This window comes from Ascaphus truei, unplaced genomic scaffold, assembly GCF_040206685.1.
Source record: "Ascaphus truei isolate aAscTru1 unplaced genomic scaffold, aAscTru1.hap1 HAP1_SCAFFOLD_590, whole genome shotgun sequence".
NCBI classification, from domain to species: Eukaryota; Metazoa; Chordata; class Amphibia; order Anura; family Ascaphidae; genus Ascaphus; species Ascaphus truei.
The window spans coordinates 63849-134909 of record NW_027456923.1 but is presented as its reverse complement, the minus strand read 5'-3'; the positions used below and the strand labels follow the sequence as shown (position 1 = coordinate 134909).

At 58.7% G+C, this 71061-nt stretch overlaps 1 protein-coding gene across 1 annotated transcript; it reads left to right on the top strand.

Moving 5' to 3' along the window:
* The first annotated feature begins 16428 nt into the window (after nt 1-16428).
* MOGS (mannosyl-oligosaccharide glucosidase) lies at nt 16429-61009 on the top strand. The gene is made up of 5 exons (XM_075584419.1): nt 16429-16554; nt 22126-22449; nt 54117-54334; nt 57664-57845; nt 59195-61009. Exons 2-5 carry the CDS (start codon nt 22134-22136, stop codon nt 60942-60944), a joined length of 2466 nt encoding a protein of 821 aa, XP_075440534.1. The 5' UTR covers nt 16429-16554; nt 22126-22133; the 3' UTR covers nt 60945-61009.
* Nucleotides 61010-71061: the final 10052 nt, after the last annotated feature.

Sequence of the window (71061 nt, the reverse complement as noted above, 5' to 3'; positions counted from 1 at the left end):
CTACGGGACAGTATCTGAGACATCGCCCATATCTGGTATCCCTACAGGACAGTTTCAGAGACATCGCTCATATCTGGTAACCCTACGGGACAGTATCTGAGACATCGCCAATATCTGGTACCCCTACGGGACAGTATCTGAGACATCGCCCATATCCGGTATCCCTACGGGACAGTATCTGAGACACCGCTCATATCTGGTATCCCTACGGGACAGTATCTGAGACATCGCCCATATCCGGTATCCCTACGGGACAGTATCTGAAACATCGCTCATATCTGGTACCCCTACGGGACAGTATCTGAGACATCGCTCATATCTGGTATCCCTACGGGACAGTATCTGAGACATCGCTCATATCTGGTAACCCTACGGGAGAGTATCTGAGACATCGCCCATATCTGGTATCCCTACGGGACAGTATCTGAGACATCGCCCATATCTGGTATCCCTACGGGACGGTATCTGAGACATCGCTCATATCTGGTATCCCTACGGGAGAGTATCTGAGACATCGCCCATATCTGGTATCCCTACGGGACAGTATCTGAGACATCGCCCATATCTGGTATCCCTACGGGACAGTATCTGAGACATCGCTCATATCTGGTATCCCTACGGGACAGTATCTGAGACACCGCCCATATCTGGTATCCCTACGGGACAGTATCTGAGACATCGCTCATATCTGGTATCCCTACGGGACAGTATCTGAGACATCGCTCATATCTGGTATCCCTACGGGACAGTATCTGAGACATCGCTCATATCTGGTATCCCTACGGGAGAGTATCTGAGACACCGCCCATATCTGTTATCCCTACGGACAGTATCTGAGACATCGCCCATATCTGGTATCCCTACGGGACAGTATCTGAGACATCGCTCATATCTGGTATCCCTACGGGACATTATCTGAGACATCGCCCATATCCGGTATCCCTACGGGAGAGTATCTGAGACATCGCTCATATCTGGTATCCCTACAGGACAGTATCTGAGACATCGCCCATATCCGGTATCCCTACGGGAGAGTATCTGAGACATCGCTTATATCTGGTATCCCTACGGGACAGTATCTGAGACACCGCTCATATCTGATATCCCTACGGGACAGTATCTGAGACATCGCCCATATCTGGTATCCCTACGGACAGTATCTGAGACATCGCCCATATCTGGTATCCCTACGGGACAGTATCTGAGACATCGCTCATATCTGGTATCCCTACGGGACAGTATCTGAGACATCGCCCATATCTGGTATCCCTACGGACAGTATCTGAGACATCACCCATATCTGGTATCACTACGGGACCGTATCTGAGACACCGCCCATATCTGGTATCCCTACGGGACAGTATCTGAGACCCCGCTCATATCCAGTATCCCTACGGACAGTATTTGAGACATCGCCCATATCTGGTATCCCTACGGGACAGTATCTGAGACCGCTCATATCTGGTATCCCTACGGGACAGTATCTGAGACATCGCCCCTATCTGGTATCCCTACGGGACAGTATCTGAGACATCGCCCATATCTGGTATCCCTACGGGACAGTATCTGAGACATCGCTCATATCTGGTATCCCTACGGGACAGTATCTGAGACATCGCCCATATCTGGTATCCCTACGGGACAGTATCTGAGACATCGCCCATATCTGGTATCCCTACGATACAGTATCTGAGACATCGGCCATATCTGGTATCCCTATGGGACAGTATCTGAGACATCGCCCATATCTGGTATCCCTACGGGACAGTATCTGAGACATCGCTCATATCCGGTATCCTTACGGGACAGTATCTGAGACATCGCTCATATCTGGTATCCCTACGGGACAGTATCTGAGACATCGCCCATATCTGGTATCCCTACGGGACAGTATCTGAGACATCGCCCATATCTGGTATCCCTACGGGACAGTATCTGAGACATCGCTCATATCTGATATCCCTACGAGACAGTATCTGAGACATCGCCCATATCTGGTATCCCAACGGGACAGTATCTGAGACACCGCCCATATCTGGTATCCCTACGGGACAGTATCTGAGACACCGCTCATATCTGGTATCCCTACGGGACAGTATCTGAGACATCGCCCATATCTGGTATCCCTACGGGACAGTATCTGAGACATCGCCCATATCTGGTATCCCTACAGGACAGTTTCTGAGACATCGCTCATATCTGGTAACCCTACGGGACAGTATCTGAGACATCGCCAATATCTGGTACCCCTACGGGACAGTATCTGAGACATCGCTCATATCCGGTATCCCTACGGAACAGTATCTGAGACATCGCCCATATCCGGTATCCCTACAGGACAGTATCTGAGACACCGCTCATATCTGGTATCCCTACGGGACAGTATCTGAGACATCGCTCATATCTGGTATCCCTACGGGACAGTATCTGAGACATCGCCCATATCCGGTATCCCTACGGGACAGTTTCTGAAACATCGCTCATATCTGGTACCCCTACGGGACAGTATCTGAGACATCGCTCATATCTGGTATCCCTACGGGACAGTATCTGAGACATCGCTCATATCTGGTAACCCTACGGGAGAGTATCTGAGACATCGCCCATATCTGGTATCCCTACGGGACAGTATCTGAGACATCGCCCATATCTGGTATCCCTACGGGACGGTATCTGAGACATCGCTCATATCTGGTATCCCTACGGGAAAGTATCTGAGACATCGCCCATATCTGGTATCCCTACGGGACAGTATCTGAGACATCGCCCATATCTGGTATCCCTACGGGACGGTATCTGAGACATCGCTCATATCTGGTATCCCTACGGGAAAGTATCTGAGACATCGCCCATATCTGGTATCCCTACGGGACAGTATCTGAGACATCGCCCATATCTGGTATCCCTACGGGACAGTATCTGAGACATCGCTCATATCTGGTATCCCTACGGGACAGTATCTGAGACACCGCCCATATCTGGTATCCCTACGGGACAGTATCTGAGACACCGCCCATATCTGGTATCCCTACGGGACAGTATCTGAGACATCGCTCATATCTGGTATCCCTACGGGACAGTATCTGAGACATCGCTCATATCTGGTATCCCTACGGGACAGTATCTGAGACATCGCTCATATCTGGTATCGCTACGGGACAGTATCTGAGACATCGCTCATATCTGGTATCGCTACGGGACAGTATCTGAGACACCGCCCATATCTGGTATCCCTACGGGACAGTATCTGAGACATCGCTCATATCTGGTATCCCTACGGGACAGTATCTGAGACATCGCTCATATCTGGTATCCCTACTGGAGAGTATCTGAGACATCGCCCATATCTGGTATCCCTACGGACAGTATCTGAGACATCGCCCATATCTGGTACCCCTACGGGACAGTATCTTAGACATCGCTCATATCTGGTATCGCTACGGGACAGTATCTGAGACATCGCTCATATCTGGTATCCTTACGGGACAGTATCTGAGACATCGCCCATATCTGTTATATCTGAGACATCGCCCATATCTGGTATCCCTACGGGACAGTATCTGAGACATCGCTCATATCTGGTATCCCTACGGGACAGTATCTGAGACATCGCTCATATCCGGTATCCCTACAGGACAGTATCTGAGACATCGCTCATATCTGGAATCCCTACGGGACAGTATCTGAGACATCGCTCATATCTGGTATCCCTACGGGACAGTATCTGAGACATCGCTCATATCTGGTATCCCTACGGGACAGTATCTGAGACATCGCTCATATCTGGTATCCCTACGGGACAGTATCTGAGACATCGCTCATATCTGGTATCCCTACGGGACAGTATCTGAGACATCGCTCATATCTGGTATCCCTACGGGACAGTATCTGAGACACCGCTCATATCTGGTATCCCTACGGGACAGTATCTGAGACATCGCCCATATCTGGTATCCCTACGGGACAGTATCTGAGACATCGCCCATATCTGGTATCCCTACAGGACAGTTTCTGAGACATCGCTCATATCTGGTAACCCTACGGGACAGTATCTGAGACATCGCCAATATCTGGTACCCCTACGGGACAGTATCTGAGACATCGCTCATATCCGGTATCCCTACGGAACAGTATCTGAGACATCGCCCATATCCGGTATCCCTACAGGACAGTATCTGAGACACCGCTCATATCTGGTATCCCTACGGGACAGTATCTGAGACATCGCTCATATCTGGTATCCCTACGGGACAGTATCTGAGACATCGCCCATATCCGGTATCCCTACGGGACAGTATCTGAGACATCGCTCATATCTGGTAACCCTACGGGAGAGTATCTGAGACATCGCCCATATCTGGTATCCCTACGGGACAGTATCTGAGACATCGCCCATATCTGGTATCCCTACGGGACGGTATCTGAGACATCGCTCATATCTGGTATCCCTACGGGAAAGTATCTGAGACATCGCCCATATCTGGTATGCCTACGGGACAGTATCTGAGACATCGCCCATATCTGGTATCCCTACGGACAGTATCTGAGACATCGCTCATATCTGGTATCCCTACGGGACAGTATCTGAGACATCGCTCATATCTGGTATCCCTACGGGACAGTATCTGAGACATCGCCCATATCTGGTATCCCTACGGGACAGTATCTGAGACATCGCCCATATCTGGTATCCCTACAGGACAGTTTCTGAGACATCGCTCATATCTGGTAACCCTACGGGACAGTATCTGAGACATCGCCAATATCTGGTACCCCTACGGGACAGTATCTGAGACATCGCTCATATCCGGTATCCCTACGGAACAGTATCTGAGACATCGCCCATATCCGGTATCCCTACAGGACAGTATCTGAGACACCGCTCATATCTGGTATCCCTACGGGACAGTATCTGAGACATCGCTCATATCTGGTATCCCTACGGGACAGTATCTGAGACATCGCCCATATCCGGTATCCCTACGGGACAGTTTCTGAAACATCGCTCATATCTGGTACCCCTACGGGACAGTATCTGAGACATCGCTCATATCTGGTATCCCTACGGGACAGTATCTGAGACATCGCTCATATCTGGTAACCCTACGGGAGAGTATCTGAGACATCGCCCATATCTGGTATCCCTACGGGACAGTATCTGAGACATCGCCCATATCTGGTATCCCTACGGGACGGTATCTGAGACATCGCTCATATCTGGTATCCCTACGGGAAAGTATCTGAGACATCGCCCATATCTGGTATCCCTACGGGACAGTATCTGAGACATCGCCCATATCTGGTATCCCTACGGGACGGTATCTGAGACATCGCTCATATCTGGTATCCCTACGGGAAAGTATCTGAGACATCGCCCATATCTGGTATCCCTACGGGACAGTATCTGAGACATCGCCCATATCTGGTATCCCTACGGGACAGTATCTGAGACATCGCTCATATCTGGTATCCCTACGGGACAGTATCTGAGACACCGCCCATATCTGGTATCCCTACGGGACAGTATCTGAGACACCGCCCATATCTGGTATCCCTACGGGACAGTATCTGAGACATCGCTCATATCTGGTATCCCTACGGGACAGTATCTGAGACATCGCTCATATCTGGTATCCCTACGGGACAGTATCTGAGACATCGCTCATATCTGGTATCGCTACGGGACAGTATCTGAGACATCGCTCATATCTGGTATCGCTACGGGACAGTATCTGAGACACCGCCCATATCTGGTATCCCTACGGGACAGTATCTGAGACATCGCTCATATCTGGTATCCCTACGGGACAGTATCTGAGACATCGCTCATATCTGGTATCCCTACTGGAGAGTATCTGAGACATCGCCCATATCTGGTATCCCTACGGACAGTATCTGAGACATCGCCCATATCTGGTACCCCTACGGGACAGTATCTTAGACATCGCTCATATCTGGTATCGCTACGGGACAGTATCTGAGACATCGCTCATATCTGGTATCCTTACGGGACAGTATCTGAGACATCGCCCATATCTGTTATATCTGAGACATCGCCCATATCTGGTATCCCTACGGGACAGTATCTGAGACATCGCTCATATCTGGTATCCCTACGGGACAGTATCTGAGACATCGCTCATATCCGGTATCCCTACAGGACAGTATCTGAGACATCGCTCATATCTGGAATCCCTACGGGACAGTATCTGAGACATCGCTCATATCTGGTATCCCTACGGGACAGTATCTGAGACATCGCTCATATCTGGTATCCCTACGGGACAGTATCTGAGACATCGCTCATATCTGGTATCCCTACGGGACAGTATCTGAGACATCGCTCATATCTGGTATCCCTACGGGACAGTATCTGAGACATCGCTCATATCTGGTATCCCTACGGGACAGTATCTGAGACACCGCTCATATCTGGTATCCCTACGGGACAGTATCTGAGACATCGCCCATATCTGGTATCCCTACGGGACAGTATCTGAGACATCGCCCATATCTGGTATCCCTACAGGACAGTTTCTGAGACATCGCTCATATCTGGTAACCCTACGGGACAGTATCTGAGACATCGCCAATATCTGGTACCCCTACGGGACAGTATCTGAGACATCGCTCATATCCGGTATCCCTACGGAACAGTATCTGAGACATCGCCCATATCCGGTATCCCTACAGGACAGTATCTGAGACACCGCTCATATCTGGTATCCCTACGGGACAGTATCTGAGACATCGCTCATATCTGGTATCCCTACGGGACAGTATCTGAGACATCGCCCATATCCGGTATCCCTACGGGACAGTTTCTGAAACATCGCTCATATCTGGTACCCCTACGGGACAGTATCTGAGACATCGCTCATATCTGGTATCCCTACGGGACAGTATCTGAGACATCGCTCATATCTGGTAACCCTACGGGAGAGTATCTGAGACATCGCCCATATCTGGTATCCCTACGGGACAGTATCTGAGACATCGCCCATATCTGGTATCCCTACGGGACGGTATCTGAGACATCGCTCATATCTGGTATCCCTACGGGAAAGTATCTGAGACATCGCCCATATCTGGTATGCCTACGGGACAGTATCTGAGACATCGCCCATATCTGGTATCCCTACGGACAGTATCTGAGACATCGCTCATATCTGGTATCCCTACGGGACAGTATCTGAGACATCGCTCATATCTGGTATCCCTACGGGACATTATCTGAGACATCGCCCATATCCGGTATCCCTACGGGAGAGTATCTGAGACATCGCCCATATCTGGTATCCCTACGGACAGTATCTGAGACATCGCCCATATCTGGTATCCCTACGGGACAGTATCTAAGACATTGCTCATATCTGGTATCCCTACGGGACAGTATCTGAGACATCGCCCATATCTGGTATCCCTACGGACAGTATCTGAGACATCGCCCATATCTGGTATCACTACGGGACCGTATCTGAGACACCGCCCATATCTGGTATCCCTACGGGACAGTATCTGAGACCCCGCTCATATCCAGTATCCCTACGGACAGTATTTGAGACATCGCCCATATCTGGTATCCCTACGGGACAGTATCTGAGACACCGCCCATATCTGGTATCCCTACGGGACAGTATCTGAGACATCGCCCATATCTGGTATCCCTACGGGACAGTATCTGAGACATCGCTCATATTTGTTATCCCTACGGGACAGTATCTGAGACATCGCCCATATCTGGTATCCCTACGGGACAGTATCTGAGACATCGCCCATATCTGGTATCCCTACGATACAGTATCTGAGACATCGGCCATATCTGGTATCCCTACGGGACAGTATCTGAGACATCGCCCATATCTGGTATCCCTACAGGACAGTTTCTGAGACATCGCTCATATCTGGTAACCCTACGGGACAGTATCTGAGACATCGCCAATATCTGGTACCCCTACGGGACAGTATCTGAGACATCGCTCATATCCGGTATCCCTACGGAACAGTATCTGAGACATCGCCCATATCCGGTATCCCTACAGGACAGTATCTGAGACACCGCTCATATCTGGTATCCCTACGGGACAGTATCTGAGACATCGCTCATATCTGGTATCCCTACGGGACAGTATCTGAGACATCGCCCATATCCGGTATCCCTACAGGACAGTTTCTGAAACATCGCTCATATCTGGTACCCCTACGGGACAGTATCTGAGACATCGCTCATATCTGGTATCCCTACGGGACAGTATCTGAGACATCGCTCATATCTGGTAACCCTACGGGAGAGTATCTGAGACATCGCCCATATCTGGTATCCCTACGGGACAGTATCTGAGACATCGCCCATATCTGGTATCCCTACGGGACGGTATCTGAGACATCGCTCATATCTGGTATCCCTACGGGAAAGTATCTGAGACATCGCCCATATCTGGTATGCCTACGGGACAGTATCTGAGACATCGCCCATATCTGGTATCCCTACGGACAGTATCTGAGACATCGCTCATATCTGGTATCCCTACGGGACAGTATCTGAGACATCGCTCATATCTGGTATCCCTACGGGACATTATCTGAGACATCGCCCATATCCGGTATCCCTACGGGAGAGTATCTGAGACATCGCTCATATCTGGTATCCCTACGGGACAGTATCTGAGACACCGCTCATATCTGATATCCCTACGGGACAGTATCTGAGACATCGCCCATATCTGGTATCCCTACGGACAGTATCTGAGACATCGCCCATATCTGGTATCCCTACGGGACAGTATCTGAGACATTGCTCATATCTGGTATCCCTACGGGACAGTATCTGAGACATCGCCCATATCTGGTATCCCTACGGACAGTATCTGAGACATCGCCCATATCTGGTATCACTACGGGACCGTATCTGAGACACCGCCCATATCTGGTATCCCTACGGGACAGTATCTGAGACCCCGCTCATATCCAGTATCCCTACGGACAGTATTTGAGACATCGCCCATATCTGGTATCCCTACGGGACAGTATCTGAGACACCGCCCATATCTGGTATCCCTACGGGACAGTATCTGAGACATCGCCCATATCTGGTATCCCTACGGGACAGTATCTGAGACATCGCTCATATTTGTTATCCCTACGGGACAGTATCTGAGACATCGCCCATATCTGGTATCCCTACGGGACAGTATCTGAGACATCGCCCATATCTGGTATCCCTACGATACAGTATCTGAGACATCGGCCATATCTGGTATCCCTACGGGACAGTATCTGAGACATCGCTCATATCCGGTATCCCTACGGACAGTATCTGCGTGTACTGATTGAGCTGTGTGTTGATTGAAGTGCTGGTTGGTTAAAGTGTGTGCAGTTAGAACCAGAAGCAGTTTGAACAAGGTATAGTTATATGAAGTACAGTTTACTGTTAGTACTTCTAAACTTCATAGTTGCTAGAATGAGCAGGATTGAAAATGCCACTCAATGCTCATCTTGCCACATGTATGTGCACTTGGAGCAGCTGTTCCAAGGAGCATACCGCTGTGGGACGTGTGAGCGGGTGGTCTCTTTAGAATCAGAGATTGCTGATCTGAAGAGGCAACTCGCAATATTGAGGGACATTGGCAATCTTGAAAGGGAATTAGAGCTCACTTAGCAGGCCCTTGCTTCGACTAGTGGTGCAGATGGTGGCGCTGTTAGTGAGGAGCAGGTAGGTAGCTTGGTTGCCGTTAGTGAGGAGCAGGTAGGTAGCTGGGTGACAGTTATAAGGGGAAGCAGGGGCAATAGGGAGAGGGGAAACAAAAGAAAACAGCGCACAACGCCAAATAGTGAAGCAAATTCAACAATATATTATAGAATTAAAAAGGGGGTAATATATCTGCGTACATAAAAAAGGTTGGTAAAAGGCATGTAGTGTGTATCACACTGTTTACCACTCGGCTGTTAGCTGTAGATTCAGGTGCTTGCTTCCCTCTGCTGCTGCAGCTCAGCTGATTCTGGGGCAGGACGTCAGTCTTTTCACTCCCAAGGGGATTTCCCTTCATGCAGCCAGGTTCAGCAGCTGGTACTGGGGCTCGGTGAAATCGCTCCTGCTTCCTAGCCGATATGAAGCTGCTCCTGTACCTTGGCAGGTGTATCCTCTGCAGAGAGGTTAAAACGCAGCTTGCTGCTGTCTTCACAGCAGTGGTGGATTCAATAGGGAAGTTTGAACAGTCTTACAGAGTCTCTCACAAGTGTCCAAAACAGCACACAGGATGAAATAAAAACAGGACAGGCCAACACATAGACAAAGGCCAATGTATGCAGATATAAGGCAATAGAATGTTACATCCAACTAGTTTCGTAGAATTAACTACTTCTTCAGTAGTTAATTCTACGAAACTAGTTGGATGTAACATTCTATTGCCTTATATCTGCTTACATTGGCCTTTGTCTATGTGTTGGCCTGTCCTGTTTTTATTTCATCCTGTGTGCTGTTTTGGACACTTGTGAGAGACTCTGTAAGACTGTTCAAACTTCCCTATTGAATCCACCACTGCTGTGAAGACAGCAGCAAGCTGCGTTTTAACCTCTCTGCAGAGGATACACCTGCCAAGGTACAGGAGCAGCTTCATATCGGCTAGGAAGCAGGAGCGATTTCACCGAGCCCCAGTACCAGCTGCTGAACCTGGCTGCATGAAGGGAAATCCCCCTGGGAGTGAAAAGACTGACGTCCTGCCCCAGAATCAGCTGAGCTGCAGCAGCAGAGGGAAGCAAGCACCTGAATCTACAGCTAACAGCTGCTGAGTGGTAAACAGTGTGATACACACTACATGCCTTTTACCAACCTTTTTCATGTACGCAGATATATTACCCCCTTTTTAATTCTATAATATATTGTTGAATTTGCTTCACTATTTGGCGTTGTGCGCTGTTTTCTTTTGTTTCCCTTCTCTTAGTGTGTGTGGGGTGCTGAGCCACCCCTGCGTTTACAGCTGCAGACGCCATTATCCCCAACACGGTTATGTGGCACTTATTATTTAATGTTTAACTATCTCACTGTGGGAGTTGTGGTTTAATTTTTTATACATTTTTTATCACTAAATTGATGGTATAGTCACTGCACTGTATATATTTATACATTTAAACTTTATAGGTAGTTAGGTAGTAGCGCACAGTTTTGTTTTTTGTGTTTGCAATAGGGAGAGGCAGGTCGTTTCTGAGCTGACACATCCCAATAGATTTGCCATGTTGAGTGAAGATAATGGGAATGTCGGGGCAGAATTGGCAAGGCTGGGGGAGACTAATTCCTCTAGCAGCCAGGGGAATAGTTCCTCCAGCACAGTGGGGACTCAGGATGCTCAGATACAAAGAAAGATTGTGGTGGTAGGGGACTCCATTATTAGGAAGGTAGATAGGGCAATCTGTTGCCGGGACCGCATGAACCGAACAGTTTGTTGTCTCCCGGGTGCTCGGGTTCGGCACATTGCGGATCGGGTAGACAGATTGTTGGGTGGGGGTGGGGGGGCTGGGATTGACCCGGCGGTCTTGGTACATGTTGGCACCAATGACAAAGTTAGAGAAAGATGGAGGGTCCTAAAAAATGATTACAGGGATCTAGGCCAAAAGCTTAAGGCAAGGACCTCCAATGTTGTATTTTCTGAAATACTACCAGTGCCATGCGCTACCGCAGGGAGACAGTCAGAGATCAGGGAGGTTAATGCATGGCTAAGAAAGTGGTGCAGGAAGGAGGGGTTTGGGTTTTTAGAGCACTGGGACTCCTTTTCTGAGAGGTGCCATCTATATTCTAGGGACGGATTGCACCTCAATGAAGAGGGATCTTCTGTGCTAGGAGGGAGAATGCTAAAAAGGTTGGAGGAGATTTTAAACTAGGATGGAGGGGGGAGGGGAATGAAACAGATAATGAACTAAATGGAATAGATGAGGATACAAGGTGGTATGGAGGTAGAATGGGGGCAAGTGCAAGTTTGACAAGCAGTGAGATACCCATAGTAAATAGAGATAATACTAGAAAACTTCTAAAGACTAAACCAAGTGGGCGCAGAAAGGAAGGAGCAGGTAAGATAATAGTACAGGCTGAAAAAAAACTGAAATGCATGCTTGCTAATGCAAGAAGCCTGACAGATAAAATGGGGGAGCTTGAATTAATAGCTACAAGGGAGCAGTATGATATCATAGGCATTACTGAAACATGGTGGGATGAAACTCATGACTGGACAGTTAATTTAGAGGGTATTCTCTTTTTCGGAAGGATCGAACAAATAGAAGGGGAGGTGGAGTATGTTTATATGTTAAACCAGATCTTAAACCTATTATAAGGGATGATGTCTATGAAGGGAATGATGAAAATGTAGAGACCTTGTGGATAGAAATTAGCAGTGGAGGTAAAAGTATAAAGAAAATGTTTGTGGGAATATGCTATAAACCACCAAATATCTGTGAGATTGAGGAAGCTAAAATACAATTCATACAATTCATTCTTTAATATCTACACATATTAAAATAATCCGTTCTGTGGGTCTGAGCGGGCTGAAATTTGCCAGGTCCTCATGCCAGAGGACCCTTGCCATAGTGGCCAAATATCAGCCTTCCACGACCCCCAGAACCGGTGATACAAAAAACAAGTTAAAATCCCCTATTAACTTTAATGCAGGATTCTCCGCTATGAGCTAAAAGAAATCTCTACTTTTCACTCTTCCATTGAAATCAATGGGCTCCGCCGCTATAGGCTTTCAATGGAGCAACTCCGCCATTGAAGTCAATGGGGAAATCACAATTTTCACATTTGCCCATACTCCGTCTGGTTGATCGGAGAGGGCTGGGAATGGCCATGCAGTCATGCCGGAACAGTGACTACGTGCGACCAAAATCCCAGCCCTCTGGTACTCACAGAACCAGAGATATAGGTTTACACTTTATACACATTTGGACTTAGCCGTTACAAAGCCACGTGGCTTTCTTCCATTAGAATCAATATGGCCGGCGCCTCCATAGGAAATGCATGGGCCAGCGCCGCCATAGGATTCAATGGGACCTCCGCTACCATTAGAGTCAATGGCGCGACCCTTTACGGGGGTCCTTAATTCTCGGAGCCGGTGGTGGTCGAGTGTGGGGGTTCCTAGGGTCTAGGGCAAAAATAATTTTATTCCTGGGTGTCCTAGAACCTAAGTTTCCCACGCCAATTGTATTTGAACTTGAACTAGTGTGATCAAAAGTTCTTTTTTAGATATTGTATCCGCTTCTGCGGTCTGCGGTTTGGATGGCTGCCAACTCGTTCCTGGAGGTCGGCGTACAGGAATCCCCATTGAAATGAATGGCTCCATTGACTTACAATGGGGAACCGCCGCTCCTCTCGAGCGCCACCCGCAGGTCTTCTACGGAAACGGGCCCAAATCGCCGGAATCGCCTTAGGATTGTATTGCGCCCCAATGGCGACCTATGGAGAAACTGCAAAATGGAGCCTGCAAAGGTGGGAAAAGGGACAAAGGGCCATAAACACAGAATTAACATTAACCCTTTCCCTCCCGCATAGATCCCAGTGTATGTGTTGGTGCAGACACTGGAATGGGAAAAATACATATTCACAGGGGGATACACATTTGGTGCTGAAGCAGGGGCATAACTACCATACTGGACATCATTCCAGTTAATCCCTCGCCTCCCAGGTGAGAGGAGGGGGTGGCCAAATGGGGTGTAACCCCTTTAATACCGGGCCAAACCCCCTCTCCCATGACAGTGTATACCTCCCATCGTGACAAATCTACTGAGTAGTATGCACTGTGTATATATATATATATATATTTACTATATATATGTTTTACCTCTTATCAGATCTGAAAAAATCTTTATTACCAACAGACATATACTGTATACCCGTCTATCAGACAGTTAGATTTTAAACATGCCAAGGTTCCTTGTCTAATATTACTGGTTATGACGAATTCGCAATATGAAGAAAATCACCAAAGCCAGTATGCACCACCAATCAGCTGCAAACGGCAGCTATTTCAACGCACGCGCCTGCCTTCACGCTCACGGACCTGACGAAGCACGTACCAGTGCGAAACGCGGAGCCCGACGAGCGTGGACACTTTTGGACATCGAAGGCTTCCGTAGTCACCGGCCTGCGAACAACTCCATCTCTGAACTCCGGACGCGCGGCGGACAGCGGGGTACATCGCAGGAAGGAGACCGGAATAGCCACGCTGACTACCATACTCCACAGTGTGAGTGGTTTATTGCTTGTATTATCTTTGTATTTATACTTGTTTCCTAATAAATCCTGTATTTTAATTCGTACTATCCTGGATGTCTGTGGTACACGTGGGATATACATACCTGCCCATACTGTGAGTGCAAGACAACGCGGGGGGATATCCTGAGGACCCGCACTCCATACAAAGAAACCTCTTAGGGCTCTGACTCACACACGGCCGTGGGAGTCCATATATATATATATATATATATATTATATATATTCCATTACCACCCACGTCATCGCCACTACTACACCAGAACCATTAGAAGCGGAGCACCTGGACCTCGCACATATTGAGGAATGTCAGCTGGAGGATTAAAGACACCCTGTGTAACACTGACTCACACTCGGCCGTGTAAATCACTAGTGTATCGCAGTCTCGCCCATCCCACCGCCTCCGTGCACACAGCTGCATGCAAGATCACATCTGCATTTAATTGTGTTTATTGCAATATTTTATTTTAGGACTGTCACTGATTATCATATGTATATCTCTTTTTTATGTATTGCGCTCCCCTACCCTGCTGCAGCTATAAGACTGAGAAGGTTTGTTTTATTAAAATAAAAGGTTTAAGTTTGCAGAGTGTAAGGGATATGGCTGGTGGGGATAAACCAGGTTACGTTCTCACTCTCTGTCTCTCACACCAAAAGACTTAGAACATTTTAATAAACAAGTGGAAACGTATAGTTTATTACAGGTATATTTAGAGGTATTATGCTTGGTGCCAGTTAATGCCCAAGTCACCCTGAGCCTGGTATAGGGGTTCAGGGGGCACTCCAGCTAGGTGATAAAAGCCGAGAGATTTTTATTAAAAGAGACGCAGGGCGGGTATAGGAGGCGCAGGGCGGGTATAGGAGATGCAGGGTGGGTATAGGAGGCGCAGGGCGGGTATAGGAGGCGCAGGGTGGGTATAGGAGACGCAGGGCGGGTATAGGAGACGCAGGGCGGGTATAGGAGGCGCAGGGCGGGTATAGGAGGCGCAGGGCGGGTATAGGAGATGCAGGGTGGGTATAGGAGGCGCAGGGCGGGTATAGGAGGCGCAAGGGCGGGTATAGGAGGCGCAGGGCGGGTATAGGAGGCGCAGGGCGGGTATAGGAGGCGCAGGGCGGGTATAGGAGACGCAGGGCGGGTATAGGAGGCGCAGGGCGGGTATAGGAGGCGCAGGGCGGGTATAGGAGGCGCAGGGCGGGTATAGGAGGCGCAGGGCGGGTATAGGAGGCGCAAGGCGGGTATAGGAGACGCAGGGCGGGTATAGGAGGCGCAGGGCGGGTATAGGAGGCGCAGGGCGGGTATAGGAGACGCAGGGCGGGTATAGGAGGCGCAGGGCGGGTATAGGAGGCGCAGGGCGGGTATAGGAGGCGCAGGGTGGGTATAGGAGACGCAGGGCGGGTATAGGAGACGCAGGGCGGGTATAGGAGGCGCAGGGCGGGTATAGGAGGCGCAGGGCGGGTATAGGAGACGCAGGGCGGGTATAGGAGGCGCAGGGCGGGTATAGGAGGCGCAGGGCGGGTATAGGAGACGCAGGGCGGGTATAGGAGACGCAGGGCGGGTATAGGAGGCGCAGGGCGGGTATAGGAGGCGCAGGGCGGGTATAGGAGACGCAGGGCGGGTATAGGAGGCGCAGGGAGGGTATAGGAGGCGCAGGGCGGGTATATGAGGCGCACAGAAATTTCATTTCCCAGGACAGAAATTCAGGAGATTTGGGGGTTTCTGTCCAAAATATGAAATGTTAATAATGCTGATTTTTATTAGGGACACTCCGTCCACAAGACCTTCAAACTATAAATCAGTGACACTGACTCCAGGTCAATGAGACTGACCCCAGACCGGTGACCCCAGACCGGTGACCCCAACCCAATGACACTGTCCCCAGACCGGTGACCCCAACCTAGTGACACTGACTCCAGACCAGTGACCTCAACCTAGTGACACTGACTCCAGACCAGTGACCCTAGACCCAATGACACTGACCCCAGACTGGTGACTCCAGCCCAGTGACACTGACTCCAAAGAGTGTGTGTGCGTGCGTTCTCAACAGCTCAGTTGGGTGTAGTATTATGGCGGTGAGAGTACTAACATGGATACATTTCCTGTTTACCATAACTTACTCTGGTGTACCAAGATGGCTGACTTCCGGTACCCAGGACACGTGTACCTCTATACTTCCGTGTCTAATTCTCGGCCTAATAATGTGGAGGTGAGCAGGTGGAAACGAGGCTTGAAACACCGACGTCACCGTAGCGGAAGGTGATTGGGTGGCCTGGCGCATGCGCAGCGACGGCTTCAGTGACAGGTCTGACATGTGCAGGGGATAAGTGGGGAGCCCTGCAGGGGGCGGGGTCTGTGAGTGGGGAGCCCTGCAGGGGGCGGGGTCTGTGGGAGGGGAGCCCTGCAGCGGGCGGGGTCTGTGAGTGGGGAGCCCTGCAGGGGGCGGGGTCTGTGAGTGGGGAGCCCAGCAGGGGGCGGGGTCTGTGAGTGGGGAGCCCTGCAGGGGGCGTGGTCTGTGAGTGGGGAGCCCTGCAGGGGGCGTGGTCTGAGAGGGAACCCTGCTGGGGGCGGGGTTTGTGAGTGGGGAGCTTGCAGAGGGCGGGGTCTGTGCGAGGGGAGCCCTGCAGGGGGCGGAGTCTGTGCGAGGGGAGCCCTGCAGGGGGCGGAGTCTGTGGGAGGGGAGCCCTGCAGGTGGCGGAGTCTGTGGGAGGGGAGCCCTGCAGGGGGCGGAGTATGTGGGAGGGGAGCCCTGCAGGGGGCGGAGTCTGTGAGTGGGGAGCCCTGCAGGGGGCGGGGTCTGTGAGTGGGGAGCCCTGCAGGGGGCGGGGTCTGTGAGTGGGGAGCCCTGCAGGGGGCGGAGTCTGTGGGAGGGGAGCCCTGCAGGGGGCGGAGTCTGTGAGTGGGGAGCCCTGCAGGGGGCGGGGTCTGTGCGAGGGGAGCCCTGCAGGGGGCGGAGTCTGTGGGAGGGGAGCCCTGCAGGGGGCGGAGTCTGTGGGAGGGGAGCCCTGCAGGTGGCGGGGTCTGTGAGTGGGGAGCCCTGCAGGGGGCGGAGTCTGTGAGTGGGGAGCCCTGCAGGGGGCGGGGTCTGTGAGTGGGGAGCCCTGCAGGGGGCGGGGTCTGTGTGTGGGGAGCCCTGCAGGGGGCGGAGTCTGTGAGTGGTGATGCTCTGCAGGGGGCGGGGTCTGTGAGTGGTGATGCTCTGCAGGGGGCGGGGTCTGTGAGTGGTGATGCTCTGCAGGGGGCAGGGTCTGTGAGTGGGGAGCCCTGCAGGGGGCGGGGTCTGTGAGTGGTGATGCTCTGCAGGGGCGGGGTCTGTGAGTGGGGAGCCCTGCAGGGGGCGGGGTCTGTGAGTGGGGAGCCCTGCAGGGGGCGGAGTCTGTGAGTGGTGATGCTCTGCAGGGGGCGGGGTCTGTGAGTGGGGAGCCCTGCAGGGGGCGGGGTCTGTGGGAGGGGAGCTCTGCAGGGGGCGGGGTCTGTGGGAGGGGAGCCCTGCAGGGGGCGGGGTCTGTGAGTGGTGATGCTCTGCAGGGGGCGGGGTCTGTGAGTGGGGAGCCCTGCAGGGGGCGGGGTCTGTGAGTGGGAAGCCCTGCAGGGGCGGGGTCTGTGAGTGGGGAGCCCTGAATGGGGCGGAGTCTGTGAGTGGTGATGCTCTGCAGGGGGCGGGGTCTGTGAGTGGTGATGCTCTGCAGGGGGCGGGGTCTGTGAGTGGGGAGCCCTGCAGGGGGTGGGGTCTGTGAGTGGGGAGCCCTGCAGGGGGCGGGGTCTGTGAGTGGGGAGCCCTGCAGGGGGTGGGGTCTGTGAGTGGTGATGCTCTGCAGGGGGCGGGGTCTGTGAGTGGTGATGCTCTGCAGGCCTCCTCCTGTGAGACTGCAGCGTGCCCCAGCGGAGGCTCTGCAGTGTACTGTGGGAGAGAGGTTCTGCAGCGTGGCGTGGGATAGAGGCTCTGTAGCGTGGCGTGGGAGAGAGGCTCTGCAGCGTGGCGTGGGATAGAGGCTCCGCAGCGTGGCGTGGGATAGAGGCTCCGCAGCGTGGCGTGAGAGATGCTCTGCAGCGTGGCGTGGGATAGATGCTCTGCAGCGTGGCGTGGGATAGAAACTCTGCAGCGTGGCGTGGGATAGAGGTTCTGCAGCGTGGGGTGGGATAGAGGCTCCGCGGCGTGGCGTGGGATAGAGGCTCCGCAGCGTGGCGTGGGATAGAGGTTCTGCAGTGGCGTGGTATAGAGGCTCCGCAGCGTGGGATAGAGGCTCCGCAGCGTGGCATGGTATAGAGGCTCCGCAGCGTGGCATGGTATAGAGGCTCCGCAGCGTGGCGTGGGATAGAGGCTCCGCAGCGTGGCGTGGGATAGAGGTTCTACAGCGTGGCGTGGTATAGAGGCTCTGCAGCGTGGGATAGAGGCTCCGCAGCATGGCATGGTATAGAGGCTCCGCAGCGTGGCGTGGGAGAGAGGCTCCGCAGCGTGGGATAGAGGCTCCGCAGCGTGGCGTGGGATAGAGGCTCTGCAGCGTGGCGTAGGAGAGAGGCTCCGTAGCGTGGCGTGGGATAGAGGCTCCGCGGCGTGGGATAGAGGCTCTGCAGCGTGGCGTGGGATAGAGGCTCCGCAGCGTGGCGTGGGATAGAGGCTCCGCAGCGTGGCGTGGGATAGAGGCTCCGCAGCGTGGCGTGGGATAGAGGCTCCGCGGCGTGGGATAGAAACTGCAGCGTGGCGTGGTATAGAGGCTCCGCGGCGTGGCGTGGGATAGAGGCGCTGCAGCGTGGCGTGGGATAGAGGCTCCGCGGCGTGGCGTGGGATAGAGGCTCCGCAGCGTGGCGTGGGATAGAGGCTCCGCGGCAAGGCGTGGGATAGAGGCTCCGCAGCGTGGGATAGAGGCTCCGCAGCGTGGCGTAGGAGAGAGGCTCTGCAGCGTGGCGTGGGATAGAGGCTCCGCGGCGTGGCGTGGGATAGAGGCTCTGCGGCGTGGCGTGGGATAGAGGCTCCGCAGCGTGGCGTGGGAGAGAGGCTCTGCAGCGTGGCGCGGGATAGAGGCTCCGCAGCATGGCGTGGGATAGAGGCTCTGCAGTGACGTGGGATAGAGGCTCCGCAGCATGGCGTGGAATTGAGGCTCTGCAGCGTGGCGTGGGATAGAGGCTGCAGCGTGGGATAGAGGCTCCGCAGCGTGGCGTGGGATAGAGGCTCCGCAGCGTGGCGTGGGATAGAGGTGGCGTGGCGTGGGATAGAGGCTCCGCAGCGTGGCGTGGGATAGAGGCTCCGCAGCATGGCGTGGGATAGAGGCTCCGCAGCGTGGCGTGGGATAGAGGCGGCGTGGCGTGGGATAGAGGCTCTGCAGCGTGGCGTGAGATAGAAGCTCCGCGGCGTGGCGTAGGATAGAGGCTCTGCAGCGTGGCGTGGGAGAGAGGCTCCGCAGCGTGGCGTGGGATAGAGGCTCCGCAGCGTGGCGTGGGATAGAGGCTCTGCAGCGGGGCGTGGGATAGAGGCTCCGCGGCGTGGGATAGAAACTCTGCAGCGTGGCGTGGGATAGAGGCTCCGCAGCGTGGCGTGGGATAGAGGCTCCGCAGCTTGGCGTGGGATAGAGGCTCTGCAGCGTGGCGTGGGATAGAGGCTCTGCAGCGTGGCGTGGGATAGAGGCTCCGCGGCGTGGCGTGGGATAGAGGCTCTGCAGCGTGGCGTGGGATAGAGGCTCCGCAGCGTGGCGTGGGAGAGAGGCTCTGCAGCGTGGCGTGGGATAGAGGCTCTGCAGCGTGGCGTGGGATAGAGGCTCCGCAGCGTGGCGTGGGAGAGACGCTCCGCGGCGTGGGATAGAAACTCTGCAGCGTGGCGTGGGATAGAGGCTCCGCAGCGTGGCGTGGGAGAGAGGCTCTGCAGCGTGGCGTGGGATAGAGGCTCTGCAGCGTGGCGTGGGATAGAGGCTCTGCAGCGTGGCGTGGGATAGAGGCTCCGTAGTGTGGCGTGGGATAGAGGCTCCGCAGCGTGGCGTGGGATAGAGGCTCCGCAGCGTGGCGTGGGAGAGAGGCTCTGCAGCGTGGCGTGGGATAGAGGCTCCGCAGCGTGGCGTGGGAGAGAGGCTCTGCGGCGTGGGATAGAGGCTCCGCAGCGTGGCGTGGGAGAGAGGCTCTGCAGCGTGGCGTGGGATAGAGGCTCTGCAGGGTGGCGTGGGATAGAGGCTCCGCAGCGTGGCGTGGGATAGAGGCTCCGCAGCGGGGCGTGGGATAGAGGCTCCGCAGCGTGGCGTGGGATAGAGGCTCCGCAGCGTGGCGTGTGAGAGGCTCTGCAGCGTGGCGTGCGATAGTGGATCTGCAGCGGGGCGTGGGATAGAGGCTCCGCAGCGTGGAGTGGGATAGAGGCTCCGCAGCGTGGCGTGTGAGAGGCTCTGCAGCGTGGCGTGAGATAGAGGATCCGCAGCGTGGCGTGGGATAGAGGCTCCGCAGCGTGGCGTGGGATAGAGGCTCTGCAGCGTGGCGTGGGATAGAGGCTCTGCAGCGTGGCGTGGGATAGAGGCTCTGCAGCGTGGCGTGGGATAGAGGATCTGCAGCGTGGCGTGGGATAGAGGCTCCGCAGCGTGGCGTGGGATAGAGGCTCTGCAGCGTGGCGTGGGATATAGGCTCTGCAGCGTGGCGTGGGATAGAGGCTCTGCAGCGTGGCGTGGGATAGAGGCTCCGCGGCGTGGCGTGGGATAGAGGCTCCGCAGCGTGGCGTGGGATAGAGGCTCTGCAGCGTGGCGTAAGATAGAGGCTCTGCAGCGTGGTGTGGGATAGAGGCTCTGCAGCGTGGCGTGGGAGAGAGGCTCTGCAGCGTGGCGTGGGATAGAGGCTCTGCAGCGTGGCGTGGGAGAGAGGCTCCGCGGCGTGGGATAGAAACTCTGCAGCGTGGCGTGGGATAGAGGCTCTGCAGCGTGACGTGGGATAGAGGCTCCGCAGCGTGGCGTGTGAGAGAGGCTCCGCAGCGTGGGATAGAGGCTCCGCAGCGTGGCGTGTGAGAGGCTCCGCGGCGTGGGATAAAGGCTCTGCAGCGTGGCGCGGGATAGAGGTTCTGCAGCGTGGCATGGGAGAGAGGCTCCGCGGCGTGGTAGAGAGGCTCCGCGGCGTGGGATAGAGGCTCCGCAGCGTGGCGTGGGATAGAGGCTCCGCAGCAGGGCGTGGGATAGAGGCTCCGCAGCGTGGCGTGGGATAGAGGCTCCGCAGCGTGGCGTGGGATAGAGGCTCCGCAGCGTGGCGTGGGATAGAGGCTGCGCAGCGGGGCGTGGGTTGGAGGCTCTGCCGCGTGGGAGGGGAAGCTCTGGCGTGGTTGGAGGCTATGCAGCGTGGCGTGGTAGGGAGGCTCTGCGGCCTGTGAGGGAGGCTCCGTGGCCTGTGAGGGAGGCTCCGTGGTGTGTGAGGGAGGCTCCGTGGTGTGTGAGGGAGGCTCCGTGGCCTGTGAGGGAGGCTCCGTGGTGTGTGAGGGAGGCTCCGTGGCCTGTGAGGGAGGCTCCGCGGCCTGTGAGGGAGGCTCCGTGGCCTGTGAGGGAGGCTCCGCGGCCTGTGAGGGAGGCTCCGTGGTGTGTGAGGGAGGCTCCGTGGCCTGTGAGGGAGGCTCCGTGGTGTGTGAGGGAGGCTCCGCGGCCTGTGAGGGAGGCTCCGTGGCCTGTGAGGGAGGCTCCGTGGTGTGTGAGGGAGGCTCCGCGGCGTGTGAGGGAGGCTCCGCGGCCTGTGAGGGAGGCTCCGTGGCCTGTGAGGGAGGCTCCGCGGCGTGTGAGGGAGGCTCCGCGGCCTGTGAGGGAGGCTCCGTGGTGTGTGAGGGAGGCTCCGTGGCCTGTGAGGGAGGCTCCGTGGCGTGTCCGTGGGATCCCGGGCCCCTGTCAGTGCTGGGCAGTATAGAGCCCACTCCTGTCCCCTCTCCCCTCAGGTCTGAGAATGACACGGGAACGCCGGCGTGTCCCCAGCCCCGGGACTGACCCCCGGCCAGGACCCCCGCACAGGAGGCCGCCCCCCCCCGCCCGGGACTGGACCCGTGTCCTGCTGCTCGCCCTGCTGTCCTGCGTTATAGGGCTGAGCGCTTTCTCATACAGCGCGTACACCAGGTGGTGCGCCTCTGTCCGAGTGGTGACCCTGCACCCAGCACCCCCCGTCCTGACCCCCAACAGCACCTCCCCGGACCACTTCTGGGGGTCCTACCGGCCGCAGGTCTACTTCGGGATGAAGACTCGCAGCCCCCGGTCTGTGGTGACAGGTACGGGGCGTGGACACGCCAACACACGTGTGACACGCACCGCTGTGACTGTATGTTATATGGTATCACCATATAGATGTATGTGGGCGTGCGTGTGCGGCTGTACGTGCGTGTGCGGCTGTACGTGCGTGTGCGGCTGTACGTGCGTGTGCGGCTGTACGTGCGTGTGCGGCTGTACGTGCGTGTGCGGCTGTACGTGCGTGTGAGGCTGTACGTGCGTGTGAGGCTGTACGTGCGTGTGAGGCTGTACGTGCGTGTGAGGCTGTACGTGCGTGTGCGGCTGCACGTGCGTGTGCGGCTGCACGTGCGTGTGAGGCTGCACGTGCGTGTGCGGCTGCACGTGCGTGTGCGGCTGCACGTGCGTGTGCGGCTGCACGTGCGTGTGCGGCTGCACGTGCGTGTGAGGCTGTACGTGCGTGAGCGGCTGTACGTGCGTGTGCGGCTGTACGTGCGTGTGCACACATACCCACCAGCCGGGCACAGTGGGAGGAGGAGGTCTCCCCGGCTGCCACAGCTGTGTATATCCGTGCTGGGCACACATACCCACCAGCCGGGCACAGTGGGAGGAGGAGGTCTCCCCGGCTGCCACAGCTGTGTATATCCGTGCCGGGCACACATACCCACCAGCCGGGCACAGTGGGAGGAGGAGGTCTCCCCGGCTGCCACAGCTGTGTATATCCGTGCCGGGCACACATACCCACCAGCCGGGCACAGTGGGAGGAGGAGGTCTCCCCGGCTGCCACAGCTTTGTATATCCGTGCTGGGCACACATACCCACCAGCCGGGCACAGTGGGAGGAGGAGGTCTCCCCGGCTGCCACAGCTGTGTATATCCGTGCCGGGCACACATACCCACCATCCGGGCACAGTGGGAGGAGGAGGTCTCCCCGGCTGCCACAGCTGTGTATATCCGTACTGGGCACACATACCCACCAGCCGGGCACAGTGGGAGGAGGAGGTCTCCCCGGCTGCCACAGCTGTGTATATCCGTGCTGGGCACACATACCCACCAGCCAGGCACAGTGGGAGGAGGAGGTCTCCCCGGCTGCCACAGCTGTGTATATCCGTGCCGGGCACACATACCCACCAGCCGGGCACAGTGGGAGGAGGAGGTCTCCCCGGCTGCCACAGCTGTGTATATCCAGCCGGGCACACATACCCACCAGCCGGGCACAGTGGGAGGAGGAGGTCTCCCCGGCTGCCACAGCTGTGTATATCCGTGCCGGGCACACATACCCACCAGCCGGGCACAGCGGGAGGAAGAGGTCTCCCCGGCTCCCACAGCTGTGTATATCCGTGCCGGGCACACATACCCACCATCCGGGCACAGCGGGAGGAAGAGGTCTCCCCGGCTGCCACAGCTGTGTATATCCGTGCCGGGCACACATACCCACCAGCCGGGCACAGCGGGAGGAGGAGGTCTCCCCGGCTGCCACAGCTGTGTATATCCGTGCCGGGCACACATACCCACCAGCCGGGCACAGTGGGAGGAGGAGGTCTCCCCGGCTGCCACAGCTGTGTATATCTGTGCCGGGCACACATACCCACCAGCCGGGCACAGTGGGAGGAGGAGGTCTCCCCGGCTGCCACAGCTGTGTATATCCGTGCCGGGCACACATACCCACCATCCGGGCACAGCGGGAGGAAGAGGTCTCCCCGGCTGCCACAGCTGTGTATATCCGTGCTGGGCACACATACCCACCAGCCGGGCACAGTGGGAGGAGGAGGTCTCCCCGGCTGCCACAGCTGTGTATATCCGTGCCGGGCACACATACCCACCAGCCGGGCACAGTGGGAGGAGGAGGTCTCCCCGGCTGCCACAGCTGTGTATATCCGTGCCGGGCACACATACCCACCATCCGAGCACAGCGGGAGGAAGAGGTCTCCCCGGCTGCCACAGCTGTGTATATCCGTGCTGGGCACACATACCCACCAGCCGGGCACAGTGGGAGGAGGAGGTCTCCCCGGCTGCCACAGCTGTGTATATCCGTGCCGGGCACACATACCCACCAGCCGGGCACAGTGGGAGGAGGAGGTCTCCCCGGCTGCCACAGCTGTGTATATCCGTGCCGGGCACACATACCCACCATCCGGGCACAGCGGGAGGAAGAGGTCTCCCCGGCTGCCACAGCTGTGTATATCCGTGCTGGGCACACATACCCACCAGCCGGGCACAGTGGGAGGAGGAGGTCTCCCCGGCTGCCACAGCTGTGTATATCCGTGCCGGGCACACATACCCACCAGCCGGGCACAGTGGGAGGAGGAGGTCTCCCCGGCTGCCACAGCTGTGTATATCCAGCCGGGCACACATACCCACCAGCCGGGCACAGTGGGAGGAGGAGGTCTCCCCGGCTGCCACAGCTGTGTATATCCGTGCCGGGCACACATACCCACCAGCCGGGCACAGCGGGAGGAAGAGGTCTCCCCGGCTCCCACAGCTGTGTATATCCGTGCCGGGCACACATACCCACCATCCGGGCACAGCGGGAGGAAGAGGTCTCCCCGGCTGCCACAGCTGTGTATATCCGTGCCGGGCACACATACCCACCAGCCGGGCACAGCGGGAGGAGGAGGTCTCCCCGGCTGCCACAGCTGTGTATATCCGTGCCGGGCACACATACCCACCAGCCGGGCACAGTGGGAGGAGGAGGTCTCCCCGGCTGCCACAGCTGTGTATATCTGTGCCGGGCACACATACCCACCAGCCGGGCACAGTGGGAGGAGGAGGTCTCCCCGGCTGCCACAGCTGTGTATATCCGTGCCGGGCACACATACCCACCAGCCGGGCACAGTGGGAGGAGGAGGTCTCCCCGGCTGCCACAGCTGTGTATATCCGTGCCGGGCACACATACCCACCAGCCGGGTACAGTGGGAGGAGGAGGTCTCCCCGGCTGCCACAGCTGTGTATATCTGTGCCGGGCACACATACCCACCAGCCGGGCACAGTGGGAGGAGGAGGTCTCCCCGGCTGCCACAGCTGTGTATATCCGTGCCGGCACACATACCCACCAGCCGGGCACAGTGGGAGGAGGAGGTCTCCCCGGCTCCCACAGCTGTGTATATCCGTGCTGGGCACACATACCCACCAGCCGGGCACACATACCCACCAGCCGGGCACACATACCATCAGCCGGGCACAGTGGGAGGAGGAGGTCTCCCCGGCTGCCACAGCTGTGTATATCCGTGCCGGGCACACATACCCACCAGCCGGGCACAGCGGGAGGAGGAGGTCTCCCCGGCTGCCACAGCTGTGTATATCCGTGCCGGGCACACATACCCACCAGCCGGGCACAGTGGGAGGAGGAGGTCTCCCCGGCTGCCACAGCTGTGTATATCTGTGCCGGGCACACATACCCACCAGCCGGGCACAGTGGGAGGAGGAGGTCTCCCCGGCTGCCACAGCTGTGTATATCCGTGCCGGGCACACATACCCACCAGCCGGGCACAGTGGGAGGAGGAGGTCTCCCCGGCTGCCACAGCTGTGTATATCCGTGCCGGGCACACATACCCACCAGCCGGGTACAGTGGGAGGAGGAGGTCTCCCCGGCTGCCACAGCTGTGTATATCTGTGCCGGGCACACATACCCACCAGCCGGGCACAGTGGGAGGAGGAGGTCTCCCCGGCTGCCACAGCTGTGTATATCCGTGCTGGGCACACATACCCACCAGCCGGGCACAGTGGGAGGAGGAGGTCTCCCCGGCTCCCACAGCTGTGTATATCCGTGCTGGGCACACATACCCACCAGCCGGGCACACATACCCACCAGCCGGGCACACATACCATCAGCCGGGCACAGCGGGAGGAAGAGGTCTCCCCGGCTCCCACAGCTTTGTATATCCGTGCCGGGCACACATACCACCAGCTGGGCACACATACCACCAGCCGGGCACAGCGGGAGGAAGAGGTCTCCCCGGCTCCCACAGCTGTGTATATCCGTGCCGGGCACACATACCACGCAGCGCTCCCGAAGCTGTGTATATCCGTGCCGGGCACACATACCCGCCAGCCGGGCACACATACCACCAGCCGGGCACAGCGGGAGAAAGAGGTCTCCCTGCCGGCAGCCGCCCAACCCCAGAGGGGACCAGACACGGGTATACCCGGCTTCCAGAGCGGTCTCTGTGCGTATGTGTGTATGCGTGTGTGCAGTCTGTGCGTGTGTGTGTATGCGTGTGTGCAGTCTGTGCGTGTGTGTGTATGCGTGTGTGCAGTCTGTGCGTGTGTGTGTATGCGTGTGTGCAGTCTGTGCGTGTGTGTGTATGCGTGTGTGCAGTCTGTGCGTGTGTGTGTATGCGTGTGTGCAGTCTGTGCGTGTGTGTGTATGCGTGTGTGCAGTCTGTGCGTGTGTGTGTATGCGTGTGTGCAGTCTGTGCGTGTGTGTGTGAGAGTCTCTGTGCGAGTGTGTGTGTGGAGTAAGTGTGCGAATCTCTGTGTGTTCTCAGCCCCGATGTCTCTCTGCCCGCACCCATCTCAGCCCCGATGTCTCTCTGCCCGCACCCCTCTCAGCCCCGATGTCTCTCTGCCCGCACCCCCTCTCAGTCCCGATGTCTCTCTGCCCGCACCCCTCTCAGCCCCGATGTCTCTCTGCCCGCACCCCTCTCAGCCCCGATGTCTCTCTGCCCGCACCCCTCTCAGCCCCGATGTCTCTCTCTGCCCGCACCCCTCTCAGTCCCGATGTCTCTCTCTGCCCGCACCCCTCTCAGCCCCGATGTCTCTCTCTGCCCGCACCCCTCTCAGCCCCGATGTCTCTCTCTGCCCGCACCCCTCTCAGCCCCGATGTCTGTCTCTGCCCGCACCCCTCTCAGTCCCGATGTCTCTCTGCCCGCACCCCTCTCAGCCCCGATGTCTCTCTCTGCCCGCACCCCTCTCAGCCCCGATGTCTGTCTCTGCCCGCACCCCTCTCAGCCCCGATGTCTGTCTCTGCCCGCACCCCTCTCAGCCCCGATGTCTCTCTGCCCGCACCCCTCTCAGTCCCGATGTCTCTCTGCCCGCACCCCTCTCAGCCCCGATGTCTGTCTCTGCTCGCACCCCTCTCAGCCCAGATGTCTCTCTCTGCCCGCACCCCTCTCAGCCCCGATGTCTCTCTCTGCCCGCACCCCCTCTCAGTCCCGATGTCTCTCTGCCCGCACCCCTCTCAGCCCCGATGTCTCTCTCTGCCCGCACCCCCTCTCAGTCCCGATGTCTCTCTCTGCCCGCACCCCCTCTCAGCCCAGATGTCTCTCTCTGCCCGCACCCCTCTCAGCCCCGATGTCTCTCTCTGCCCGCACCCCTCTCAGCCCCGATGTCTCTCTGCCCGCACCCCTCTCAGCCCCGATGTCTCTCTCTGCCCGCACCCCTCTCAGCCCCGATGTCTCTCTGCCCGCACCCCTCTCAGCCCCGATGTCTGTCTCTGCCCGCACCCCTCTCAGCCCCGATGTCTCTGCCCGCACCCCTCTCAGTCCCGATGTCTCTCTGCCCGCACCCCTCTCAGTCCCGATGCCTCTCTGCCCGCACCCCTCTCAGTCCCGATGTCTCTCTCTGCCCGCACCCCTCTCAGCCCCGATGTCTCTCTGCCCGCACCCCTCTCAGTCCCGATGTCTCTCTCTGCCCGCACCCCTCTCAGTCCCGATGTCTCTCTCTGCTCGCACCCCTCTCAGCCCAGATGTCTCTCTCTGCTCGCACCCCTCTCAGTCCCGATGTCTCTCTCTGCCCGCACCCCTCTCAGTCCCGATGCCTCTCTCTGCCCGCACCCCCTCTCGGTCCCGATGTCTCTCTGCCCGCACCCCTCTCAGCCCCGATGTCTCTGCCCGCACCCCTCTCAGTCCCGATGTCTCTCTGCCCGCACCCCTCTCAGTCCCGATGCCTCTCTGCCCGCACCCCTCTCAGTCCCGATGTCTCTCTCTGCCCGCACCCCTCTCAGTCCCGATGTCTCTCTGCCCGCACCCCTCTCAGTCCCGATGTCTCTCTGCCCGCACCCCTCTCAGTCCCGATGTCTCTCCCTGCCCGCACCCCTCCCAGTCGTGATGTCTCTCTCTGCCCGCACCCCTCTCAGTCCCGATGTCTCTCTGCCCGCACCCCTCTCAGCCCTGATGTCTCTCTGCCCGCACCCCTCTCAGTCCCGATGTCTCTCTCTGCCCGCACCCCTCTCAGTCCCGATGCCTCTCTCTGCCCGCACCCCTCTCAGCCCCGATGTCTCTCTCTGCCCGCACCCCTCTCAGTCCCGATGTCTCTCTCTGCCCGCACCCCTCTCAGCCCCGATGTCTCTCTCTGCCCGCACCCCTCTCAGCCCCGATGTCTGTCTCTGCCCGCACCCCTCTCAGCCCCGATGTCTGTCTCTGCCCGCACCCCCTCTCGGTCCCGATGTCTCTCTGCCCGCACCCCTCTCGGTCCCGATGCCTCTCTCTGCCCGCACCCCTCTCAGTCCCGATGTCTCTCTCTGCCCGCACCCCTCTCAGTCCCGATGTCTCTCTCTGCCCGCACCCCTGTCAGTCCCGATGTCTCTCTGCCCGCACCCCTCTCAGTCCCGATGTCTCTCTGCCCGCACCCCTCTCAGCCCCGATGTCTCTCTCTACCCGCACCCCTCTCAGTCCCGATGCCTCTCTCTGCCCGCACCCCTCTCAGCCCCGATGTCTCTCTGCCCGCACCCCTCTCAGTCCCGATGTCTCTCTGCCCGCACCCCTCTCAGCCCCGATGTCTGTCTCTGCCCGCACCCCTCTCAGTCCCGATGTCTCTCTCTGCCCGCACCCCTCTCAGCCCCGATGTCTCTCTGCCCGCACCCCTCTCAGCCCCGATGTCTCTCTGCCCGCACCCCTCTCAGCCCCGATGTCTCTCTCTGCCCGCACCCCTCTCAGCCCCGATGTCTCTCTCTACCCGCACCCCTCTCAGCCCCGATGTCTCTCTCTACCCGCACCCCTCTCAGCCCCGATGTCTCTCTCTGCCCGCACCCCTCTCAGCCCCGATGTCTCTCTCTGCCCGCACCCCTCTCAGTCCCGATGTCTCTCTCTGCTCACACCCCTCTCAGCCCAGATGTCTCTCTGCCCGCACCCCTCTCAGCCCCGATGTCTCTCTCTACCCGCACCCCTCTCAGCCCCGATGTCTCTCTCTGCCCGTACCCCCTCTCAGTCCCGATGTCTCTCTGCCCGCACCCCTCTCAGCCCCGATGTCTCTCTGCCCGCACCCCTCTCAGTCCCGATGTCTCTCTGCCCGCACCCCTCTCAGCCCCGATGTCTCTCTCTGCCCGCACCCCCTCTCAGTCCCGATGTCTCTCTGCCCGCACCCCTCTCAGTCCCGATGTCTCTCTCTGCCCGCACCCCTCTCAGTCCCGATGTCTCTCTGCCCGCACCCCTCTCAGTCCCGATGTCTCTCTACCCGCACCCCTCTCAGTCCCGATGTCTCTCTCTGCCCGCACCCCTCTCAGCCCCGATGTCTCTCTCTGCCCGCACCCCTCTCAGTCCCGATGTCTGTCTCTGCCCGCACCCCCTCTCAGTCCCGATGTCTCTCTGCCCGCACCCCCTCTCAGTCCCGATGTCTCTCTGCCCGCACCCCCTCTCAGTCCCGATGTCTCTCTGCCCGCACCCCTCTCAGCCCCGATGTCTCTGCCCGCACCCCTCTCAGTCCCGATGTCTCTCTGCCCGCACCCCCTCTCAGTCCCGATGCCTCTCTGCCCGCACCCCTCTCAGCCCCGATGTCTCTCTGCCCGCACCCCTCTCAGCCCCGATGCCTCTCTGCCCACACCCCTCTCAGCCCCGATGTCTCTCTGCCCGCACCCCTCTCAGTCCCGATGTCTCTCTCTGCCCGCACCCCTCTCAGTCGCGATGCCTCTCTCTGCCCGCACCCCTCTCAGTCCTGATGTCTCTCTGCCCGCACCCCTCTCAGTCCCGATGTCTCTCTGCCCGCACCCCTCTCAGCCCCGATGTCTCTCTCTGCCCGCACCCCCTCTCAGTCCCGATGTCTCTCTGCCCGCACCCCTCTCAGCCCCGATGTCTGTCTCTGCCCGTACCCCCTCTCAGCCCCGATGTCTCTCTCTGCCCGCACCCCCTCTCAGCCCCGATGTCTCTCTGCCCGCACCCCTCTCAGCCCCGATGTCTCTGCCCGCACCCCTCTCAGCCCCGATGTCTCTCTCTGCCCGCACCCCTCTCGGTCCCGATGTCTCCCTGCCCGCACCCCCTCTCAGCCCCGATGTCTCTCTCTGCCCGCACCCCTCTCAGTCCCGATGTCTCTCTCTGCCCGCACCCCCTCTCAGTCCCGATGTCTCTCTGCCCGCACCCCTCTCAGTCCCGATGTCTCTCTGCCCGCACCCCTCTCAGCCCCGATGTCTCTCTCTGCCCGCACCCCTCTCAGCCCCGATGTCTCTCTGCCCGCACCCCTCTCAGCCCCGATGTCTCTCTGCCCGCACCCCTCTCAGCCCCGATGTCTCTCTACCCGCACCCCTCTCAGCCCCGATGTCTCTCTGCCCGCACCCCTCTCAGCCCCGATGTCTCTCTACCCGCACCCCTCTCAGCCCCGATGTCTCTCTGCCCGCACCCCTCTCAGCCCCGATGTCTCTCTGCCCGCACCCCTCTCAGCACCGATGTCTCTCTCTGCCCGCACCCCTCTCAGCCCCGATGTCTCTCTGCCCGCACCCCTCTCAGCCCCGATGTCTCTCTCTGCCCGCACCCCTCTCAGTCCCGATGTCTCTCTGCCCGCACCCCTCTCAGTCCCGATGTCTCTCTCTGCCCGCACCCCTCTCAGCCCCGATGTCTCTCTCTGCCCGCACCCCTCTCAGTCCCGATGTCTCTCTCTGCTCGCACCCCTCTCAGCCCAGATGTCTCTCTCTGCCCGCACCCCTCTCAGCCCCGATGTCTCTCTCTGCCCGCACCCCCTCTCAGCCCAGATGTCTCTCTCTGCCCGCACCCCTCTCAGTCCCGATGTCTCTCTGCCCGCACCCCTCTCAGCCCCGATGTCTCTGCCCGCACCCCTCTCAGTCCCGATGTCTCTCTGCCCGCACCCCTCTCAGCCCCGATGTCTGTATCTGCCCGCACCCCTCTCAGCCCCGATGTCTCTGCCCGCACCCCTCTCAGTCCCGATGTCTCTGCCCGCACCCCTCTCAGCCCCGATGCCTCTCTCTGCCCGCACCCCTCTCAGTCCCGATGTCTCTCTGCCCGCACCCCTCTCAGCCCCGATGTCTCTCTCTGCCCGCACCCCTCTCAGTCCCGATGTCTCTCTCTGCCCGCACCCCTCTCAGCCCCGATGTCTGTCTCTGCCCGCACCCCTCTCAGCCCCGATGTCTCTCTCTGCCCGCACCCCTCTCAGCCCCGATGTCTCTGCCCGCACCCCTCTCAGTCCCGATGTCTCTCTGCCCGCACCCCTCTCAGTCCCGATGTCTCTCTCTGCCCGCTCCCCTCTCAGCCCCGATGTCTCTCTCTGCCCGCACCCCTCTCAGCCCCGATGTCTCTCTGCCCGCACCCCTCTCAGCCCCGATGTCTCTCTGCCCGCACCCCTCTCAGTCCCGATGTCTCTCTGCCCGAACCCCTCTCAGTCCCGATGTCTCTCTGCCCGCACCCCTCTCAGTCCCAATGTCTCTCTGCCCGCACCCCTCTCAGTCCCGATGTCTCTCTGCCCGCACCCCTCTCAGTCCCGATGTCTCTCTGCCCGCACCCCTCTCAGTCCCGATGTCTCTCCCTGCCCGCACCCCTCCCAGTCGTGATGTCTCTCTCTGCCCGCACCCCCTCTCAGTCGCGATGCCTCTCTCTGCCCGCACCCCTCTCAGCCCCGATGTCTCTCTGCCCGCACCCCTCTCAGCCCCGATGTCTCTCTGCCCGCACCCCTCTCGGTCCCGATGTCTCTCTGCCCGCACCCCTCTCGGTCCCGATGCCTCTCTCTGCCCGCACCCCTCTCAGTCCCGATGTCTCTCTGCCCGCACCCCTCTCAGTCCCGATGTCTCTCTGCCCGCACCCCTCTCAGCCCCGATGTCTCTCTCTACCCGCACCCCTCTCAGCCCCGATGTCTCTCTGCCCGCACCCCTCTCAGTCCCGATGTCTCTCTGCCCGCACCCCTCTCAGCCCCGATGTCTCTCTGCCCGCACCCCTCTCAGCCCCGATGTCTCTCTCTGCCCGCACCCCTCTCAGCCCCGATGTCTCTCTCTACCCGCACCCCTCTCAGCCCCGATGTCTCTCTGCCCGCACCCCTCTCAGTCCCGATGTCTCTCTGCCCGCACCCCTCTCAGCCCCGATGTCTCTCTGCCCGCACCCCTCTCAGCCCCGATGTCTCTCTGCCCGCACCCCTCTCAGCCCCGATGTCTCTCTCTGCCCGCACCCCTCTCAGCCCCGATGTCTCTCTCTGCCCGCACCCCTCTCAGTCCCGATGTCTCTCTCTGCCCGCACCCCTCTCAGCCCCGATGTCTCTCTCTGCCCGCACCCCCTCTCAGTCCCGATGCCTCTCTCTGCCCGCACCCCTCTCAGTCCCGATGTCTCTCTCTGCCCGCACCCCTCTCAGCCCCGATGTCTCTCTCTGCCCGCACCCCTCTTAGTCCCGATGTCTCTCTCTGCCCGCACCCCTCTCAGCCCCGATGTCTCTCTCTGCCCGCACCCCCTCTCAGCCCCGATGTCTCTCTGCCCGCACCCCTCTCAGCCCCGATGTCTCTCCCTGCCCGCACCCCTCTCAGTCGCGATGTCTCTCCCTGCCCGCACCCCTCTCAGTCGCGATGTCTCTCTCTGCCCGCACCCCTCTCAGTCCCGATGTCTCTCTGCCCGCACCCCTCTCAGTCCCGATGTCTCTCTCTGCCCGCACCCCTCTCAGCCCCGATGTCTCTCTGCCCGCAACCCCTCTCAGTCCCGATGTCTCTCTCTGCCCGCACCCCTCTCAGCCCCGATGTCTCTCTGCCCGCAACCCCTCTCAGCCCCGATGTCTCTCTGCCCGCACCCCTCTCAGTCCCGATGTCTCTCTCTGCCCGCTCCCCTCTCAGTCGCGATGTCTCTCTCTGCCCGCACCCCTCTCAGTCCCGATGTCTCTCTGCCCGCACCCCTCTCAGCCCCGATGTCTCTCTCTACCCGCACCCCTCTCAGCCCCGATGTCTCTCTCTACCCGTACCCCCTCTCAGTCCCGATGTCTCTCTGCCCGCACCCCTCTCAGCCCCGATGTCTCTCTGCCCGCACCCCTCTCAGTCCCGATGTCTCTCTGCCCGCACCCCTCTCAGCCCCGATGTCTCTCTCTGCCCGCACCCCCTCTCAGTCCCGATGTCTCTCTCTGCCCGCACCCCTCTCAGTCCCGATGTCTCTCTCTGCCCGCACCCCTCTCAGTCCCGATGTCTCTCTCTGCCCGCACCCCTCTCAGCCCCGATGTCTCTCTCTGCCCGCACCCCTCTCAGTCCCGATGTCTGTCTCTGCCCGCACCCCTCTCAGTCCCGATGTCTGTCTCTGCCCGCACCCCCTCTCAGTCCCGATGTCTCTCTATGCCCGCACCTCCTCTCAGTCCCGATGTCTCTCTGCCCGCACCCCTCTCAGTCCCGATGTCTCTCTGCCCGCACCCCTCTCAGTCCCGATGTCTCTCTCTGCCCGCACCCCTCTCAGTCCCGATGTCTCTCTGCTCGCACCCCTCTCAGCCCCGATGTCTCTGCCCGCACCCCTCTCAGTCCCGATGTCTCTCTGCCCGCACCCCCTCTCAGTCCCGATGCCTCTCTGCCCGCACCCCTCTCAGCCCCGATGTCTCTCTGCCCGCACCCCTCTCAGCCCCGATGCCTCTCTGCCCACACCCCTCTCAGCCCCGATGTCTCTCTGCCCGCACCCCTCTCAGCCCCGATGTCTCTCTGCCTGCACCCCTCTCAGTCCCGATGTCTCTCTGCCCGCACCCCTCTCAGTCCCGATGTCTCTCTGCCCGCACCCCTCTCAGTCCCGATGTCTCTCTGCCCGCACCCCTCTCTGTCCCGATGTCTCTCTGCCCGCACCCCTCTCAGTCCCGATGTCTCTCCCTGCCCGCACCCCTCCCAGTCGTGATGTCTCTCTCTGCCCGCACCCCCTCTCAGTCGCGATGCCTCTCTCTGCCCGCACCCCCTCTCGGTCCCGATGTCTCTCTGCCCGCACCCCTCTCGGTCCCGATGCCTCTCTCAGCCCGCACCCCTCTCGGTCCCGATGTCTCTCTCTGCCCGCACCCCTCTCGGTCCCGATGTCTCTCTGCCCGCACCCCTCTCAGTCCCGATGTCTCTCTGCCCGCACCCCTCTCAGCCCCGATGTCTCTCTCTACCCGCACCCCTCTCAGCCCCGATGTCTCTCTGCCCGCACCCCTCTCAGTCCCGATGTCTCTCTCTGCCCGCACCCCTCTCAGTCCCGATGTCTCTCTGCCCGCACCCCTCTCAGCCCCGATGTCTCTCTGCCCGCACCCCTCTCAGCCCCGATGTCTCTCTCTGCCCGCACCCCTCTCAGCCCCGATGTCTCTCTCTACCCGCACCCCTCTCAGCCCCGATGTCTCTCTGCCCGCACCCCTCTCAGTCCCGATGTCTCTCTGCCCGCACCCCTCTCAGCCCCGATGTCTCTCTGCCCGCACCCCTCTCAGCCCCGATGTCTCTCTCTGCCCGCACCCCTCTCAGCCCCGATGTCTCTCTCTACCCGCACCCCTCTCAGCCCCGATGTCTCTCTCTACCCGCACCCCTCTCAGCCCCGATGTCTCTCTCTACCCGCACCCCTCTCAGCCCCGATGTCTCTCTCTGACCGCACCCCTCTCAGTCCCGATGTCTCTCTCTGCTCACACCCCTCTCAGCCCAGATGTCTCTCTGCCCGCACCCCTCTCAGCCCCGATGTCTCTCTCTACCCGCACCCCTCTCAGCCCCGATGTCTCTCTCTGCCCGTACCCCCTCTCAGTCCCGATGTCTCTCTGCCCGCACCCCTCTCAGCCCCGATGTCTCTCTGCCCGCACCCCTCTCAGTCCCGATGTCTCTCTGCCCGCACCCCTCTCAGCCCCGATGTCTCTCTGCCCGCACCCCTCTCAGTCCCGATGTCTCTCTCTGCCCGCACCCCCTCTCAGTCCCGATGTTTCTCTGCCCGCACCCCTCTCAGTCCCGATGTCTCTCTCTGCCCGCACCCCTCTCAGTCCCGATGTCTCTCTCTGCCCGCAAACCTCTCAGCCCCGATGTCTCTCTCTGCCCGCACCTCCTCTCAGTCCCGATGTCTCTCTGCCCGCACCCCCTCTCAGTACCGATGTCTCTCTGCCCGCACCCCTCTCAGCCCCGATGTCTCTGCCCGCACCCCTCTCAGCCCCGATGTCTCTCTCTGCCCGCACCCCTCTCAGCCCCGATGTCTGTCTCTGCCCGCACCCCTCTCAGCCCCGATGTCTGTCTCTGCCCGCACCCCCTCTCGGTCCCGATGTCTCTCTGCCCGCACCCCTCTCGGTCCCGATGCCTCTCTCTGCCCGCACCCCTCTCAGTCCCGATGTCTCTCTCTGCCCGCACCCCTGTCAGTCCCGATGTCTCTCTGCCCGCACCCCTCTCAGTCCCGATGTCTCTCTGCCCGCACCCCTCTCAGCCCCGATGTCTCTCTCTACCCGCACCCCTCTCAGTCCCGATGCCTCTCTCTGCCCGCACCCCTCTCAGCCCCGATGTCTCTCTGCCCGCACCCCTCTCAGTCCCGATGTCTCTCTGCCCGCACCCCTCTCAGCCCCGATGTCTGTCTCTGCCCGCACCCCTCTCAGTCCCGATGTCTCTCTCTGCCCGCACCCCTCTCAGCCCCGATGTCTCTCTGCCCGCACCCCTCTCAGTCCCGATGTCTCTCTGCCCGCACCCCTCTCAGCCCCGATGTCTCTCTGCCCGCACCCCTCTCAGCCCCGATGTCTCTCTCTGCCCGCACCCCTCTCAGCCCCGATGTCTCTCTCTACCCGCACCCCTCTCAGCCCCGATGTCTCTCTCTACCCGCACCCCTCTCAGCCCCGATGTCTCTCTCTGCCCGCACCCCTCTCAGCCCCGATGTCTCTCTCTGCCCGCACCCCTCTCAGTCCCGATGTCTCTCTCTGCTCACACCCCTCTCAGCCCAGATGTCTCTCTGCCCGCACCCCTCTCAGCCCCGATGTCTCTCTCTACCCGCACCCCTCTCAGCCCCGATGTCTCTCTCTGCCCGTACCCCCTCTCAGTCCCGATGTCTCTCTGCCCGCACCCCTCTCAGCCCCGATGTCTCTCTGCCCGCACCCCTCTCAGTCCCGATGTCTCTCTGCCCGCACCCCTCTCAGCCCCGATGTCTCTCTCTGCCCGCACCCCCTCTCAGTCCCGATGTCTCTCTGCCCGCACCCCTCTCAGTCCCGATGTCTCTCTCTGCCCGCACCCCTCTCAGTCGCGATGTCTCTCTGCCCGCACCCCTCTCAGTCCCGATGTCTCTCTACCCGCACCCCTCTCAGTCCCGATGTCTCTCTCTGCCCGCACCCCTCTCAGCCCCGATGTCTCTCTCTGCCCGCACCCCTCTCAGTCCCGATGTCTGTCTCTGCCCGCACCCCCTCTCAGTCCCGATGTCTCTCTGCCCGCACCCCCTCTCAGTCCCGATGTCTCTCTGCCCGCACCCCCTCTCAGTCCCGATGTCTCTCTGCCCGCACCCCTCTCAGCCCCGATGTCTCTGCCCGCACCCCTCTCAGTCCCGATGTCTCTCTGCCCGCACCCCCTCTCAGTCCCGATGCCTCTCTGCCCGCACCCCTCTCAGCCCCGATGTCTCTCTGCCCGCACCCCTCTCAGCCCCGATGCCTCTCTGCCCACACCCCTCTCAGCCCCGATGTCTCTCTGCCCGCACCCCTCTCAGTCCCGATGTCTCTCTCTGCCCGCACCCCTCTCAGTCGCGATGCCTCTCTCTGCCCGCACCCCTCTCAGTCCTGATGTCTCTCTGCCCGCACCCCTCTCAGTCCCGATGTCTCTCTGCCCGCACCCCTCTCAGCCCCGATGTCTCTCTCTGCCCGCACCCCCTCTCAGTCCCGATGTCTCTCTGCCCGCACCCCTCTCAGCCCCGATGTCTGTCTCTGCCCGTACCCCCTCTCAGCCCCGATGTCTCTCTCTGCCCGCACCCCCTCTCAGCCCCGATGTCTCTCTGCCCGCACCCCTCTCAGCCCCGATGTCTCTGCCCGCACCCCTCTCAGCCCCGATGTCTCTCTCTGCCCGCACCCCTCTCGGTCCCGATGTCTCCCTGCCCGCACCCCCTCTCAGCCCCGATGTCTCTCTCTGCCCGCACCCCTCTCAGTCCCGATGTCTCTCTCTGCCCGCACCCCCTCTCAGTCCCGATGTCTCTCTGCCCGCACCCCTCTCAGCCCCGATGTCTCTCTGCCCGCACCCCTCTCAGTCCCGATGTCTCTCTCTGCCCGCACCCCTCTCAGCCCCGATGTCTCTCTCTGCCCGCACCCCCTCTCAGTCCCGATGTCTCTCTGCCCGCACCCCTCTCAGTCCCGATGTCTCTCTGCCCGCACCCCTCTCAGCCCCGATGTCTCTCTCTGCCCGCACCCCTCTCAGCCCCGATGTCTCTCTGCCCGCACCCCTCTCAGCCCCGATGTCTGTCTCTGCCCGCTCCCCTCTCAGTCCCGATGTCTCTCTCTGCCCGCACCCCTCTCAGCCCCGATGTCTCTGCCCGCACCCCTCTCAGCCCCGATGTCTCTCTGCCCGCACCCCTCTCAGCCCCGATGTCTCTCTGCCCGCACCCCTCTCAGCCCCGATGTCTCTCTGCCCGAACCCCTCTCAGTCCCGATGTCTCTCTGCCCGAACCCCTCTCAGTCCCGATGTCTCTCTGCCCGCACCCCTCTCAGCCCCGATGTCTCTCTCTGCCCGCACCCCTCTCAGCCCCGATGTCTCTCTGCCCGCACCCCTCTCAGCCCCGATGTCTCTCTGCCCGCACCCCTCTCAGCCCCGATGTCTCTCTACCCGCACCCCTCTCAGCCCCGATGTCTTTCTGCCCGCACCCCTCTCAGCCCCGATGTCTCTCTACCCGCACCCCTCTCAGCCCCGATGTCTCTCTGCCCGCACCCCTCTCAGCCCCGATGTCTCTCTGCCCGCACCCCTCTCAGCACCGATGTCTCTCTCTGCCCGCACCCCTCTCAGCCCCGATGTCTCTCTGCCCGCACCCCTCTCAGCCCCGATGTCTCTCTCTGCCCGCACCCCTCTCAGTCCCGATGTCTCTCTGCCCGCACCCCTCTCAGTCCCGATGTCTCTCTCTGCCCGCACCCCTCTCAGCCCCGATGTCTCTCTCTGCCCGCACCCCTCTCAGTCCCGATGTCTCTCTCTGCTCGCACCCCTCTCAGCCCAGATGTCTCTCTCTGCCCGCACCCCTCTCAGCCCCGATGTCTCTCTCTGCCCGCACCCCCTCTCAGCCCAGATGTCTCTCTCTGCCCGCACCCCTCTCAGTCCCGATGTCTCTCTGCCCGCACCCCTCTCAGCCCCGATGTCTCTGCCCGCACCCCTCTCAGTCCCGATGTCTCTCTGCCCGCACCCCTCTCAGCCCCGATGTCTGTATCTGCCCGCACCCCTCTCAGCCCCGATGTCTCTGCCCGCACCCCTCTCAGTCCCGATGTCTCTGCCCGCACCCCTCTCAGCCCCGATGCCTCTCTCTGCCCGCACCCCTCTCAGTCCCGATGTCTCTCTGCCCGCACCCCTCTCAGCCCCGATGTCTCTCTCTGCCCGCACCCCTCTCAGTCCCGATGTCTCTCTCTGCCCGCACCCCTCTCAGCCCCGATGTCTGTCTCTGCCCGCACCCCTCTCAGCCCCGATGTCACTCTCTGCCCGCACCCCTCTCAGCCCCGATGTCTCTGCCCGCACCCCTCTCAGTCCCGATGTCTCTCTGCCCGCACCCCTCTCAGTCCCGATGTCTCTCTCTGCCCGCTCCCCTCTCAGCCCCGATGTCTCTCTCTGCCCGCACCCCTCTCAGCCCCGATGTCTCTCTGCCCGCACCCCTCTCAGCCCCGATGTCTCTCTGCCCGCACCCCTCTCAGTCCCGATGTCTCTCTGCCCGAACCCCTCTCAGTCCCGATGTCTCTCTGCCCGCACCCCTCTCAGTCCCAATGTCTCTCTGCCCGCACCCCTCTCTGTCCCGATGTCTCTCTGCCCGCACCCCTCTCAGTCCCGATGTCTCTCTGCCCGCACCCCTCTCAGTCCCGATGTCTCTCCCTGCCCGCACCCCTCCCAGTCGTGATGTCTCTCTCTGCCCGCACCCCCTCTCAGTCGCGATGCCTCTCTCTGCCCGCACCCCTCTCAGCCCCGATGTCTCTCTGCCCGCACCCCTCTCAGCCCCGATGTCTCTCTCTGCCCGCACCCCTCTCGGTCCCGATGTCTCTCTGCCCGCACCCCTCTCGGTCCCGATGCCTCTCTCTGCCCGCACCCCTCTCAGTCCCGATGTCTCTCTGCCCGCACCCCTCTCAGTCCCGATGTCTCTCTGCCCGCACCCCTCTCAGCCCCGATGTCTCTCTCTACCCGCACCCCTCTCAGCCCCGATGTCTCTCTGCCCGCACCCCTCTCAGTCCCGATGTCTCTCTGCCCGCACCCCTCTCAGCCCCGATGTCTCTCTGCCCGCACCCCTCTCAGCCCCGATGTCTCTCTCTGCCCGCACCCCTCTCAGCCCCGATCTCTCTCTACCCGCACCCCTCTCAGCCCCGATGTCTCTCTGCCCGCACCCCTCTCAGTCCCGATGTCTCTCTGCCCGCACCCCTCTCAGCCCCGATGTCTCTCTGCCCGCACCCCTCTCAGCCCCGATGTCTCTCTGCCCGCACCCCTCTCAGCCCCGATGTCTCTCTCTGCCCGCACCCCTCTCAGCCCCGATGTCTCTCTCTGCCCGCACCCCTCTCAGTCCCGATGTCTCTCTCTGCCCGCACCCCTCTCAGCCCCGATGTCTCTCTCTGCCCGCACCCCCTCTCAGTCCCGATGCCTCTCTCTGCCCGCACCCCTCTCAGTCCCGATGTCTCTCTCTGCCCGCACCCCTCTCAGCCCCGGTGTCTCTCTCTGCCCGCACCCCTCTTAGTCCCGATGTCTCTCTCTGCCCGCACCCCTCTCAGCCCCGATGTCTCTCTCTGCCCGCACCCCCTCTCAGCCCCGATGTCTCTCTGCCCGCACCCCTCTCAGCCCCGATGTCTCTCCCTGCCCGCACCCCTCTCAGTCGCGATGTCTCTCTCTGCCCGCACCCCTCTCAGTCCCGATGTCTCTCTGCCCGCACCCCTCTCAGTCCCGATGTCTCTCTCTGCCCGCACCCCTCTCAGCCCCGATGTCTCTCTGCCCGCACCCCTCTCAGTCCCGATGTCTCTCTCTGCCCGCTCCCCTCTCAGTCGCGATGTCTCTCTCTGCCCGCACCCCTCTCAGTCCCGATGTCTCTCTGCCCGCACCCCTCTCAGCCCCGATGTCTCTCTCTACCCGCACCCCTCTCAGCCCCGATGTCTCTCTCTGCCCGTACCCCCTCTCAGTCCCGATGTCTCTCTGCCCGCACCCCTCTCAGCCCCGATGTCTCTCTGCCCGCACCCCTCTCAGTCCCGATGTCTCTCTGCCCGCACCCCTCTCAGCCCCGATGTCTCTCTCTGCCCGCACCCCCTCTCAGTCCCGATGTCTCTCTCTGCCCGCACCCCTCTCAGTCCCGATGTCTCTCTCTGCCCGCACCCCTCTCAGTCCCGATGTCTCTCTCTGCCCGCACCCCTCTCAGTCCCGATGTCTCTCTATGCCCGCACCCCTCTCAGCCCCGATGTCTCTCTCTGCCCGCACCCCTCTCAGTCCCGATGTCTGTCTCTGCCCGCACCCCTCTCAGTCCCGATGTCTGTCTCTGCCCGCACCCCCTCTCAGTCCCGATGTCTCTCTATGCCCGCACCTCCTCTCAGTCCCGATGTCTCTCTGCCCGCACCCCTCTCAGTCCCGATGTCTCTCTGCCCGCACCCCTCTCAGTACCGATGTCTCTCTCTGCCCGCACCCCTCTCAGTCCCGATGTCTCTCTGCTCGCACCCCTCTCAGCCCCGATGTCTCTGCCCGCACCCCTCTCAGTCCCGATGTCTCTCTGCCCGCACCCCCTCTCAGTCCCGATGCCTCTCTGCCCGCACCCCTCTCAGCCCCGATGTCTCTCTGCCCGCACCCCTCTCAGCCCCGATGCCTCTCTGCCCACACCCCTCTCAGCCCCGATGTCTCTCTCTGCCTGCACCCCTCTCAGTCCCGATGTCTCTCTGCCCGCACCCCTCTCAGTCCCGATGTCTCTCTGCCCGCACCCCTCTCAGTCCCGATGTCTCTCTGCCCGCACCCCTCTCAGTCCCGATGTCTCTCTGCCCGCACCCCTCTCAGTCCCGATGTCTCTCCCTGCCCGCACCCCTCCCAGTCGTGATGTCTCTCTCTGCCCGCACCCCCTCTCAGTCGCGATGCCTCTCTCTGCCCGCACCCCCTCTCGGTCCCGATGTCTCTCTGCCCGCACCCCTCTCGGTCCCGATGCCTCTCTCAGCCCGCACCCCTCTCGGTCCCGATGTCTCTCTCTGCCCGCACCCCTCTCGGTCCCGATGTCTCTCTGCCCGCACCCCTCTCAGTCCCGATGTCTCTCTGCCCGCACCCCTCTCAGCCCCGATGTCTCTCTCTACCCGCACCCCTCTCAGCCCCGATGTCTCTCTGCCCGCACCCCTCTCAGTCCCGATGTCTCTCTGCCCGCACCCCTCTCAGCCCCGATGTCTCTCTGCCCGCACCCCTCTCAGCCCCGATGTCTCTCTCTGCCCGCACCCCTCTCAGCCCCGATGTCTCTCTCTACCCGCACCCCTCTCAGCCCCGATGTCTCTCTGCCCGCACCCCTCTCAGTCCCGATGTCTCTCTGCCCGCACCCCTCTCAGCCCCGATGTCTCTCTGCCCGCACCCCTCTCAGCCCCGATGTCTCTCTCTGCCCGCACCCCTCTCAGCCCCGATGTCTCTCTCTACCCGCACCCCTCTCAGCCCCGATGTCTCTCTCTACCCGCACCCCTCTCAGCCCCGATGTCTCTCTCTACCCGCACCCCTCTCAGCCCCGATGTCTCTCTCTGACCGCACCCCTCTCAGTCCCGATGTCTCTCTCTGCTCACACCCCTCTCAGCCCAGATGTCTCTCTGCCCGCACCCCTCTCAGCCCCGATGTCTCTCTCTACCCGCACCCCTCTCAGCCCCGATGTCTCTCTCTGCCCGTACCCCCTCTCAGTCCCGATGTCTCTCTGCCCGCACCCCTCTCAGCCCCGATGTCTCTCTGCCCGCACCCCTCTCAGTCCCGATGTCTCTCTGCCCGCACCCCTCTCAGCCCCGATGTCTCTCTCTGCCCGCACCCCCTCTCAGTCCCGATGTTTCTCTGCCCGCACCCCTCTCAGTCCCGATGTCTCTCTCTGCCCGCACCCCTCTCAGTCCCGATGTCTCTCTCTGCCCGCAAACCTCTCAGCCCCGATGTCTCTCTCTGCCCGCACCTCCTCTCAGTCCCGATGTCTCTCTGCCCGCACCCCCTCTCAGTACCGATGTCTCTCTGCCCGCACCCCTCTCAGCCCCGATGTCTCTGCCCGCACCCCTCTCAGTCCCGATGTCTCTCTGCCCGCACCCCCTCTCAGTCCCGATGCCTCTCTGCCCGCACCCCTCTCAGCCCCGATGTCTCTCTGCCCGCACCCCTCTCAGCCCCGATGCCTCTCTGCCCACACCCCTCTCAGCCCCGATGTCTCTCTGCCCGCACCCCTCTCAGTCCCGATGTCTCTCTCTGCCCGCACCCCTCTCAGTCGCGATGCCTCTCTCTGCCCGCACCCCTCTCAGTCCTGATGTCTCTCTGCCCGCACCCCTCTCAGTCCCGATGTCTCTCTGCCCGCACCCCTCTCAGCCCCGATGTCTCTCTCTGCCCGCACCCCCTCTCAGTCCCGATGTCTCTCTGCCCGCACCCCTCTCAGCCCCGATGTCTGTCTCTGCCCGTACCCCTCTCAGCCCCGATGTCTCTCTGCCCGCACCCCTCTCAGTCCCGATGTCTCTCTCTGCCCGCACCCCTCTCAGCCCCGATGCCTCTCTGCCCGCACCCCTCTCAGTCCCGATGTCTCTCTCTGCCCGCACCCCTCTCAGCCCCGATGTCTCTCTCTGCCCGCACCCCCTCTCAGTCCCGATGCCTCTCTCTGCCCGCACCCCTCTCAGTCCCGATGTCTCTCTCTGCCCGCACCCCTCTCAGCCCCGATGTCTGTCTCTGCCCGCACCCCTCTCAGCCCCGATGTCTCTCTCTGCCCGCACCCCCTCTCAGCCCCGATGTCTCTCTGCCCGCACCCCTCTCAGCCCCGATGTCTCTCCCTGCCCGCACCCCTCTCAGTCGCGATGTCTCTCTCTGCCCGCACCCCTCTCAGTCCCGATGTCTCTCTGCCCGCACCCCTCTCAGTCCCGATGTCTCTCTCTGCCCGCACCCCTCTCAGCCCCGATGTCTCTCTGCCCGCACCCCTCTCAGTCCCGATGTCTCTCTCTGCCCGCTCCCCTCTCAGTCGCGATGTCTCTCTCTGCCCGCACCCCTCTCAGTCCCGATGTCTCTCTGCCCGCACCCCTCTCAGTCCCGATGTCTCTCTCTACCCGCACCCCTCTCAGCCCCAATGTCTCTCTCTGCCCGTACCCCCTCTCAGTCCCGATGTCTCTCTGCCCGCACCCCTCTCAGCCCCGATGTCTCTCTGCCCGCACCCCTCTCAGTCCCGATGTCTCTCTGCCCGCACCCCTCTCAGCCCCGATGTCTCTCTCTGCCCGCACCCCCTCTCAGTCCCGATGTCTCTCTCTGCCCGCACCCCTCTCAGTCCCGATGTCTCTCTCTGCCCGCACCCCTCTCAGTCCCGATGTCTCTCTCTGTCCGCACCCCTCTCAGTCCCGATGTCTCTCTCTGCCCGCACCCCTCTCAGCCCCGATGTCTCTCTCTGCCCGCACCCCTCTCAGTCCCGATGTCTGTCTCTGCCCGCACCCCCTCTCAGTCCCGATGTCTCTCTATGCCCGCACCTCCTCTCAGTCCCGATGTCTCTCTGCCCGCACCCCTCTCAGTCCCGATGTCTCTCTGCCCGCACCCCTCTCAGTCCCGATGTCTCTCTCTGCCCGCACCCCTCTCAGTCCCGATGTCTCTCTGCTCGCACCCCTCTCAGCCCCGATGTCTCTGCCCGCACCCCTCTCAGTCCCGATGTCTCTCTGCCCGCACCCCTCTCAGCCCCGATGTCTCTCTGCCCGCACCCCTCTCAGCCCCGATGCCTCTCTGCCCACACCCCTCTCAGCCCCGATGTCTCTCTGCCCGCACCCCTCTCAGTCCCGATGTCTCTCTGCCCGCACCCCTCTCAGTCCCGATGTCTCTCTGCCCGCACCCCTCTCAGCCCCGATGTCTGTCTCTGCCCGCACCCCTCTCAGTCCCGATGTCTCTCTCTGCCCGCACCCCTCTCAGCCCCGATGCCTCTCTCTGCCCGCACCCCTCTCAGCCCCGATGTCTCTCTCTGCCCGCACCCCCTCTCAGTCCCGATGTCTCTCTATGCCCGCACCTCCTCTCAGTCCCGATGTCTCTCTGCCCGCACCCCTCTCAGTCCCGATGTCTCTCTGCCCGCACCCCTCTCAGTCCCGATGTCTCTCTCTGCCCGCACCCCCTCTCAGCCCCGATGTCTCTCTGCCCGCACCCCTCTCAGCCCCGATGTCTCTCCCTGCCCGCACCCCTCTCAGTCGCGATGTCTCTCTCTGCCCGCACCCCTCTCAGTCCCGATGTCTCTCTGCCCGCACCCCTCTCAGTCCCGATGTCTCTCTCTGCCCGCACCCCTCTCAGCCCCGATGTCTCTCTGCCCGCACCCCTCTCAGTCCCGATGTCTCTCTCTGCCCGCTCCCCTCTCAGTCGCGATGTCTCTCTCTGCCCGCACCCCTCTCAGTCCCGATGTCTCTCTGCCCGCACCCCTCTCAGTCCCGATGTCTCTCTCTACCCGCACCCCTCTCAGCCCCAATGTCTCTCTCTGCCCGTACCCCCTCTCAGTCCCGATGTCTCTCTGCCCGCACCCCTCTCAGCCCCGATGTCTCTCTGCCCGCACCCCTCTCAGTCCCGATGTCTCTCTGCCCGCACCCCTCTCAGCCCCGATGTCTCTCTCTGCCCGCACCCCCTCTCAGTCCCGATGTCTCTCTCTGCCCGCACCCCTCTCAGTCCCGATGTCTCTCTCTGCCCGCACCCCTCTCAGTCCCGATGTCTCTCTCTGTCCGCACCCCTCTCAGTCCCGATGTCTCTCTCTGCCCGCACCCCTCTCAGCCCCGATGTCTCTCTCTGCCCGCACCCCTCTCAGTCCCGATGTCTGTCTCTGCCCGCACCCCCTCTCAGTCCCGATGTCTCTCTATGCCCGCACCTCCTCTCAGTCCCGATGTCTCTCTGCCCGCACCCCTCTCAGTCCCGATGTCTCTCTGCCCGCACCCCTCTCAGTCCCGATGTCTCTCTCTGCCCGCACCCCTCTCAGTCCCGATGTCTCTCTGCTCGCACCCCTCTCAGCCCGATGTCTCTGCCCGCACCCCTCTCAGTCCCGATGTCTCTCTGCCCGCACCCCTCTCAGCCCCGATGTCTCTCTGCCCGCACCCCTCTCAGCCCCGATGCCTCTCTGCCCACACCCCTCTCAGCCCCGATGTCTCTCTGCCCGCACCCCTCTCAGTCCGATGTCTCTCTGCCCGCACCCCTCTCAGTCCCGATGTCTCTCTGCCCGCACCCCTCTCAGCCCCGATGTCTGTCTCTGCCCGCACCCCTCTCAGTCCCGATGTCTCTCTCTGCCCGCACCCCTCTCAGCCCCGATGCCTCTCTCTGCCCGCACCCCTCTCAGCCCCGATGTCTCTCTCTGCCCGCACCCCCTCTCAGTCCCCGATGTCTCTCTCTGCCCGCACCCCTCTCAGCCCCGATGTCTCTCTCTACCCGCACCCATCTCAGCCCCGATGTCTCTCTCTGCCCGCACCCCCTCTCAGTCCCGATGTCTCTCTGCCCGCACCCCTCTCAGCCCCGATGTCTCTCTGCCCGCACCCCTCTCAGCCCCGATGTCTCTCTCTGCCCGCACCCCCTCTCAGTCCCGATGTTTCTCTGCCCGCACCCCTCTCAGTCCCGATGTCTCTCTGCCCGCACCCCTCTCAGTCCCGATGTCTCTCTGCCCGCACCCCTCTCAGCCCCGATGTCTCTCTCTGCCCGCACCCCTCTCAGTCCCGATGTCTCTCTGCCCGCACCCCTCTCAGTCCCGATGTCTCTCTCTGCCCGCTCCCCTCTCAGTCGCGATGTCTCTCTCTGCCCGCACCCCTCTCAGCCCCGATGTCTCTCTCTGCCCGCACCCCTCTCAGTCCCGATGTCTCTCTGCCCGCACCCCTCTCAGTCCCGATGTCTCTCTGCCCGCACCCCCTCTCAGTCCCGATGCCTCTCTCTGCCCGCACCCCTCTCAGTCCCGATGTCTCTCTTTGCCCGCACCCCTCTCAGTCCCGATGTCTCTCTCTGCCCGCACCCCTCTCAGTCCCGATGTCTCTCTCTGCCCGCTCCCCTCTCAGTCCCGATGTCTCTCTGCCCGCACCCCTCTCAGCCCCGATGTCTGTCTCTGCCCGCACCCCTCTCAGTCCCGATGCCTCTCTCTGCCCGCACCCCTCTCAGTCCCGATGTCTCTCTGCCCGCACCCCTCTCAGCCCCGATGTCTCTCTGCCCGCACCCCTCTCAGCCCCGATGTCTCCCTGCCCGCACCCCTCTCAGCCCCGATGTCTCTCTCTGCCCGCACCCCTCTCAGTCCCGATGTCTCTCCCTGCCCGCACCCCTCTCAGCCCCGATGTCTCTCTCTGCCCGCACCCCTCTCAGTCCCGATGCCTCTCTCTGCCCGCACCCCTCTCAGCCCCGATGTCTCCCTGCCCGCACCCCTCTCAGTCCCGATGTCTCCCTGCCCGCACCCCTCTCAGTCCCGATGCCTCTCTCTGCCCGCACCCCTCTCAGTCCCGATGTCTCTCTGCCCGCACCCCTCTCAGTCCCGATGTCTCCCTGCCCGCACCCCTCTCAGTCCCGATGTCTCTCTGCCCGCACCCCTCTCAGTCCCGATGTCTCTCTGCCCGCACCCCTCTCAGCCCCGATGTCTCTCTGCCCGCACCCCTCTCAGTCTCGATGTCTCCCTGCCCGCACCCCTCTCAGTCCCGATGCCTCTCTCTGCCCGCACCCCTCTCAGTCCTGATGTCTCTCTGCCCGCACCCCTCTCAGCCCCGATGCCTCTCTGCCCGCACCCCCTCTCAGTCCCGATGTCTCTCTGCCCGCACCCCTCTCAGCCCCGATGTCTCCCTGCCCGCACCCCTCTCAGTCCCGATGTCTCTCTGCCCGCACCCCTCTTAGTCCCGATGTCTCTCTCTGCCCGCACCCCTCTCAGTCACGATGTCTCTCTCTACCCGCACCCCTCTCAGTCACAATGTCTCTCTCTGCCCGCACCCCTCTCAGTCCCGATGTCTCTCTGCCCGCACCCCTCTCAGCCCCGATGTCTCCCTGCCCGCACCCCTCTCAGTCCCGATGTCTCTCTGCCCGCACCCCTCTCAGCCCCGATGTCTGTCTCTGCCCGCACCCCTCTCAGTCCCGATGTCTCTCTCTGCCCGCACCCCTCTCAGTCCCGATGTCTCTCTGCCCGCACCCCTCTCAGTCCCGATGCCTCTCTCTGCCCGCACCCCTCTCAGTCCCGATGCCTCTCTCTGCCCGCACCCCTCTCAGTCCCGATGTCTCTCTGCCCGCACCCCCTCTCAGCCCCGATGTCTCTCTCTGCCCGCACCCCTCTCAGTCCCGATGTCTCTCTGCCCGCAACCCCTCTCAGTCCCGATGTCTCTCTCTGCCTGCACCCCTCTCAGTCCCGATGTCTCTCTCTGCCCGCACCCCTCTCAGCCCCGATGTCTCTCTCTGCCCGCACCCCATCTCAGTACCGATGTCTCTCTCTGCCCGCACCCCTCTCAGTCCCGATGTCTCTGCCCGCACCCCTCTCAGTCCCGATGTCTCTCTGCCCGCACCCCTCTCAGCCCCGATGTCTCTCTGCCCGCACCCCTCTCAGTCCCGATGTCTCTCTGCCCGCACCCCTCTCAGTCCCGATGTCTGTCTCTGCCCGCACCCCCTCTCAGTCCCGATGTCTGTCTCTGCCCGCACCCCTCTCAATCCCGATGTCTGTCTCTGCCCGCACCCCTCTCAGCCCCGATGTCTCTCTCTGCCCGCACCCCTCTCAGCCCCGATGTCTGTCTCTGCCCGCACCCCTCTCAGCCCCGATGTCTCTCTCTGCCCGCACCCCTCTCAGTCCCGATGTCTCTCTGCCCGCACCCCTCTCAGTCCCGATGTCTCTCTGCCCGCACCCCTCTCAGCCCCGATGTCTCTCTGCCCGCACCCCTCTCAGCCCCGATGTCTCTCTGCCCGCACCCCTCTCAGTCGCGATGTCTCTCTCTGCCCGCACCCCTCTCAGTCCCGATGTCTCTCTGCCCGCACCCCGCTCAGCCCCGATGTCTCTCTCTGCCCGCACCCCTCTCAGTCCCGATGTCTCTCTCTGCCCGCACCCTTCTCAGTCCCGATGTCTCTCTGCCCGCACCCCCTCTCAGTCACGATGTCTCTCTATGCCCGCACCCCTCTCAGTCCCGATGTCTCTCCCTGCCCGCACCCCTCTCAGTCCCGATGTCTCTCCCTGCCCGCACCCCTCTCAGTCCCGATGTCTCTCTCTGCCCGCACCCCTCTCAGTCCCGATGTCTCTCTGCCCGCACCCCTCTCAGCCCCGATGTCTCTCTGCCCGCACCCCTCTCAGTCGCGATGTCTCTCTCTGCCCGCACCCCTCTCAGTCCCGATGTCTCTCTGCCCGCACCCTTCTCAGTCCCGATGTTTCTCTGCCCGCACCCCCTCTCAGTCACGATGTCTCTCTATGCCCGCACCCCTCTCAGTCCCGATGTCTCTCTGCCCGCACCCCTCTCAGTCCCGATGTCTCTCTGCCCGCACCCCCTCTCAGTCCCGATGCCTCTCTCTGCCCGCACCCCTCTCAGTCCCGATGTCTCTCTCTGCCCGCACCCCTCTCAGTCCCGATGTCTCTCTCTACCCGCACCCCTCTCAGTCCCGATGTCTCTCTCTGCCCGCTCCCCTCTCAGTCCCGATGTCTCTCTGCCCGCACCCCTCTCAGCCCCGATGTCTGTCTCTGCCCGCACCCCTCTCAGTCCCGATGCTTCTCTCTGCCCGCACCCCTCTCAGTCCCGATGTCTCTCTGCCCGCACCCCTCTCAGCCCCGATGTCTCTCTGCCCGCACCCCTCTCAGCCCCGATGTCTCCCTGCCCGCACCCCTCTCAGCCCCGATGTCTCTCTCTGCCCGCACCCCTCTCAGTCCCGATGTCTCTCCCTGCCCGCACCCCTCTCAGCCCCGATGTCTCTCTCTGCCCGCACCCCTCTCAGTCCCGATGCCTCTCTCTGCCCGCACCCCTCTCAGCCCCGATGTCTCCCTGCCCGCACCCCTCTCAGTCCCGATGTCTCCCTGCCCGCACCCCTCTCAGTCCCGATGCCTCTCTCTGCCCGCACCCCTCTCAGTCCCGATGTCTCTCTGCCCGCACCCCTCTCAGTCCCGATGTCTCCCTGCCCGCACCCCTCTCAGTCCCGATGTCTCTCTGCCCGCACCCCTCTCAGTCCCGATGTCTCTCTGCCCGCACCCCTCTCAGCCCCGATGTCTCTCTGCCCGCACCCCTCTCAGTCCCGATGTCTCCCTGCCCGCACCCCTCTCAGTCCCGATGCCTCTCTCTGCCCGCACCCCTCTCAGTCCTGATGTCTCTCTGCCCGCACCCCTCTCAGCCCCGATGCCTCTCTGCCCGCACCCCCTCTCAGTCCCGATGTCTCTCTGCCCGCACCCCTCTCAGCCCCGATGTCTCCCTGCCCGCACCCCTCTCAGTCCCGATGTCTCTCTGCCCGCACCCCTCTCAGCCCCGATGTCTCTCTCTGCCCGCACCCCTCTCAGTCACGATGTCTCTCTCTACCCGCACCCCTCTCAGTCACGATGTCTCTCTCTGCCCGCACCCCTCTCAGTCCCGATGTCTCTCTGCCCGCACCCCTCTCAGCCCCGATGTCTCCCTGCCCGCACCCTTCTCAGTCCCGATGTCTCTCTGCCCGCACCCCTCTCAGCCCCGATGTCTGTCTCTGCCCGCACCCCTCTCAGTCCCGATGTCTCTCTCTGCCCGCACCCCTCTCAGTCCCGATGTCTCTCTGCCCGCACCCCTCTCAGTCCCGATGCCTCTCTCTGCCCGCACCCCTCTCAGTCCCGATGCCTCTCTCTGCCCGCACCCCTCTCAGTCCCGATGTCTCTCTGCCCGCACCCCCTCTCAGCCCCGATGTCTCTCTCTGCCCGCACCCCTCTCAGTCCCGATGTCTCTCTGCCCGCAACCCCTCTCAGTCCCGATGTCTCTCTCTGCCTGCACCCCTCTCAGTCCCGATGTCTCTCTCTGCCCGCACCCCTCTCAGTCCCGATGTCTCTCCCTGCCCGCTCCCCTCTCAGCCCCGATGTCTCTCCCTGCCCGCTCCCCTCTCAGTCCCGATGTCTCTCTCTGCCCGCACCCCTCTCAGTCCCGATGTCTCTCCCTGCCCGCACACCTCTCAGTCCCGATGTCTCTCCCTGCCCGCTCCCCTCTCAGTCCCGATGTCTCTCCCTGCCCGCACCCCTCTCAGTCCCGATGTCTCTCTCTGCCCGCACCCCTCTCAGTCCCGATGTCTCTCTCTGCCCGCTCCCCTCTCAGCCCCGATGTCTCTCTGCCCGCACCCCTCTCAGTCCCGATGTCTCTCCCTGCCCGAACCCCCTCTCGGTCCCGATGTCTCTCTGCCCGCTCCCCTCTCGGTCCCGATGTCTCTCTCTGCCCGCTCCCCTCTCAGTCCCGATGCCTCTCTCTGCCCGCACCCCTCTCAGTCCCGATGTCTCTGCCCGCACCCCTCTCAGTCCCGATGTCTCTCTGCCCGCACCCCTCTCAGCCCCGATGTCTCTCTGCCCGCACCCCTCTCAGTCCCGATGTCTCTCTGCCCGCACCCCTCTCAGTCCCGATGTCTGTCTCTGCCCGCACCCCCTCTCAGTCCCGATGTCTGTCTCTGCCCGCACCCCTCTCAATCCCGATGTCTGTCTCTGCCCGCACCCCTCTCAGCCCCGATGTCTCTCTCTGCCCGCACCCCTCTCAGCCCCGATGTCTGTCTCTGCCCGCACCCCTCTCAGCCCCGATGTCTCTCTCTGCCCGCACCCCTCTCAGTCCCGATGTCTCTCTGCCCGCACCCCTCTCAGTCCCGATGTCTCTCTGCCCGCACCCCTCTCAGTCCCGATGTCTCTCTGCCCGCACCCCTCTCAGCCCCGATGTCTCTCTGCCCGCACCCCTCTCAGCCCCGATGTCTCTCTGCCCGCACCCCTCTCAGTCGCGATGTCTCTCTCTGCCCGCACCCCTCTCAGTCCCGATGTCTCTCTGCCCGCACCCCTCTCAGCCCCGATATCTCTCTCTGCCCGCACCCCTCTCAGTCCCGATGTCTCTCTCTGCCCGCACCCTTCTCAGTCCCGATGTCTCTCTGCCCGCACCCCCTCTCAGTCACGATGTCTCTCTATGCCCGCACCCCTCTCAGTCCCGATGTCTCTCCCTGCCCGCACCCCTCTCAGTCCCGATGTCTCTCCCTGCCCGCTCCCCTCTCAGTCCCGATGTCTCTCCCTGCCCGCACCCCTCTCAGTCCCGATGTCTCTCTCTGCCCGCACCCCTCTCAGTCCCGATGTCTCTCTGCCCGCACCCCTCTCAGCCCCGATGTCTCTCTGCCCGCACCCCTCTCAGTCGCGATGTCTCTCTCTGCCCGCACCCCTCTCAGTCCCGATGTCTCTCTGCCCGCACCCTTCTCAGTCCCGATGTTTCTCTGCCCGCACCCCCTCTCAGTCACGATGTCTCTCTATGCCCGCACCCCTCTCAGTCCCGATGTCTCTCCCTGCCCGCACCCCTCTCAGTCCCGATGTCTCTCCCTGCCCGCTCCCCTCTCAGTCCCGATGTCTCTCCCTGCCCGCACCCCTCTCAGTCCCGATGTCTCTCCCTGCCCGCACCCCTCTCAGTCCCGATGTCTCTCCCTGCCCGCTCCCCTCTCAGTCCCGATGTCTCTCCCTGCCCGCACCCCTCTCAGTCCCGATGTCTCTCTCTGCCCGCACCCCTCTCAGTCCCGATGTCTCTCTCTGCCCGCTCCCCTCTCAGCCCCGATGTCTCTCTGCCCGCACCCCTCTCAGTCCCGATGTCTCTCCCTGCCCGAACCCCCTCTCGGTCCCGATGTCTCTCTGCCCGCTCCCCTCTCGGTCCCGATGTCTCTCTCTGCCCGCTCCCCTCTCAGTCCCGATGCCTCTCTCTGCCCGCTCCCCTCTCAGCCCCGATGTCTCTCTCTGCCCGCTCCCCTCTCAGTCCCGATGTCTCTCCCTGCCCGCTCCCCTCTCAGCCCCGATGTCTCTCTCTGCCCGCACCCCTCTCAGTCCCGATGTCTCTCCCTGCCCGCTCCCCTCTCAGCCCCGATGTCTCTCTCTGCCCGCACCCCTCTCAGCCCCGGTGTCTCTCTCTGCCCGCACCCCTCTCAGTCCCGATGTCTCTCTGCCCGCACCCCTCTCAGCCCCGATGTCTCTCTCTGCCCGCTCCCCTCTCAGTCCCGATGTCTCTCCCTGCCCGCTCCCCTCTCAGCCCCGATGTCTCTCTCTGCCCGCACCCCTCTCAGTCCCGATGTCTCTCCCTGCCCGCTCCCCTCTCAGCCCCGGTGTCTCTCTCTGCCCGCACCCTCTCTCTGCCCGCACCCCTCTCAGCCCCGATGTCTCTCTCTGCCCGCACCCCTCTCAGCCCCGGTGTCTCTCTCTGCCCGCACCCCTCTCAGTCCCGATGTCTCTCTGCCCGCACCCCTCTCAGTCCCGATGTCTCTCTCTGCCCGCACCCCTCTCAGTCCCGATGTCTCTCCCTGCCCGCTCCCCTCTCAGCCCCGATGTCTCTCCCTGCCCGCTCCCCTCTCAGTCCCGATGTCTCTCTCTGCCCGCACCCCTCTCAGTCCCGATGTCTCTCCCTGCCCGCTCCCCTCTCAGCCCCGATGTCTCTCCCTGCCCGCTCCCCTCTCAGTCCCGATGTCTCTCTCTGCCCGCATCCCTCTCAGTCCCGATGTCTCTCCCTGCCCGCTCCCCTCTCAGTCCCGATGTCTCTCTCTGCCCGCTCCCCTCTCAGCCCCGATGTCTCTCTCTGCCCGCACCCCTCTCAGTCCCGATGTCTGTCTCTGCCCGCTCCCCTCTCAGTCCCGATGTCTCTCTCTGCCCGCTCCCCTCTCAGCCCCGATGTCTCTCTCTGCCCGCACCCCTCTCAGTCCCGATGTCTGTCTCTGCCCGAACCCCTCTCAGTCCCGATGTCTCTGCCCGCACCCCTCTCAGCCCCGATGTCTCTGCCCGCACCCCTCTCAGTCCCGATGTCTCTCTCTGCCCGCTCCCCTCTCAGCCCCGATGTCTCTCTCTGCCCGCTCCCCTCTCAGCCCCGATGTCTCTCTCTGCCCGCACACCTCTCAGTCCCGATGTCTCTCTGCCCGCACCCCCTCTCAGTCCCGATGTCTCTCTGCCCGCACCCCTCTCAGTCCCGATGTCTCTCTCTGCCCGCTCCCCTCTCAGCCCCGATGTCTCTCTCTGCCCGCACACCTCTCAGTCCCGATGTCTCTCTCTGCCCGCACACCTCTCAGTCCCGATGTCTCTCTGCCCGCACCCCTCTCAGCCCCGATGTCTCTCTGCCCACACCCCCTCTCAGCCCCGATGTCTCTCCCTGCCCGCACCCCTCTCAGCCCCGATGTCTGTCTCTCCCAGGTTTGATGTGGCTGTCCCAGGCCGGCGCCCCCTCTCTCCGTCACACCTGTGAGCAAAGTGACCGCCTGCCCCGCTATGGGTGGCTAATGCACGATGGGGTGAATTTCGGGGTGCAGGAGATTAGAGACCACGGATACACGCTGACCACGGAGTTTGTGAAGAGACCGGGAGGGCAGCACGGGGGGGACTGGAGCTGGCGGATCACCGGGACCCCCGAGGTGAGGGGACTCAGGGGACGTGTGTAATGGTTAAAGGGTCAGTCCCACGTAGGGGCAAAGTGACCTAATGACAGGGACATGTTTAATGGGTTAAAGGGTCAGTCCCAGGCAGGGGCAAAGTGATCTAATGACAGGGACGTGTTTAATGGGTTAAAGGGTCAGTCCCAGGCAGGGGCAAAGTGATCTAATGACAGGGACGTGGTTAATGGGTTAAAGGTTTAAAACCAGAGACAGAACATAAAACACAGACAGAGCTCAGTTTTAGCACATCCAGTGAGACTCATACACGGTACAGTGCCTAAATATATATGTATAAATATCTATTAAGTAAAATGGTCTTTTAGTTTGACATTTTTGGCCAAAATTGTTGTAAGCCCCTGAGCCAACGCCAAGGCAGACCACATATCAGGGGTCCCTAACGCTAATATAAATTCTTAATAACCTGTGTAATAACAGGAAGAATGATTTATAATAAATCTGTCAATATTAGTTGCAAAGTTCTGTCTGACTGAAGCTTTTATTAACCTGTACATTACCAGGAAAAGCACTGGAGTGAGCTCACTCCATAGCATCTTCCACTCAGGGGAACTTGCCTGCTTGCAGGATGGCTGTGACATCTCTAATACAGAGTGCTTTTCCTGGTAATGTACAGGTTAATAAAGGCTTCAATCAGACTTAGAACTTTGCAACTAATATTGACAGATTTATTATAAATCATTCTTCCTGTTATTACACAGGTTATTAAGAATTTATATTAGCGTTAGGGACCCCTGATATGTGGTCTGCCGTGACGTTGGCTCAGGGGCTTACAACAATTTTGGCCAAAAATGTCAAACTAAAAGACCATTTTACTTAATAGATATTTATACATATATGTTTAGGCACTGTACCGTGTATGAGTTTCACTGGATGTTCTAAAACTGAGCTTTGTCTGTGTTTTATGTTCTGTCTCTGGTTTTAAATATATATTGCCATGCTCAGTAGCACTCCTCTGTGACACTCATATGCTTATATATATGTTGTGGTTATTTTGGGGGTTCAATAGGAGCTTGTTAGGTGTCCAGTATGTTTTATAATGGGTTAAAGGGTCAGTCCCACGTACGGGGAAAGTGACCTAATGACAGGGACGTGGTTAATGGGTTAAAGGGTCAGTCCCACGTAGGGGCAAAGTGACCTAATGACAGGGACGTGGTTAATGGTTTAAAGGGTCAGTCCCACGTACGGGAATGTGACCTAATAACAGGGACGTGGTTAATGGGTTAAAGGGTCAGTCCCACGTACGGGAAAGTGACCTAATGACAGGGACGTGGTTAATGGGTTAAAGGGTCAGTCCCACGTATGTATATTTTTATTCGGGGGGTGATATTTTCTGGTGCTTTCGGGTACCACGAAAGTGTTTGGCCATCCAACGTGGAAGCCACAACCGCTGACGTTGCAGCTTCCTAATGGGCGAGATTTGGCAGCCATTTTGTATCCCCAGCCTGGGGAGCTCCCCGGTGTTTATAACAGGGGATCCCGATGGTTCTAGAACAACAGAAAAAAAGGAAGCAGCGCCCGGGAGTCAGGGGGCGAATAATCACATTCCTATTTATTCAGCACAAAGCCCAGAAAAACATCACCCCAGGGTGGGAACAAAACCCTCCTACGCGTTTCGGACGGGTGGGTCCTTTATCCAGGAGGGGAACAAAACCCTCCTACGCGTTTCGGACGGGTGGGTCCTTTATCCAGGATCGGGAACAAAACCCTCCTACGCGTTTCGGACGGGTGGGTCCTTTATCCAGGATCGGGAACAAAACCCTCCTACGCGTTTCGGACGGGTGGGTCCTTTATCCAGGAGGGGAACAAAACCCTCCTACGCGTTTCGGACGGGTGGGTCCTTTATCGAGGGGGTGAACAAAACCCTCCTACGCGTTTCGGACTGGTGGGTCCTTTATCCAGGGGGTGAACAAAACCCTCCTACGCGTTTCGGACGGGTGGGTCCTTTATCCAGGAGGGGAACAAAACCCTCCTACGCGTTTCGGACGGGTGGGTCCTTTATCCAGGAGGGGAACAAAACCCTCCTATGCGTTTCGGAAGGGTGGGGTCCTTTATCCAGGAGGGGAACAAAACCCTCCTACGCGTTTCGGACGGGTGGGGTCCTTTATCCAGGAGGGGAACAAAACCCTCCTACGCGTTTCGGACGGGTGGGTCCTTTATCCAGGAGGGGAACAAAACCCTCCTACGCGTTTCGGACGGGTGGGGTCCTTTATCCAGGAGGGAACAAAACCCTCCTACGCGTTTCGGACGGGTGGGGTCCTTTATCCAGGAGGGGAACAAAACCCTCCTACGCGTTTCGGACGGGTGTGGTCCTTTATCCAGGAGGGGAACAAAACCCTCCTACGCGTTTCGGACGGGTGGGTCCTTTATCCAGGAGGGGAACAAAACCCTCCTACGCGTTTCGGACGGGTGGGGTCCTTTATCCAGGATCGGGAACAAAACCCTCCTACGCGTTTCGGACGGGTGGGTCCTTTATCCAGGAGGATACTGATTATGTTTTTCTGGGCTTTGTGCTGAATAAATAGGAGTTATTATTCGCCCCCTAACTCCCGGGCGCTGTTGTTCTGGATTTCTACCCCCACGGCTGGCACGCCACGGGGCGCCACCAGAGACTGCAGGAGTGGGTAACAATACTCTAATTATTCTTTATGATCAACCATAGATGAGAACCTTTACCTTGGTCATCCGCATGAGGTGTATGTGCGGTGACTTAAGCACGACTCCGCTTCCTCCAGTACTGCGGATCTTGGTGTATATATTGGTGGCTCGCAGGCCATTTGGAAGCATACCCTCTCTGTTATTGTATATTTGGGGCCCTTCAAGACTTATTGATTACTTGGCTAAGTTTCCCCGCGGTTGGACCCCCCATCTCCTCTTGACCCCCCTTCTCCTCTTGACCCCCCATCTCCTCTTGACCCCCCATCTCCTCTTTACCCCCCATCTCCTCTTGACCCCCCATCTCCTCTTGACCCCCCATCTCCTCTTGACCCAACTTCTCCTCTTGACCTCCCATCTCCTCTTGACCCCCCATCTCCTCTTGACCCCCCATCTCCTCTTGACCCCCCATCTCCTCTTGACCCCCCATCTCCTCTTGACCCAACTTCTCCTCTTGACCCCCCTTCTCCTCTTGACCTCCCATCTCCTCTTGACCCCCCATCTCCTCTTGACCCCCCATCTCCTCTTGACCCCCCATCTCCTCTCGACCCCGATGGTTCTAACCTGGAAAAGCAGAGGATGGACGGGGGGCGTTTGGGGGGAGTTTCACCTTTCCGCGCCTCGTGTCCTCCTCGCAGGAATCCGCCGCCCCGGGGCAGCTCGTCTCGCTCATGTTTTACGTGGCCACGGATGGGCAAGGGACACTGACGCCCCACATAGAGGGGAGGAGCCACCTGACACACGTGACGGGGACCTCGGAGGAGCTGGGGGGCTTCAGGATTCGCTTCCCCAAACCTGAGGGGGCAGGAGGCCACGTCAGGTAACTATGTCTCCACCCACCCCAGAGGGCCGCACCGGCCAACGCCACCCACCCGAGAAGGGGGGCCGCATCATTTAACTACCCCCACCTAATAGGGATCACGGCAGGTAACTACCCCCATCTAATAGGGACCACGGCAGGTAACTACCCCCACCTAATAGGGACCCGGCAGGTAACTACCCCCATCTAATAGGGACCCCGGCAGTAACTACCCCCATCTAATAGGGACTCCGGCAGGTAACTACCCCCATCTAATAGGGACCCCGGCAGGTAACTACCCCCATCTAATAGGGACCCCGGCAGTAACTACCCCCATCTAATAGGGACTCCGGCAGGTAACTACCCCCATCTAATAGGGACCCCGGCAGGTAACTCCCCCCACCTAATAGGGACCCGGCAGGTAACTACCCCCATCTAATAGGGATCCGGCAGGTAACTACCCCCATCTAATAGGGACCCCGGCAGGTAACTACCCCCATCTAATAGGGACCCCGGCAGGTAACTACCCCCATCTAATAGGGACCCCGGCAGGTAACTACCCCCATCTAATAGGGACCCCGGCAGGTAACTACCCCCATCTAATAGGGACCCGGCAGGTAACTACCCCCATCTAATAGGGACCCCGGCAGGTAACTCCCCCCACCTAATAGGGACCCGGCAGGTAACTACCCCCATCTAATAGGGATCCGGCAGGTAACTACCCCCATCTAATAGGGACCCCGGCAGGTAACTCCCCCCACCTAATAGGGACCCGGCAGGTAACTACCCCCATCTAATAGGGATCCGGCAGGTAACTACCCCCACCTAATAGGGACCCGGCAGGTAACTACCCCCATCTAATAGGGACCCCGGCAGGTAACTACCCCCATCTAATAGGGATCCGGCAGGTAACTACCCCCATCTAATAGGGACCCCGGCAGGTAACTACCCCCATCTAATAGGGACCCCGGCAGGTAACTACCCCCATCTAATAGGGACCCCGGCAGGTAACTACCCCCATCTAATAGGGACCCCGGCAGTAACTACCCCCATCTAATAGGGACTCCGGCAGGTAACTACCCCCATCTAATAGGGACCCCGGCAGGTAACTACCCCCATCTAATAGGGACCCCGGCAGGTAACTCCCCCCATCTAATAGGGACCCCGGCAGGTAACTCCCCCCACCTAATAGGGACCCGGCAGGTAACTACCCCCATCTAATAGGGACCCGGCAGGTAACTACCCCCATTTCTTGAACCAGCCTCCCACCCTTTTGCCCTTTAACTCCTTCCCCACACTCTCCCATAACCCCCTTCTCTCCCTTTGTCTCTAACCCCCCTCCCCTTGTCTCGCTCCTCCCTCCCCCCCAGCTATAACCACCTCTCTGCGGTCAGCCCCGGCCTTCACCTCCTGACGGACGTGGTTCGGAGCAGCCTCAGTGACCGCTTCTCTCACTCGGGCGGCGGAAAGAGACGCTACTTCGGCCTGGACACCTACAACCCCCGCCCCCCTCCCCCGGGCTCCCCGCCGCCCCCCGCCCACTCCCGGCTCGCGGTACATCAGGTCACCCTGCATCTCCCCTTCCGAGCCGAGGTCCTGTTTGAGTCGGACAGCGTCGGCCGGCGTCCCGGGCCCCTCTCCGCGGAGGCTCTGAGCTCCGCGCTGGCGGAACGCCGGCGGGACATGGAGGCGCGCTTTCGCCGCACCTTCCGGCTGGAGGAGAAGGGTTTCGCCCCGGACCAGGTCGCGTTCGCTCGGGCCGCGCTCTCCAACATGCTGGGCGGCATGGGCTACTTCTACGGCAGCTCGCTGGTCCAGTCGCGGCACAACCCAGAACCCGTGCCCTACCCTCCGGCGCCGCTCTTCACGGCGGTCCCGTCCCGCTCCTTCTTCCCCCGCGGCTTCCTGTGGGACGAGGGTTTCCACCTGCTGCTGGTGGCGCGCTGGGACGCGGCTCTGGCCCGGCATTCGCTGGCGCACTGGCTGGACCTGATCAACGCCGACGGCTGGATCCCGCGGGAGCAGATCCTGGGGTCCGAGGCGCGCAGCAAAGTGCCCGACGAGTTTGTGGTGCAGCGCGATGAAAACGCCAACCCCCCCACGCTGTTCCTGGCGCTGCGGCAGCTGCTGGCAACCGAAACCGACGCCACGGGGGGGGAGGAGGGTGTCCGCTTCCTGCGACGGGCGTTGCCGCGGCTGCGGACCTGGTATGACTGGTTCAACGTGACGCAGACCGGGCCGCTCCCTCTCACTTACCGCTGGCGGGGGAGGGACAGAGACGCTCTGCGCTTCTTGAACCCCAAGACCCTGACGTCCGGCCTTGACGACTACCCGCGGGCGTCCCATCCTTCCGAGGACGAGCGGCACGTGGACCTGCGCTGCTGGATGGCTCTGGCCTCTGAAGTCATGGCGGACGCCTCCGAGCTGCTGGGAGAGGACAGCGGTCGGTACCGGGAGGCGAGGCGCGCGCTGACGGACAACGCCCTGCTGGACCAGCTTCACTGGTCGGAGCGGCTGGGGGCGTACGCGGACTACGGGAACCACACGCCGCGGGTGGTGCTGGAGTGGGAGAGGCCGCAGGCCACACCGGGGGCGAGGCCGCAGGACCTCCCACCACCGAGGCTAGTCAGGGTGGTGAAGAAGCCCCCCAGGCTCCAGTACGTGGGGGCCCTGGGTTACGTATCCCTGTTCCCCTTCCTCCTGCAGGTGCTGACCCCTGACTCCCCCCGGCTTGGCCACGTGCTGGACAACCTGCGCGATGAGGGGAAACTGTGGACCCCCTATGGCCTCCGATCTCTGTCCAAGAGCAGCCCCCTCTACTTGCAGCGCAACACGGAGCACGATGCCCCTTACTGGCGGGGCCCCATCTGGGTCAACATCAACTACCTGGCAGTGAGGGCCCTTCATCACTACGCGGGGGTGGGGGGTCCGCACCGGGAGAGGGCCGCGGACATCTACAGGGAGCTGCGGGAGAACCTGGTGTCCAACCTGTACCGGCAGTACACCCAGACCGGCTACCTGTGGGAGCAGTATAACGACGGCACGGGCCGGGGGCAAGGGTGCTTCCCCTTCACCGGGTGGTCCTCTCTGGTAGTGCTGATCATGGCGGAGGAGTATTGAGGCGAGCAGGGACAGGGACCTAAACGGGCTCAGCAATGCACCAGGACTACATGGGCAATGGGGGCGGGGAAGGAGGGGGGGAGGGGGAGAGGAGACTTGGGAAGGAGGGGGGGGGGAGACTTGGAAGGTGGGGGGGTGGAGACTTGGGAAGGAGGGGTGGAGACTTGGGAAGGAGGGGGGAGGAGACTTGGAAGGAGGGGGAAGGAGACTTGGAAGGAGGGGGGGAAGGAGACTTGGAAGGAGGGGGGAAGGTGGGGGGGTGGAGACTTAGGAAGGAGGGGGGAGGAGACTTGGAAGGAGGGGGAAGGAGACTTGGAAGGAGGGGGGGAAGGAGACTTGGAAGGAGGGGGGAAGGTGGGGGGGCGGAGACTTGGGAAGGAGGGGGGGAGACTTGGAAGGAGGGGGGGAGACTTGGAAGGAGGGGGAGACTTGGGAAGGAGGGGGAGATTTGGAAGGAGAGGGGAGACTTGGAAGGAGGGGGGGAGACTTGGAAGGAGGGGGGGAGACTTGGAAGGAGGGGGGAGACTTGGAAGGAGGGGGGGAGACTTGGAAGGAGGGGGAGACGTGACTTGGGGAAGAGGAGACTTGGGAAAGAGGGGGGAGGCAGAAACTTGAGAGGGGAGGAGGGACAGCTGACTTGGGAGGGAGAAGAGGAGGGGGAGTGGAAACTTGGGAGGGAGAGGAGGGGGAGCAGAGACTGGGAAAGGGTTTTATCTCCTCTGGCTGATGTCATCAACATGAGTTTGTGCGGGCAAGGCCCCCCCCCCCCTAATCTGTATTGGCTCTGATAAGGACAGGGGGAAAACACCTGATTGACAAACACTCGCCATATTCAGAACCCCACAGAAATCCAATTTGTAATTAGTTTCCAGATAAATAAAAGCAGCGAAATCCTTGCTTTTAGTGCTGTTAGATTAATATAAGGAAATTGTTTACAGAAGCTGGTTTTAAGCTAAATTGGGGAATGTCCCTTTAAAGACCAATTGCCCGTGTCTTAACCTCCCCCCCTCTATCACTACAGAGCAATGCCCCCCCTTACTATCATTACAGAGCAATATGCCCCAACAGTGAATACATGTGACTGAGACACAGTACCGCTGCTTTCTGAGCCAGCCTCGGAGGAGACCTCGCTCACCTGGTTTAAAGGTTGTTTCATGATTTGAAGCGATATTTTCCGGATATTTTCCGGTGTGCGGCAGAACAGGTGACGGTGTATTTTCGCCCCAGCGTGCGGGAGAACAGGTGACGGTGTATTTTCGCCCCCACGTGCGGCAGAACAGGGGACTGTCACTTTGGACCAGAACTTTTAACACCAAAATACCCGGATCTTTTGATTGAGCAAAGCAAGAGATAAAATAAATTGTGATTTATTTACAGAATGAACATACACAGCTTGATTTACAATTACAACGAAAATACACTTACTGGAACAGGGTAAAACGAAATATCTTGTTCCCAAAACGAAATGTTGCAAAATAAAGTCTCTAAGGTTGGAGGAGATTTTAAACTAGGATGGAGGGGGGAGGGGAATGAAACAGATAATGAACTAAATGGAATAGATGAGGATACAAGGGGGTATGGAGGTAGAATGGGGGCAAGTGCAAGTTTGACAAGCAGTGAGATACCCATAGTAAATAGAGATAATACTAGAAAACTTCTAAAGACTAAACCAAGTGGGAGCAGAAAGGAAGGAGCAGGTAAGATAATAGTACAGGCTGAAAAAAAACTGAAATGCAAGCTTGCTAATGCAAGAAGCCTGACAGATAAAATGGGGGAGCTTGAATTAATAGCTGCAAGGGAGCAGTATGATATCATAGGCATTACTGAAACATGGTGGGATGAAACTCATGACTGGACAGTTAATTTAGAGGGTTATTCTCTTTCGGAAGGATCGAACAAATAGAAGGGGAGGTGGAGTATGTTTATATGTTAAACCAGATCTAAAACCTATTATAAGGGATGATGTCTATGAAGGGAATGATGAAAATGTAGAGACTTTGTGGATAGAAATTAGCAGTGGAGGTAAAAGTATAAAGAAAATGTTTGTGGGAATATGCTATAAACCCCCAAATATCTGTGAGATTGAGGAAGCTAAAATACTTTTGCAAATGGAGAAGGCATCAAAACTGGGTCATGTTTGCATAATGGGGGATTTTAATTATCCAGACAGACTGGGGCAATGAGATTAGCGTTACAACAAAAGGAAACAGGTTTTTGGGGGTGCTTAAAGACAATTATATGACCCAAATTATGGAGGAACCAACCAGGAGAGGGGCAGTTCTGGATTTGGTCATCTCAAACAATGTAGAAGTAATAACAAATATTCAAGTCCTGGAACATTTGGGTAACAGTGATCATAGCATGGTCTCATTTGAAATAAATTATCAAAAAACAGATTACTTGGGTTCAACAAAGACTTTAAACTTTAGAAAGGCAGATTTTAATAAACTGAGGTCTAATCTACAAGTAATACAATGGGATGATGTTTTTGCAGGGAAATATGTAGAAGATAAATGGGCAGTCTTTAAAACATTGTTAGAAAAGCACACTTATCAGTGTATACCCTTGGGTAATAAGTATAAAAGAAATAAGTCAAAACCAATGTGGCTAAATAAACAGGTAGGGGAGGAAATGGACAAGAAGAGGAAGGCGTTTAGATTCTTTAAATCAGAAGGGACAGAGACATCGTATCAGAATTATAAGGAATGTAACAAAAATTGCAAAAGGGCAATTAAATTAGCAAAAATGGATAATGAAAAAAGGATTGCAATAGAAAGTAAGGTCAACCCTAAAAAGTTCTTTAAGTACCTTAATCACAAAAAATGAGAAAAGAAAATATAGGACCCTTTCAGTGTGAGATGGGTAGGTAGATTATTGGAGATAAGGAAAAAGCAGAGGTATTAAACAAATTCTTTGCCTCTGTGTTTACCAGGGAAGAATCACGTTCATTGTGTATAGATGTAGAGATTGACGCTCATATAAGTGTTTAGACTCACAAGCTGTATTATTTGGCATAAGAATAGATGGGAACTTTCATAAATCCTTAAAACATGTACTGTATGCAATAAGAAGTTAAGGGGGGGCATAAACATGGGACCTAGCGGTCAGTCAGCACGACTACCGCAAATGTGGTCCCCCGCTCACCCCACTTAACACACACACTTCCCCAGATAGGGACCCAGGTAACCATATGAGGGCTAATGCCCATTACCTGTCCAGGGGGTGCATGGAGACCCAGAGTCCATCCTCCGGAAAGTTCCACCGCGTGCAATCCTGATAGAGTGAGCAGCAACATCGGAGAGAGCAAAGGAGCACAGCCGGTATAAAGACCCACAGGAAGAGTCCTACAGAACAAATGAAGGGCACAACTCCAGGCTAAAACTGAGGGTGGTTTAATGTATAAGTGCACAGGGACAGAAACACAGCCCACACACCAACGCATTTCGTCCCAGGGGACTTTATCAAGGTGTACCACATAAACATACCTCCTCACCTTTATTATCCCCGTTTCGTGCCAAAACCACCCGTGTAAGCATACTGCGCATGCGCGCCAGTGACGCGTCGCACCATTGTGACGTCACCTCATAACCACCCTATCTCCTCCATACCTGAGGCGACGTCACTCTCACGTGCCCGCTTCCAGCCTGGAACGCACGGCGGTGATATTCCCATCGGGTGGAGGCGGAAGGGGGTTAAAAAATGTTTTTTTATTCAACAACTTTATTAGTATTAAAAAAACGGACAAACTCACATATAGCAAAACGAATCCATAAAAATGCACACAAAATACTTATACTAAGGTCAAAACATATAAAAACAAACAAAATATAGAAAAAATAATAAATCCATTGGTAAGTAGATTACAAAGTAATGAAAAAGGATGTTAAGACAATCACAAACCCATAGATAGCCATAGCTAGCAATTAATCAGATTAAGAAATTAATCATCATTTGAAGATATATGTATAATAATAATACAATTTAGTTAATTTAAGTTAATTAAATAATAAATACACATGAACTAAATACCAAAATAAGAATATAGACTGGATATATGTGATTGTCAAGGACATAGTGATTTATATGGAGAAAGAAATATATAAACACTAATCATTCAAAATTAAACCAATATTAAACTCCATATAAGGATGAAACAGATAGACACCAATAGATTAATATGCATCAATTATCAATATCATAAACAATTAGATCATACACAAAAGAGCATATAGTATCAATATGATACAGAACCCTTCTCCAGTACAGAAAGTGGGAAAGGTCCCAGTCGATATTCATACCGTGAGGCGAAACTCCAGAATGCCTCACGTTGATCGAGCTTCTTGACCCTATCACCCCCTCTGGGTAATGGCAAGATGGACTCAATACCTTGAAAACTGACATTTTTTAATCCTCCTTGGATGCAGTTGGTGAAATGTTTGGGGACAGGATGGTCCAAATTCCCGGTGTGTAACTGTTACCCATCTACACTGCAATCATTATACCCTACCCCTAGTATTCGTGTAATTATTGTCCCCCACCCCCTATTATTCACGCTTTGGCAATACTGAAATGTTCTTTCGTCATGCCAATAAAGCTGGTTTGATTTGATTCGCACGTGCTCCATAATTCGCACTTTGAGGTTCCTAATGGTTCTTCCTACATACTGGCCGCCGCACCCACAGGTGATGAGGTAGACAATATATGTGGATTTGCAGTTAATAAATGATCTAGTAGTATGAGATTTTCCAGCTTGACTGGATACACAACTATTCGATTTTTTCATATAACCGCAAATTTTGCAATTCCCACAGGGGAAAGAACCATTAGGACGTGTATTACAATGTATATCTTGTGAGCGGAAGAGACTCGGGGTCAGGGAATTCGCTACCGTTTTGGCCTTCCTGTACACAATATTTGGACCTGAAGTTATGTATTGTTTCAGTATGGGGTCCAAAGAAAGTACCGACCAATGTTTCTCTAGGACATATTTAACTTGTTCAGCTTGGGAACTGAATGAGGTGATAAACAGGGGTGTGTCATTAAACCTTAAACCCCTCCTTGAGCGGTGAAATAAATCCGATCTGTCGATAGTTGAGACCTCCTGAATGGTCTTATTTAAATCATCTGGTTTATAGCCACGTTGTACAAAACGATGAAACAATTCTTTTACACGTGCATTATAGTCTTCTTCATTTGAACAATTGCGCCGTCAGCGAATAATCTGGCCCTTTGGAATTCCTTTAAGAAGGGCTCTTGGGTGACAGCTGTTGGCGTGTAAGAAAGTATTCCGTTAATTCGATTTGCGATAGATATCAGATTGAATATCAATGTATAGATATAAATCTAAATAGTGAATGTGATGGTGATTGTACGTGCAAGTGAAATTAAGATTATAAACATTATTATTCAAAGTGTTAATGAAAGATATAAGTGAAGTGACATCACCCTCCCAAATGAAAAGGAGATCGTCAATAAAACGTTTGTAGAAAAAAATGTGCTCCCTAAAAATGTTCCCATCTCCAAACACGCGGCCAGACTCCCACCACCCCATGAAGAGGTTGGCGTAGGAAGGAGCAAAGCTCGTTCCCGTGGCTGTAACATGTGTTTGGAGATAGTGAACCCCATCAAAAAGAAAATAATTGTGAGTTAACAGAAAGTGAATGGAATCTGTCTGTGCAGGTGAAATATCCGTGCGTGAAAGGAAGTGCGCGCGAGTGAGTACACAGACGTGCATGAGTGATTACACAGACGTGTGTGCGAGTGATTACACAGACGTGCATGAGTGATTACACAGACGTGTGTGCGAGTGATTACAGACGTGTGTGCGAGTGATTACACAGACGTGCATGAGTGATTACACAGACGTGTGTGCGAGTGATTACACAGACGTGCGTGCATGAGTGATTACACAGACGTGTGTGCGAGTGATTACACAGACGTGCATGAGTGATTACACAGACGTGTGCGCGAGTGATTACACAGACGTGTGTGCGAGTGATTACACAGACGTGCATGAGTGATTACACAGACGTGTGCGCGAGTGAATACACAGACGTGCGTGCGAGTGATTACACAGACGTGCGTGCGAGTGATTACACAGACGTGCGTGTGATTACACAGACGTGCGTGCGACTGATTACACAGACGTGCGTGCGACTGATTACACAGACGTGCGCGCGAGTGATTACACAGACGTGCAGGAGTGATTACACAGACGTGCGCGCGAGTGATTACACAGACGTGCAGGAGTGATTACATAGACGTGTGTGCGAGTGATTACACAGACGTGCAGGAGTGATTACACAGACGTGCATGAGTGATTACACAGACGTGCGTGCGAATGATTACACAGACGTGCGTGCGAGTGATTACACAGGAGTGTGAGTGATTACACAGACGTGCGTGCGAGTGATTACACAGACGTGCAGGAGTGATTACACAGACGTGCGCGCGAGTGATTACACAGACGTGCAGGAGTGATTACATAGACGTGTGTGCGAGTGATTACACAGACGTGCAGGAGTGATTACACAGACGTGCATGAGTGATTACACAGACGTGCGTGCGAATGATTACACAGACGTGCGTGCGAGTGATTACACAGGAGTGTGAGTGATTACATAGACGTGTGTGCGAGTGATTACACAGACGTGCAGGAGTGATTACACAGACGTGCATGAGTGATTACACAGACGTGCGTGCGAATGATTACACAGACGTGCGTGCGAGTGATTACACAGGAGTGTGAGTGATTACACAGACGTGCATGCGAGTGATTACACAGACGTGCATGCGAGTGATTACACAGACGTGCGTGCGAGTGATTATACAGACGTGCGTGCGAGTGATTACACAGACGTGCGTGCGAGTGATTACACAGGAGTGCGAGTGATTACACAGACGTGTGCGCGAGTGATTACACAGACGTGCGTGTGATTACACAGGAGTGCGAGTGATTACACAGACGTGCGTGCGAGTGATTACACAGACGTGCGTGCGAGTGATTACACAGGAGTGCGAGTGATTACACAGACGTGCGTGTGAGTGATTATACAGACGTGCGTGCGAGTGATTACACAGACGTGCGTGCGAGTGATTACACAGGAGTGCGAGTGATTACACAGACGTGCGTGCGAGTGATTATACAGACGTGCGTGCGAGTGATTACACAGACGCAGGAGTGATTACACAGACGTGCAGGAGTGATTACACAGACGTGCATGAGTGATTACACAGACGCAGGAGTGATTACACAGACGTGCAGGAGTGATTACACAGACGTGCATGAGTGATTACACAGACGCAGGAGTGATTACACAGACGCAGGAGTGATTACACAGACGCAGGAGTGATTACACAGGAGTGCGAATGATTACACAGACGCAGGAGTGATTACACAGACGCAGGAGTGATTACACAGACGTGCGTGCGAGTGATTACACAGATGTGCAGGAGTGATTACACAGACGCAGGAGTGATTACACAGACACAGGAGTGATTACACAGACGCAGGAGTGATTACACAGACGCAGGAGTGATTACACAGACGTGCGTGCGAGTGATTACACAGACGTGCGTGCGAGTGATTACACAGACGTGCATGAGTGATTACACAGACGCAGGAGTGATTACACAGACGCAGGAGTGATTACACAGACGCAGGAGTGATTACACAGACGCAGGAGTGATTACACAGACGCAGGAGTGAGGGGCTTAACACATCACTCCGGTGAAAATCCTCCCTGGAATACAGTTACGCGACTCGCCACCAGGTTTCCATGCTTCAGCACAGACCAAAAAGGTAAATGGGGGCATAGGGATACGTGTATCCCGGGTACAGTCCGGGGTCTCTAGGTTAGTGGGGGTCCCCCTGTATATGCCCTGATCACCAGAACCAAGTATAGAGGTTCTGGGGGGCTCCAGCCATCGATTTCCTGGCTAAGTCCCCACTCCTATGTGTTTTAGAAAAGGTTCTAAGTTATTTCGTTCAACTTTTTACACATTTTCTTATCGGAAGGTTTAGGAGCGCTGACACTGAGTGTGCGCGTCTTCTCCGTCACACCTAGGAAACGAGGGATAAACAAAATTGTGAAATATGTTTATTTCTTTCCTTGTGTATAAGGGTATATATATGGTTATGCGCTGTGTATGAGCTGGGGATTTCCAAGTCCGTGGCTTCGAGAGACCCTGTGGCTACCAAGCCTGGCGCCACTGAGTCTGCTCGGGTCCTGGAGTTGAAAGCCACAGAGATTGACACTGGTCTGACCTGATATCGTGCGGGCAGAGGATTTGCTCCCAGGCACCAGGATGCAGGTGACCATGCCAGATGGAGGACCGCAGTCCATCCAAGTTGCCCGGGTCTTTCTTGATTGGGGTGCCGGACGTGGCATGAGGGAGGTTTGGGTATTGCCCAGGATAGATACCGAGGTTCTCCTTGGAAGTGACCTGTGGCATGTTACGTGTGTTTTTACGGCGGATTTGGCTCCTGTTGCAGCAACTACCAGGAGCCAGAGCAAAGGAATTACATTCGAGGATTTCACCGTCCCCCTGCATTTGGGACCAACAGTTACAGGGGTCTCTCAGGAGACACGGCAGGTACGCCAGACGTAGTTGCCACAAGGTTCTGACTTACCTTCCCCTTTTACCTGTTCCCGTTCCTCCCGACTTAGAGACTAAGGATGAGTGGTCAGAATTAGGTACACATTTTAGGGAAGCGGTGAGGTCTGATCCCAGCTTGGAGGACATGAGACTCCGGGCGTGCGAGTCTGCCTCGCCAGTGGGTCAGATCGGTTTTTATGGCACTGCGGGCTCTTGTGTAGAGAGCAGGGTTCTACCACATCAGATAGGGTCTGGACCGGTAGAAGACAGTTAGTGGTACCGAAGGAGTATAGGCAACAGTTGTTACAGGTAGCCCACTCCATACCACTAGCGGAGCATCAGGGGGTCACTCGGACGAGAGCCTGGCTGTTGCAGCGTTACTACTGATCGGGGGCCGTGGCAGATTTTTGCTGGTCCTGTGATGCCTGACAGTGAGTAGGTAAGGTGGGTGATCGTGTGAAGGCACCCCTTAACCCACTACCAGTAATCGGGGAACCCTTCCAAAGAGTAGCAATGGGACATAGTGGGACCTCTCATGATTCCCAGTTGATCTGGCAAGCGTTACATTCTCACGGTGGTGGACTTTGCCACCAGGTACCCTGAGGCTGTAGCACTAGCCACCATCGACACTAGGGCAGTAGCAAAATAATTGATAGTTATAGTCACTAGTGTAGGTTTCCCTAGTGAGATTGTAACTGATCAAGGGTCAGAATTCATATCAGAATTTGGGATTCGTGCGGGGTGAAGGCCCAGTGCATGACCCCTTACCACCCCCAGACAAACTGTCTATGTGAGAGGTTCGAGCTTTTATAGAGGCGGAAGGAAAAGATTGGGAGATTCACCTGCAGCACTTGCTGTTTGCCAACCGAGAGGTACCGCAAGAATCTACAGGCTTCTCCCCCTTTGAGCTGCTATATGGTCGCAGGGTACGGGGACCTCTGTACCTATTCCATGAGGGATGGGAAGGGGAGACTGTGCTTCAGTATGTGATAGATCTCAGAGACCGGTTAGAGATGCTCATGGGGTTGGCACAGGCTAATCTCAGGGCCGCTCAGACCAAGCAGAAGACTTGGTATGATCAGAATGCCCGCAGCAGAACAGTCATCCCAGGACAGCAGGGACTTGTTCTGAAGCACACTCGGCAGAACAAATGAATGGCTGCCTGGTCTGGACCGCACCGGTTCTCAGGAAGATGAATGAGTGTAACTATGTTGTGCAGTTAAATGGAGAGACTGGAAGGAATATAACTTATCACATTAACATGTTGAAGGAGTATTTTACCCAGAGTGCGGCATCAGTGCTGGCTATCTGTAGCCCACCGATGGGGGACCCGGCAAGCAATGCTCTGCCTGGCCTCCTAGATGAATCTAGGCAGGGGGGCACAGGGGAGCGGGTAGGAATAGGGTCCCAGCTCCGCGCACAGCAGCGTGTGTAAGTAAAGGCTATGCTAGGGCAGCATAGGGACCTGTTCACGGACAAGCCGGGCAGGACACATATCACAGATCATCCAGTGGAGACC

What these genes read in the sequence shown, in the direction of transcription:
- MOGS (XM_075584419.1), top strand. Translation starts at nt 22,134, where the DNA reads ATGACACGGGAACGCCGGCGTGTCCCCAGCCCCGGGACTGACCCCCGG. An exon ending in CCCCCGGTCTGTGGTGACAG is followed by an intron (nt 22,450 to 54,116) that starts GTACGGGGCGTG and finishes TGTCTCTCCCAG; the next exon opens with GTTTGATGTGGCTGTCCCAG. An exon ending in GGATCACCGGGACCCCCGAG is followed by an intron (nt 54,335 to 57,663) that starts GTGAGGGGACTC and finishes TCCTCCTCGCAG; the next exon opens with GAATCCGCCGCCCCGGGGCA.